Source organism: Carassius gibelio, chromosome A14 (genome assembly GCF_023724105.1).
Source record: "Carassius gibelio isolate Cgi1373 ecotype wild population from Czech Republic chromosome A14, carGib1.2-hapl.c, whole genome shotgun sequence".
NCBI lineage: Eukaryota > Metazoa > Chordata > Actinopteri > Cypriniformes > Cyprinidae > Carassius > Carassius gibelio.
Genome location: NC_068384.1, coordinates 4,572,929 through 4,645,017, shown reverse-complemented (window position 1 = coordinate 4,645,017; position 72,089 = coordinate 4,572,929). Strand labels below are relative to the sequence as shown.

The window sequence follows — 72,089 nt, the reverse complement described above, 5'->3', positions numbered from 1 at the left end:
TTCCGATATTTTAAACTTTGCCTTTGCCAGTGTTAATGGATAAAAATAATAATAAAATATAATTAAAAACTTTTCAAGGCATTTTTAAGATTTAATGCACCAAATCTGAGTCACCTGTATTTATTTTAGCATAGATTATGCATTGATTATGAGGTTGTGAGCTGTGAGCTTAATGAGAATCAGTTGCTGATCAAAACAACTGAATACCCACAATTCTTTGGTCTTAACTTCATCTCATTTGCCCTGCTTTTTAAGGGAGTTTCAACTCACTAAACATGGTTTCCACCTTCAGAGTTTTGTCAAATTAAGTACTGAATTCCTCCAGAGCCAGTCAGCCTAAAAACATGAAGTACTGTACACAAGGAGACAATATTGTTTCACCACACCGCTGGTTGCCAGGGTGTAAACTACACCGCTGTGTGTATAAAGCACAGGTCACTGTTGTCTTCGGTTGCCTGGTAACACATCGCCATCTCATTTTGCTAGTGTTGTGACTCAAAGTACATCACAATAGACACTATGCTTTGAGGAAATGATGCAAATCAACATGATGAAATCTGTTGAATGCACAAACAAGTTCATTCTCATGCTGATACAAGTTTGTATTTCTGTTTTATATTGTTCTAATTGTTTTAAAAATAGCACTTCTGTCTATATTTGCGTTAAGACTGACGAACTGTATGCAGTGACTGGTTTAAATTGACTGTTATAAGACCTTTAACACAACACTTGCACGGATGGCTGAACATGCCAAACTCCATTTGATCTAAACAACTCGCACATGTCTTCGAGTATCTGTGTGCGGCAGCATTTGCTACTGTGTGAATCGGAAACACAAACCTCCTTTGACACAGATTACAATTAGCATTAAATACAACTTCCAGCTTGAAGTGCAAGGCCAAATGCTACAGGATTTTCTGGGGTGGCTCTCTGGCCCTGTTACAATCAATCACATGACCCCAGTAAATAAATGTTATTTAATTAAAGGGGATGTTTTTTAGCAATAGCTAGCAAGGAAAAGTCAATATTTCCTGCAGATATCTTTAAAATAGGTGTTCAGAGATATTGGTTCAGTCTGTGAGCTCTTGGCCAACAATAACAGCAAATTTTGTTTAGTCAATCAGAATACTTTGAGGCTTTCACACTCTGGCTATTTATTTAGACTTTGCAGACCTTCCTTCTAAAAAGAGAGAGTTTAATACTATATACTTAATAATATGTATAATAAAATATAGGATATTCTTAAATGTCAGCTTAATGTAATGTTTTTGATTCAGCTAAACTTTAAAGTGCTTTTTTGACCCACTTAAGTAAAATATATCTTTATATGTAATTTCATAGTTGTATTGATTTGTTATTGTCTGAGATATTTTTCAGATGTACTGACAAGCATTTCTGGTAACTAAAATGACATAAACTATTATAATTTAATGTCTACAAAAAAAAAATGTATCAGTATATTTAATGAATTTATTTGTGATTATACATTTGTAATTTATTTGCTTGTATGTTAGTCAAGCACATCAAAATGAGTGCACTTCTATTAACCACAAAATAACAGAATATCAAAACATGATTTCAAATGTACTACAAGTAAAACTTTTAATTTGACGTTATTGCAAAGTGCACTTTTAAGTCTTATTTCATTACTATTATGCTATCTGCAGGTATAACATAAAATAAAATTACTACAAGTGCACATTCAATACACTTAAGCACACTTTCTTTTTCAAAAGAGATGGCTTTATTTCACTTATAAATTACAAATAATGGACATGTTTCAAACATTCCTATCTGCCTTCTTTAAAACCACACATGTTTGACCTACAGATATCATAGTATGTAGACAAAGACAGAATATGACTATGTTTGTCAAAAAAGTGCATAAGCATTCCAGTGTGGTCAAATCCCTCTTCAAGAGAATTGCTGTGTCGAGGAACTTTCTTTCATTCCAGCAGGAGATCTCCAATGTTTTTACTGAAGAAACAGCATCAAAATGATCAAATGAGTCACCCAAGACAATATAACCAAAACTCCCAGAATCAAGACATCAGCAGAGAAGATCTGAGGTTAATAAATGTGATTCTTGGAAGCATTGTATCATCTACCGTACAGTGACATCCAGGTGTACTGTACCTGTGTCTGTGAGTTTTATATAGTAAGTGTTCCACTCCCTGTCAGTTTGTATGTATTCTTTTGTTTGCATTGCACCAGATTGCAGATCACTGACATCACTCCTGTCTCGTCTGCCGCTTTGTTGTATAAAGCCTTGCAAAACAGTATTTTTTTCAAGTCATTACCCTTGACTTGCTGTTCTAAGCTGTCAAAATGAGGCAGAAACCTAAACCCTGAGACTAAAGACCTAAGGCGCATATGCAACAAGAAACCCCATACGTCTGTTCACGCTCTATAACCAGACAAAATAGACAGGCTTTTCAAGATAGCACTGTCTCACTATAAGCTCGTGGACTTGGTGGTCTCTAAGGCCTGTTTCACACCACATGTGATTGCTGTCTTTATATTGCTGCCCATTTTAACAGGTTACAGCGTTCACAATATGCATGAGCGGAGAAATGCTGATCAGCTGGAGTGACGACGTTCAATGCTGAGCCAGTTTTGCTGCATGAAGAGAGCTGCACTCGGCAGAAAAAGCATTATATTGTGCGATTTGGGCTTTAATGAAACAACTTAAAGTACTGGAGTGAATTACTCAGCCATTAAAGAAAGTTCCAAGCAGAGACAGGAAGAAAAATCACTTTCTATCAGATTCCTTTACGTGCTGCTTGGGCTCTCTCATACAACCGATGCAAGGCGCAACGCAAGTGTTTCTGCTAGTTTCAGCCCAACGCATGTCTTATTTTTCCATCCTGTGCTGTGTTGTTTAAATAGCAAATGGATTTGTGCCCAGATGTGGGCAGCAGCACACACATTTTTTTTTTTTAAATAAGAAACAATAAAATATTAAAATAAGATCATTATGGTGTAGGCTACATGAATATAAAAATTCCTACATGTAATAATGGATAGCCATTGCTGTATCAGAATCAGGCAACCTATTTGCTCGCGCACGAGCAGCTCTGTTTCATCTCTCGAGATGTGTTCTGTCTTTGTGCTTGTGTGTGTGTGTGTGTGTGTGTGTGTGCTTTATTCATTCATTCATTCATTCATTCATTCATAAATAAATTCATTTGTATTTTCTACAATGAATGTATTTATGATTTCTAATTAATTTGTTGTTTAACTCAGGTGCACAGCTCTAAACCAAATACAACAATATTTTCCTCGTTGAAATACAGTGATCCGTTCTGTTCTTAGCATTGACACAATAGCCCACAATTTTCTTTCAGTAAGGATGCACTGTTATTGTTTCCAGCAATAATAGGTGAACTTCTGAAGGAGAAAGATATCAAAATAACAGCTATATAGCAACTTGCTAAGCAAACGTGCCTGATTCTCTGGCGTCATAACGGTGGCTCTCTTCATGGCCTTGGATCACTCTGTTAGCACTGGCAGCAAATTAGTACTTTCAGTTCCTCTAGACTCCATAGGGAGTTATGTATTCATGCCCATGCTAAGAAGCTGGGAGGCTGTTCTTCCCAACAGGAATTAATATCATCTGTCACTAGATGTTCCTTACTCTTGAGTACAAGTAGCATGCCAAGTTCTGGCCTAGCTATTTAAAGGTCTTCTTTTAGTTTCTGACTCAGACTGGTAAAAACTACTAGGGAAAAAATCTCAAGGATATGAGTGGTCTCACAGCCTGTTGTAGTCTTTATTTAGACAAACCTAAAAAGCCTATATATAGATACATTTACTGTATGTTGAATTTTAATAGTTATGGTTATAGTACAAAAGATAATTATTATGCATTCTCCCTTTAACATAACATTTAATGTAAACTATATTTGTATAATAAATTGAATTAAAAAATCTGTATGTGTGCAGTGTGGTTTTGTTCACTAAGAAATGGCAATGCAAATAATGAATCAGAACTTTCTACTTTCTTTCAACAAATGTGTGTCAGTCTTTAGTATTATATAAACACTCAGTACACAAATGCAACCTTTTATAGTGAAGAGGTTTCTGGGACGGCCAGCGTGACTCACTGTACTGATGACTTTTAATTTCCCTCTCTCTGTCTCACCCTCAGTTATGGACTGTCACACTATTGTTGCCATGGTGATACTGCCTGCATTCAAATAAACAGACGGTCGATCTGTTGAAGTTGGAGAATGATGAAAATAGAGTTGATGAGTGGTGCTGGCGAAGCTATAAAGTGCTAGTTGAGGCTGCTTGTGTTTCGCCTCCAGCCAGGCTGAATGAGCTTTTCCCAGCTTCACTCCCAGAGCGAAGTGGGTCAGGTCCTGGCCACAAAGGGCATTCCTGCTAAGCACAGATGTGTGTCACAGGAGGTATACTGTCCCTGGGATTTAACACTGAATTATAGATTGCCCCAGCAAGTCATGAGAAAATGCATGGTCAGTCTTTGTGCATAAACTTTACCTTTTGTGCGTTACTTTATAGAATGTTTTTAAAGGGGTCAGATGATTCTGCTAAAAATAACATTATTTGGTGTAATGGAATGTGTTTATGTGGTTTAAGGTAAAAAAAACACATTATTTTCCACATGCTGTACATTATTGTTTCTCCTCTATGCCCAGCCTTCTGAAACGCATCGATTTTTACAAAACTCATCGGTCTGAAAAAGTGAGGTGTGCTCTGATTGGCCATCTATCCATTGCATTGTGATTGGCCGAATACATCAAGTTTGTGCTGGAAATGTTACGCCTCTTAACATATTGTGATGCCCTGTCCAGCCAGAGCGATGAGACATAAACATAAAACCCATTATAAACATGATATAAACATGATTTCTAGTCATGTCCTCTTTTGGAAGGCAAAACAAAGTAATTTCGCTTTCTCAACAAACTGCATCAAACACCACAGTCTTCAGTGAGCGGAGGCTGGCTTGAGAACGACACGGATGGTGGATTCTATGAAGGAGCGTCCCATGCGCTTGTGACAACCACATGTGACGACCCCAGACTGGACTCTGATTTGTCTACGGTGAAAGCCGATCAGGCGATCCACAGTGCGAAGTTGATATCTTTGCTCAGCGACCAGAATGGATCAGCTCCAGGCATGACAAAGCAGATATCATCCTCATTCGGAAGGTCAAAGTAGTTTCGCTTTCACAGTGAAACACACAGCGGCTGTACGACATGGCGGTGGCGGCAACAACAAAACTGCAACGAGAATAAAAGCTATACCTTCTTTCTTTGCATGAACATCTGGGTGGTGTTATGCAAATCCTCCCACATAGCGACGTGGGGGCGTGTTACAATGAGCCGTTGGACAAGCCTTAACTTTTCTAAGAATATCTCTTTAGATTTGAGACTTTAGTCTTTGCAACTTTACAGATCTTTTTCTTTTTTTATGCACCAAGAGCTTGTAACACTTAGAAAAGAAAGGAAAAATTGAAATTGCACCACATGACCCCTTTAAAAGACTGTAAATCCAAGTACAGATGGAACGCCTACAGATGTGGGTTATGCAATAAAATATATTATTCCTTAATCCAATAGTAACCTGTAGTAAAGCTTTGAGCGGAGTCCTAAGCAGCTGAAATAATACACAACGGGCACCAAGGCAGTAGGAGACACCTCCTTCTGTGACAGCTCCAGGCAACACGGTGCGAACACCAATATCCAGATGCAATGAGGCCATTTGAAATAAAGTAAAACCGGTTCAGTAACCTCTCCCATGAACCTTTAGGGAGAAACATGATTGCTGGTGAGTTCCCACTGCCCTATCAAACTGATAAGAAAAACAAATGAAAACATCCCCCGCTGTCATGTAGACATCTGTGCTTTCCAATAGTGTGAGATTGCTTATTTTCTGATGTCTATTTTGGAAAACAAGGCATATTTACGCAAAACTGTAATTACAGATAAACACAACTATGTGATTCTTATAGGAATGGACATGACAACAACTGTTATTCAGTTTTTCTTGCATATTCACTGATCAAAAGTTATAAATGATTAAATCGTACTTGTCATACTTTAGGATTGATCTTCAATATTAGCTAACTTTTAACTTTGACTTTCGACTAGAATATGGTCGTGCAGAACAATGCATTAACATGTGCTTTATAACTAATAATAAACATGCTAGTAATATGCGTGCTAACAATTAATAGTGAGAATTGGTATCTACATTAAAGTGTTACCAAAAATAAAGTAACAAAAATTGCAAATGTTTAAAATATAATAATAATAACAATATGTACTGGCCTATTATGTGTGTTTCCAGTAGTGTGGCTTAGCTGGCTGGTATTCCTCGTCTTATCGCTGTCTAGGTCAACGGTCAAGGTGTCACTCTGCAGCCTCTGTGAAGATCTGCAGCTAAATAATTATCCAGCTCAGTAATTAGGCTGCTAATTCATTATCTTGAACTATAACTCTGCTAATGTGAGATATAGCTGCTATATCTGTCTGTTATCTGCATGTGTTAGTGTAACCCAGGTGCACCAGTGGATTTTGATTGCAGTGTTTCCGTGCTTCAGGGCACGACGGCTGAGTCAGAATTAGGGCATTCTTGGTCTTTTGATAAACTCCATACGAGCAGGCCAAGCTTATGTAATAAAGCCATAACATGTGACTGTGCAAGTACGTCTAAAGTGTCTATCAGGCTTGCTACGACTGCCAACACAAATATGAATGTATGACAAACAGAACTAGTGCTGGGCTCAGAGGTCAGAATCCAATCCAATAGGTTTTGCCCTTTTGAAGTCATTCTGGTCACACACACATAACTGTGTTTCTCATTCTGCACGTACCGCAGACTTTCATACGGAAGCAGTGTTTGCCAATATAACAGGAAACTCTGTTGTAAGGAACTAGATAGGTGGATGGATGGACTGATGGATGGGTGAATGGATATATAGAGGAACAGACAGGTAGATGATGGAGGGAGGGACGGATTACTGGATGGATAGTTCACAATATTTAATATTATGATCATTTTAAACTATAATAATCTATTTATGATGGATAGATGATTTTTATTTTGTTTCACAGCATGTGAAATCATTTTCTGTTTATTTTCCAGTGGGAAAATGCTAGTATTGTCCCGCCGTTCCGCATGGAAGGCATCTGCATGAGGTATAATTTGCAAGAGAAATGCTCCAAACATTTAGAGCCATTGGAAAAGTCACACACAAAGCTTGACCTTGTTGAACGATAGACCACACAGACAAGCAGTGCGTGCCAGTTATTGTTCACCTCCCACTCACAGGCTCCGGCTTGATGACTTCCCCCAGTCTGAGATGTTGATGAACAGAGTGATAGTACATTTTATTCCCTTAATTCCACACCAATGCAATGAATCTTGCATTTACATATGGTGACTGTTTCAACGTTTTTTGATTTTGTATTTTGTCAAGTTGAATGTCAGTTTAATCATTTTCCATAATGGAATGTGTCTAGTTCTGATGCAGATAATGGAAATTGTTTGTACTCTTTTAGCTCTCATTAAATATATATTTTTTAAGAGAGTAAAGGACGGTCTAGGAATCACGAGGACAGGTGGTCTCAGGGACCACAGTGTGAAGTGTTTGTCGATTCGAGCTGGTCGAGTGTCTGCAGTCCCAGACAGCGCCCTCTTCTCATGTCTGCTTCAGCTGTTATGTAACTCACCACCTAACCCCGTTCTCTCTTCCTGTTGCTGATTGGCCCAGAAAAACCTTGAATTTACATATACTTTCCAAACTGGGTGTTTGAGAGTGAGCTCTTGAATGTTTTACTGATTTACTTCTACTGTTGTCTTTCACTTGCATTAAGCTTTAGAAAGCTTAACCACATTATTACAGTCTACTTGATTGCATTATAGGAGGATAAACTGGATCACAGGGGCCCAGAATGCAGCTTGTTTTTGCCTGAAATACAGGCGAATGATCCTGTGAGAAGGACCTTGTGTCAATAAATCGAAGACTGCTCAGGTTTCTGTTTGTGGGTATCATATTATGTATTCATGCTGGCTTATGCAAAAGGGTTTCCACAACAAAATTGTCCTGTTATGCAATGTACGGGGCTCAAGATGCATTTAATCAAATCGTGGGAAAGGTATTTTACCCGTATATAGACCACAGTAAGTCTAAACGTGGAGAGATTAGAGTTTGCAGCCTCTTGAATTTAGTTTGACTGTAAGTGCACTTGGTTTCAATAAATCCTATAGACCACCAAAGATGGATGGTAAACATTTTTAATCTCGCAAGGATATTGAGCTTTGAAATCAAATTAGAAACATTTAGATGCCCTTCTGGATAACCACATTATAGGTTTGTAGTTATAAAATCACATACTAAAAGAAATCAAATATCACACTAGCGCCGTTCTGCCAACTGTGCAGCTAGCCCATGTGCTGATGTTTTAAAGGTTCTGATATCATACACTGCTTTTTTTCCAAGAGGAAATAATAATAAAAAAGATTATAAAGAGACATGGCTGAAATGAATCCCTTTCAGTTCTGTAGCCTGTCCTGTATCTTTCTCTTATCTTAAGTCTGACGTAGTCGTTGGTCAGGACATGCTCTATATTCTCACAGAAGCCTTGGTTAATGTCATTTCAGGTCAAATCAGCTGACCAGACAGAATCGCAATTACTGTAATTGTAAATACACACACACACACACACACACACACAACATACCGACAATAATTAGGATGATGTCATAGTCAAATGCATGAAAAGCCTCAGAGCAGGAAGAATTGGGTCAGTTTTTGAAGTATTTGCGTCAAGACTGAACCATCAATGAAACTGAAATCAAAATTAGTTATGTGATATGCAATTAATTAACCAAATGAACTGCATCCCTAAGGTTGTGGGTTCGAATCTCGGGCATCTCAGAACCCCCAACTGATCCCCGGTCATATAATAAATATAATAATATTAAAATTATAATGTGAAAAATAATATTGTATTTTATATTATAATTCATTTTGAAATAAAATGCTGTATGTGATTAACAATAGATTATTTCAGAAAGATCCCATAGAGACATTTACATGAAAAAAAAAAACACTAAATAGCAATGAAATGGTTGTATTTCTGTGACCGTTACAGAATTCTGTTCAACTGTTGCCATTTTGTCTTGCCGAGCGCCATACACACTATAAGCAGCTTAATCTGTATTTTAATGTACTCCAGTCCAGATTTTAAGTAAAATTAACCTTAGTTTTTTTTTATGGTAATTTTAGCTAGGTGCAGTTTGATGCATTTCCACAACTACTCCAATCTTTTGAAACAAACCTCTCTGGAAGGTAGATGAAAGCTGCTTGTTACAGGGATGTGACCGGGTGCTCCAGCTCTGCCAGCAGCTCCACTGTAACAAATGTGTTTTACAGGGTAGGTTGATTTGTCTGGCCTGTTTTCTTTGTGGGCTCTTTTCCCTGCAGTCATTTTACTCAAAGGAAACCTTGCAATGTCCTTTCTGTTTCATTTCCGAGACTTAGAAGGCTGTCACACTTTTGTTCTGCTTTGATTATGGTTATTCTTTGTGTACATTACAAATGTCTCACTTAAGCTTTGAAAGGATCGTAAACCACTAAAGATACAGCATAACAATAATTTTCTGCATTCGACACTGAAATCGAAGCCCTGAGGTAAAAGTAGCAGGGAGACAAAGTCAGCTAAATGTTCTGGACTGCGCTTTAAAAAAGTCAATATACATTTCCTCTCTCTAAGGGACGAGGAACAAGATAAACAAAATCTGCCCCTTTTGACAAATACTCCACCGACTGCCAATGGAAACAGTCCTTGGGATGGTGTTTAAAGAGTGATGGATTGAGGGACTTTTGTCCATGAGTTTCTGGGAAATTATTGATGCTATAAAGCTGATTTGGTTTGCTTAGTTTAGAAGTTGCTTGAACTTGACCACTCATTTAAAACAGTGGGAGTTCTCCGCACATGACCTGTGTGATAGAGTTCCTTGGACACAAAGCGGATTTGGAAAGGGAGCGCGGGCGTCTCTCCAACTAGGACAGAATGTACCGCACCAGTCCGCTCGCATGCATTTATGTGCATGCAGCTGTCATTTCGCACTGCTCATGAATCAATGCAGCGTTTGAGTTTGTCATTGGCTTTGGTGTCAGCTGTGTGCAGTAACTGTTGATGGCCAGACTTAATGTTTTGCACCTTCTCTTGGACAAACTAGGCTTTCAGTGCTGGGGAGAGAGGGAGGGCTGATACTCTAATCCTGTGCTGCATGCGTGTGTTTACACCTCCTCTCTAATATCATGTGCTCTCATGTTCACTGAGTGGCTCTTATGCAAAGAACTTTGAATGCACAAAGGAATGCACAAAGCACCAGTTAAAAGAGATTAACTGAAACTTCAAAAATGTTTTGAAATGTTTTTAGTAGAACTTCAAAGGAACAAACAAACATCTAAATGTCTTACTCAGCATTTTTTCCTAAACAAAACTATATACAGTATGTCATGTGTATTTAAACACTAATTTATTTAGACTCACGTTAAAATAATCTAGAGTATCAATAGCATCATAAAATAGTTTTTTTGTGTACATGGAACAGGTCGTCTGATGTGGCTTTATTAGTCTCAGTTACCCACAACAAGTGGGAAAATTTTAGCATATGTGAATGTATAAAAAGTACACACACACACCAAAATAGTAATATAGGGTATATATAAATAAACGGACTATTAAGAAAATTATTAATAATTATTAAAATGACTAATTGGGTATTAGCTATTGGACATGATTAACATTTGTTACTTTCAATAATAATAATAATAATAATACATTTAAAACAATTATTCAATATGAAGTATAATATAAAATAATATTTAAATCAATTTATAAATATTTTATACATTCATACATAAACATATTATATAATAATAATAATAATAATATTGCTGACAATAACAATTTAAAATATTGCCTGTAAAATATATTTCTAAAGAAGAAAATAAAACAGGAGACCTTTAAAAAACAGACCCCCACCGTCTCCTTAAATCTTGTGGGGATCAGGGGGATCTCATGAGAGCGGAGGCCCATGGATTGAAAACTTTGAAAAGCATTTTAATGTGTTCCCCACGCAAGAGCACTTGTGCATCACTTGAACACTTGTGCACAGCTCTTTCTTTTTTTTTTTTTTTTTCACTTTTGAATGGGTATAGACCCTCTATCTAAATGTCCTGTCTTCTCAGCATTCCACCCCTTTCCTTCGACCTAGCTGGTGATTTTTGCTAGAACATTATGCTCACATTTACACTGTCTTCTATCTTTTTAATAAGAACCAATTGTAAAGCTTCCTCTGCACGTCTAGCATGGTGAAAGCTGAAATGTGTCTTCTTCTTAAAGGAGAGTGTGAATCCTCAGTGGGCCCGAGCCTTGTTTGTTTTCTAATTTTATCTGAATGCATTACTTCAGCATTGGCTGCCAAAATGCTGGTTTAAATTAGGAGTGTGCAGCATTTTCAATGCGCCAGCACTGGAACCCCTCCAACTAGAGTAAACGTGAATGATGAGCAAAAAAACTAAACAAATGTGGTTAATAATTAGACTGCTGCATCACTGCTGCATCCGGTCATTTTTTATTTGTGGACAGAGAGATAAATCTTTGATTGTATAAATAAAACTACCCCATTAAATCCAAGAGATCAGAATGTCTTAGCAGGCGAGAGTGCCAAACAGAGCATCCGCTTGGAAACATTAGAGTTGTTTGGGTTACACAGTGTCAGAAGTTCCTATTTAATGATTTAGACTGTGGATGGCATGGCAAAACACAGTGATAATGCATGTGGGGTGGAGGATTGTACTTGGATCAGAAGCCTGTGCACTAATTTGTTCAAACAAAATGTCTACTTAAATATAAAAACAAGTGTTCAATATATGATGAAATATGGGCTTTGTTAATTTTTTCTGCATTGGTGTGTCTGACCAATCATTTGTTTTGAAAATATTTATTTATTTATGTATTTATGTTTTTGGTTGATGAAATTCACTTATCCAACCCCTTTACCATCATGTCATGGTTTTTCATAGTTTTTAATTTGGTATTTTTAATATAATACACATTACCAATTTTTTATTTTATTTATTATTTTATTTTATTTGGTTAAAAAAACAAAAATCCTATTGCTAAATGTCATTTACGTCAGGCATGGTACTAATATTTATATAGTTTGTTTATTTTCGGCTTATATGTCATCACTCATGTTGTTGCTCAAGTGTGGAAAGTCTGGGAAGGAGTGAGGCTTTAATTTTATTATGTGCAGGTGTACTGCCAGCGGCTTCCTGAATTCAGTTAAGTCAGTGTTTCAGTAAAATAAAGTAGCCTGTTAAATCCATCAAACATTAAACAGCGAGCTAAAGTGTGACTTAAATGTTGGGACATTTCTACCTGTCAAACATGCAGGCAACAGATGAATACTTCAGAAATGGTGTTTATTTCCTTCAACCACTGAATTCATTTTAACGCTATTTTAGTTTGCATTTATTGCCGTTTTAGTCTTTTAATAAGAGTTTCATCCAGGTTAGCCAGAACGTTAAGTGAACCTGAAAGCTTCGTTCACTTGCTGTGTCAAAGCAGAGAAGAGTTGGCTATTATATAGTGCTTTCTTTAATACCACATATCTGCCCTGTGGCATTTCACATAAAACTGCCTCTCACACACATCTCTCATGCTTGGATTGTTTTTAAGTGTCTTCCTTGCAGTTTGAGTCTCACACAGTTTGCAGTTTAACTGTTTTCATCTGTGTTGATGAGATATGGATATATGTATCATGCATATGAGAAAGGCGTGTGTTGAACTGGTTGTAAACTAGGACCTATCTCCCCATCTACAGTCAGTAAACAAGGGAATGAATACATTATATGAAAAAGTAAATAAACCAATGTGCATGTCCTTTTCTGTACAAAGCCCAGGCCCAAGAGTGTTGCATCCTAAATATGAAGTGTGCATGTGTTTGTGTAGGATTGTAGTCTTGTGTGACCAAGGGTTGCAGCACACTAATAATGTCTAGCATGCTTCTGTGAAGCACTGCCTTTCCCAAACCACAGCAGTGTTGTAAAACTCTCTAGGGAACACTGCTCCGCCTCATTCGGTTGAAAAATGCTGTATGTTGAGCATATGGGACAGGGGGGTAATAATTACTGTGTCAAATTATATGAAGAAACAAATGTTCAGGGAGCCATAACGGCTCGACTTCATCCTGCATTGCACTGTAAGCACCATGCAGTTAGTCTTGCTCTTAGTTGTTCTTACACCATGACTTCAGTTTTATCACTTCCCATATTTCATCTTTAACAGTACTTGAGGCATCAAAACAAAAGCAAAACCTAGTTGGATATGTATGTGTTTGCATTGAAACACTTGAAAATCAGCTTATTTCATGGCTTTTAAAGACCCAGATGTAATAATCATAACCTTGTTTTCATGGTAATTAATCTGCATTGTCACGTTCATCTTAGATTACCCCACTTTGCTATAGTGATTTTAATGATTCGAATTGCAAAAGTTTGTCTTTGCTTGACATAAGGAATGCTGTAGATTTTCCACCGCTGGTCTGTTAGTGCCTTTTCGTCCCCTGAAGGTGTAAACAGGAAGAGAAACTGATAGGCTAGTATTTGGCAGAGCTCAGACTAGATAACAATCTCACACATCTTAACATCGTCTAAAGACGTTCATTAATAAAATTCACAAACACATTACTACACGTAAACTCACTCTCAATTGACCCTTCGTCAGGAGTTTGATTGACAAGTGATCTGACCAATCATAACACCAAATCTGCCATGTCGTCTGACAAACAAAACAGACACAAGAGAAGATGTATGTTGGTGGACTTGAACTTGAGAAACAGTGTCTATTGATGTATTTTTGCATTTGAAATAAGATACCTTCTGATGTACACTCATGTTTATTCTGTGCTATAACTAGTAAAGGTGATAAGTGAAGATGATCAGTTTTTGTGCCGCTTGAACTGTGATCTGTCACGACCTTTGTCATGACAGTGATCTAAATTTGAAAGCTGATGTCAAGGTAGGCTTAATTGTGTTCATTACACTAATCCCATCTTAACTACAGTAGACATTGGTGAAAAAGAAGCTGGGTTATATAACTGTCTGGAACATCAACATCTGATTAGCATGTCCATATGTCTCAGATCCCAAATGTCTTAGATGGATAAACAAGGTTGCATCTTTTTGTCTTTTATTGAATATTATAGAACTAGCTTCTAATCCTCTCTTACATAATTATTATATATTTTTTTCACTTTCCACACTAAGGCAAACAGATCCAAGAAGATTTATTTAGTCCTCTGGAAATGAGCGCAGGCCTTGCCCTCAGGACTAACACATTAAATGACTTATCCTCGTGTTGTTGGAAACCATATGACTTTCTTTTGTGTAACACACAAGAAGATTTTCCGAAGAATTTTGGTCTCTTTTTTCAATATAATTAAAAAAACAATTTAGGACTGGGGCTTAAGTGTCAAAGAGGCTAATCGTGTGTGTTTTTTACCAAAATTAGGCGAAGTATGAGGGATTACTATATACCCTTGTTATTGTATTGGTGGTTTAAGCCTTAATTTTCCCTTATGTCACACCATTGTTTAGAAGCATTTTTGTCAACTTCTTTCCACGTCACGGGGCAAAAGTTCCTTAAATAGTATCTAGCCTGGAAGCTTATGAATCCTACGTTTCCTGGGGCAGGAAAATAGGAATGTTTTTTGTGGTCAGAAATAACTTGTACTTTCTCAATGCCTGCTAAATTAACATTCCCTCACTCATGGTGGGAATATCATGAGAGATTGGTGAGTACAGCACTCATTAGCCTCCACACCTAGCAACCAGATCAAAATATTTAATATAGGACACAAATTATAACACGCAAGCATTGACCAGGTGAAGTCATGATCCTACTGTAAATGCAAGTGTTGATGGACTAAAGAGCAACAACAACGGCCAAGCTGTCTTTCTTTTCTACTTTAGAAGCAATTATACAGACAATGGCAAGGATAGTTCACCTGTGCAGAGATCAGGCTAACTGCGCTCCAAGGCCTCTGTTATTGGATTGAACCGGCGTCATAAGGAAGAGATGAACATCCGGGTTGTGTTTGAAAACACCCACTTTTAACAATACCCACCCTTGAGGTAATATGCAGTGTTGTTTACTGCATTTAGTTTCCTGTAGAACTAAGCATTGCCAAACCAAGCAGATCCACGCTTTGATTTTTCCATAGTCGTGACAGGCTCCAAACATAATTCAGAAAAATACACAATTTTACAATTATGCTGCACGCATCATTAATGCAGTGTAAATAAGTGAGGTAAGCCCAGTTTCCAGATTTTTTTCCAGCATCTTCAAAGCTGCTATTCTGTCGTTTTGGAATGTAATCAAGCAGCTGCGTGTCTCAGAAACTAATCTTCCAAACCCGAATGTCTTCCAAGAAAAATGAGCCTCAAGGAACTCAAGGAATTTTTTTTTCTTTCTTTCTTTCAGTTCTTCAACATCTGAGATCTGCAGAATTAGATTTTAGATGATGATTCCTGAAAAACTGCTGTTAACATGCAAGATTATGAAATGTTGAATCTTAAGGAGAGATATACTTCAGTGGCAGATGGCCATAAATTGTCTTAATTACCATTTATAAGATTGTTTTTGGGCCATCACATCAATGCAAACCAAACCAAACAATAGCTCATAGAAGAGACATGCTGGTTGCTGATTTCACTCCCAGGGAATCCCAGTGCTGATTGGCTGAGAGTCACACTCATCTCAAACAGGCACACTGGTGTTCAGTCATGCTGCTGCATGTGAGTGCAAGGAAAGCACCTTACAGTTCTCAGCATGCAAGTCAAGTAGGAGTTTCAAATTCCGTAATTGAAATGTTGACATTCGGCATGCAATAAAAGGTACCCCTTTGTTTTTTATTGACTAGGTTAAAGGTTAAATGCCGCCTTGTCAACCATGAGGTGTCCTGTAGACAAATGCGTTCAGTTCAAAAAACAAAAAAAATCTGACACGACTATGGTATCTGCTTGAGTTATTATTGTTTTGAAGTGTTTTGCAGCAAATTTCTTTAATCTTTTTTTATCTTTATTTTTAATTTTTTGGTAATGAAACACTAAATTCTATGCATTCCATTTAATGTAATACAAATGTTTCTCTTGAAGTAAGTTTTTATTTGATGGTCTCAACAGCACTTTGCTATATGAGTCTCTTAAAAGAGAGACATTTATAACAAGAATAATTTCACATCCAACAATAATTATCGAGTCTTACAATTGTCTGTTTTTCTGCCCTTTGCATATCTACTTAAACTGTTCCACTCACGTGAAATTAAAACCGTTTGAACTTTCGCTAGGGGACCAAACCAGGTCAAAGAGTTCAGTTCAACTGGTTTTACAACACATCCCAGGTGAGACATCTGACCCGGAGTCGACCTATCTCTGTACTCGCACGCATTCACCGCACATAAACTTATACAACAACAACAATACTCCAGCGGCTGTACTGTTCACAAAACCATGCTACTCAGAATACCATATCCTTTCAGTCATTAAATGCAGAAAACACATTGATCTGTCTGGGACACATCATTAACAGGTGTATTGTTTCAATGCAGTTTTACCAAAAAAAATCTGATGTTAATGTTTATAATATTTCAATATCTTCAGTCCTTATAGTTGTATTCAGCAGATCTGAATCTGTCCAATAATAATTAAATCTGTCCAATAATAATTAACATTTTTTGCAATGATATAAGCAATAAAACTGTTAAGATTTGCTATACAGTATACATCAGTATACTAGAGTACAATGTTTATATGCAGATAAAGTTGGATATAATACATGTTTAACTTAGATATAGAGCTGTTTAATAATAGTTTACATTTAGATGTGATATAAGCGATCACACAGATGGCATTTGTATAATTGTATACATTTCTTTATGCTGTAATTATGCAGGTAAGTTGAAATAAACAATATAAGCAATCAATATTGTTTACAGTTCCCTACACAAGTATATATTGAACTTCATATAAAGAACCAGATGATATATAGTTACATTTTGTGAAAAAAAAAGTAGAGGTTTGCGACTTTTTAGCAATCAAACAGTTAATATTTGCAATATAGTATATTCTTAGTAATATACTAAGTATTGCATTGTAAATGCATAGTAAAATACTTAAAGTGGTTGTATAATTCATTATCAATCTGTTTATTAGAGTCCATTATGTTGTAATATTTAAAATTGTGAAACCAGTGAGATTTTGTTAGCTTAGCTATTTAATGATGTGTATGACAGAAATGGTAAAGCGATGCATATGCATGACAGGGTCAAAACAAATTCTAAGCAGAGCAGTTATTTAAAAGTTTTCATGGCATAATACTTTTGCATATTACATAATATCTTCAATCACATTTAGAAAAGGAAGTCTCAGAAACCCAGTACTCATGGTCTCATCACAAAAAATCAGGTTATGTAATAAGGGCACCTCACTTTCCCCCGTGACACGTCAGTGCTAGAAAACAAGCTGTGCTTGTCCCGTGGGAGGACTCTGAATTCGAAGCTTTCTTCTCAAATCCGCAGCCTCATGCTGGTGGCCTTTGTTCTTCCCCACTTGGTTAGAATAAGATGTTCCAGGCACATTCCATGCGAGGCTGGTACCACAGAGGAGCAAACCTCTCACACAGGCAGCGATTCACAGTGTTTTCCAAACCCCTAGGGAAAGATGGACACCATTGTTTTCCGGTCTCATGCATGTAGGAAGAATTCCAGCACTGTTAAATAAGAGCACCTTCACTTTGGCCTCCTACAAAGAGTCTCTTTTTGAGGAGAGCTAAATAAAAGCAACTTAGATAAAGTTGCACGGCGGCATCTTTCTTTACAACTTATCGAGCTGAGGAACTAAAAAACATAAGTTGTGTGTGTGCAAGCAAATCACCCATGAAGGGTAAGAGTCATTGGGCAACTTCACCTTTGTATATCTGACCGATTGCAGTTCAGGGTGGAACCACTACCCAGATATGTTTGTGAGGCAACATCCTTTTATGGTTGCTTTCCGAATCCTCTTTCTATAGGTGGAGTGCAGTAAATGTATCACATTCACCCACCCGTCTAAAAACAAGATTGTAGTGGGTTACCTAAAATAAACTGACTACTGGCCTTGTGAATATAAATGCTCTGTCATAGATAGCTGTGTGTGTTTATGGGAATAAACAGAAGTTTGTTGTAGAATATTCTTGGACACAAATTAAATTAATTAGTCTCCAACTATTCACTGTTTACTGCTGTAAAACAGTTAGACCAATATTCAGTATGTCATATGTCAATATTAAATCACGAGACACTTAATTATTTGGGTCAGGCTGGATAGAGTAGATACTGAGATAAAACACCACAAATAATTTGAGAGAGATTCAATAGGTGAGATTGACACATGCATACTGACTGCAGCCAGTACATACAGTAACTTGAGTTTGGCAAAACATGCTCTTACATAACAAAGAATCTGAAAATGTGGTTTGTAGAATGCAAATTTGTCTGTGGTTATGTCTTACATGCAACTCTAATTGAACAATGGATAATGTATTGTTTGGCTCTATGACTATATGCCGATACTTCGCTAGAAACCTTATACAATTATTCTTATGTTCCAGGGGAGGATAAATGATTTTCAAATGTATTTTTATAGCCTTACATATATTATATAATTTATATATTCTTATAAAGACTTGTGTATTTATACGTTAAGTAACTCATATGTATTCACCAGTCGATGCATTCCATTAAAAGTAAAAAACACTTTCAGCTCATTATGACTTTGTCTATTTATACTATCAACTTTCTTCTAAAGAAGTGAAAAATCCCGAAGTAAACATCTGTCTCATTGGATTCTGTCTCTACAGGATGCACCTGGCAGCGAGAGGGAGGCTGTTTGTGTAACGTGAGAATGAGGTAACAACGTTTACACGGCGGATCACACTCAATAAGTTTCCACAACAGGGTATTAGATCTGAGGTTTAGGAAATAATGTCACTCTGCTGAAAAATAGCACAAACAGCCTACTATGAGCCTATATTTACATGAGAGGACAAACTAGTACAGTTCTCGCTCACATGCAAAGCCGGCCACACTTCACCAGGCCTTGACATATAGAAAGCCGCCCACTACACCGAACTGAAACAGATGTTTGGGAGTTGCATAACAGCAGAGGTCTTGCAGCTTTTTTTGGAAGCAGAGCAAATGCCAAATCACCAGCAAATTCAGTCTGAAGATTGAACCACTGAACAGTTTACACCAGGCAACAATACAATGAAAAACACTTTAGCTTTAAACTTCATTATTGTTTTTTTTTTTTATATTACAGCTATAATAGATAGATAGCAAAAAAAACTATTTATATTTATAAAAACTATTTATAAAAAAAATATATATATATAAATTTGGTGACTTAGTTATTTACCAAAAGACAGTTTTCTTGTCTGTAACTGAATGAAATGACATCAGATGAATGTTTATATTAACATAAGTGTCACAAATATCTATTAGTTTATTTATGCCAAATAACCAGCAAGTTCACCATGAACATTGTCTATGGTTGTTTTGCCCAGTCAAAAAAAGAATTATATATATATATACACACAGTATATAGAATTTTTTTTTTTTTTTTGCCATTATAGTTGTAGTGTAGTCAATGTGTTGCTTAGTTATTTGCCAAAATGAAGATGTAGTGTCTATTACCTGATGAAGTAACAGTATTTAAGTATGAATCTTCATATTCACAAATATTTTTCATTAATTTTCAATGTATGGCTAGTCTGATCTGTTTGTAATCATATTACTGCTTGTTGAAATGCAGTTTTAAATTGTCTGCCTTTTTGGGTTATGGATGTCCAGCTCAGTTTAGTGGATTTTAGTTTAATTGCATATATAGCTGGCTGTTAATAGCGGTAATAAAACGTTAATGAAACCTTACTGTAGATCAGAGTGCGTTTGGATTCTGATATTTCTAGAAGTCATTTCCTTTAAGCCTCCACCCATTCGCTATAGGACCCAGTGGACGCAACTCACTGGATCTGCATGACCTTTGAATCTACTTCATTTCAGTTTACCTTATCGGAACTACTGCAGAAATACTGAAATCTGGGTCTTACGTAGATGTCTTACCCCAGGGACCTCTCAAGAGGCTCGAGTTACACTGAGCATGCCCTTCCTAAGAAGAGAAAGATGAGGATTTCACACGACAGCACGGTTCAGTGTTTTTTTTCTCTATGCTTTGCCTCGTAAGCCATTATAAATTTACTTTTACCTCTTTTCCACATCTATAGTTTTTAAATAGCCATTTTTACAGTGGAAAGCTGAAACGATGTATAGTTTTTAATCACGTGATGATGCAGACACTGCGGTCAGTGACATTTACTGTATCTTTATACATATGTAATTACTGGAAAGAATTTGATTATTCCTATAAAGAGATTTCATTGCATGTAATAAAATGTGAGCAGTGAGAGATGCCTCTGTGCATTTGAATAGTAAATGTCAATCATAAACTACCATGTATGCAAAGGGGACAATATTGGCCTCAATAATTGCATTATGAAGCGCTTAGCTTCATGGACTTTACTCCTGGTATCAAACCAATTATCTCAATTCTATATTAAAGCCAGTGAAGATTGTGCCAATGTTATGTCGACATATAAAGTTGGAATTTTTATGGATAATAATCTGAAGGCAACTTATCTAAAAATGTTATATGCATGGGGTTGCATTAACCATTTTTTCTATACTAAAATGTCTTTTTCCTACATTAAGAGAAAAAAAAGGCCCAAGCGTAGTATTTAGTGTAAACAAGGTTTATTGCAGTGTGCATTTTGCATCCATAAATTGTTCAAAAATACCATGGACACAATAAAGCAACAATACCCATGTTTCAATAAGACTGCGGTCAAAAAAAACTTCTCCCTGTGAAAAGTTCCACATGGTCCTGTTGGCTTGTAAGTATCAGGCCAGTCTTTGGTAGTTAGAAAACACAGTTAATCTGAAAACATGTGGCCCTTTTCAGACACCGTCGTGCCTGTTAGTTGGTTGGCATAGAAGGTCAACAGAACAAATGTTCGACATGTCAGCAGAACATCCACAGTAACAATATCCACCCCTCATCTCCGTCCATTTCAGGACATTGCTTTACATCAGTTGTTAATTTACAGAACTTTGCAAATGTATACAGATTTCCATTCCCACAATAATAAAATAAAAAAAAACACTTTTACACGTAGCCCATTTAAACAAGTTGATTTCGGTTCCATTTCAAAAACACAAACAAGCAATAATTCCCATAAGCAGCAGGCCCCATCTGCAGAGATACAAGCGATGCTATACAAATCAAATGGCTGGAGTCACCGCTGTGGACCAGTGCTCCGTACGGGTCCGTCTAGAACATCCTTAACTACAGAAGCCACGAAATGCCCACAGTACTAGGCATCCGTGAACACGAGTCCCGTATAGCTTGCATCAGGTGGGGCTGTGGGGGCATCTTATAGGGACGTACATTTCCTTGGCTTGACTTGGATAGGCCGAAGATGCACTCTCGGCCAGCTCCATGAGGCAAATCTCTCTCCGTCTCTTTGTGAGAGGGACCAAGGGAAAGCAAGGCTGGTCCCCCTTCCTAGCAAGGGGAACGTCAGTCCCGTTGTACAGTAACCTCGGTCGGATGTCTACATCACTCTCTCTTTCACACGTTAGTCCGAAGAGATTGTCAGATATTACTGAACTAGGCCACTCGTAAGTCGCTTTCATTTCAGGTCAGGTTTTCAACTGTACAGCCAGCTTCATCTTGAAGTTGCATATCTGGAGGTCAATTTCTGGTGAGAGCTGTGGCTCTGCCCGCCCCATGGCAGAGCCACTTATACAGCAGACCCCGTGCTGTTATACAGGTGCTCGCCGTCCTCAGGTGACCCCATCTCCTGAGGGTCCAGGGGGAGGCTGGAGTCTGAGGGCAGGCGTGACTGAAACTTCACCAGCTGCTCTGGGCTCGCCAGGTTCTTCAGCAGGCTGTTCTCACGCTCCAACTGGTTGTTCTTTTCTGCAAGTTCCTTGATCTGCTCTTTCAAGATCTCAACTTCCTCCCTGACTGCATACATTAAGTGATTCTTCACAAGATCCTATGAGAAAAGAACAAGGAATTGAGTTTTAATGACGGCACCAAAACACCTGACTATTAAGTACAATGCAACTGACCTATTTGCAATGTAATTCATGAATGGAGTAGAATGAGGCTCAGAACATAAATTCAAAATTTTCCCAGCTAATAAAGCATGTATTTTACTCCTTGGATAGCCCAATGATATAAACTACATGTTATTTATTAGGTGTCCTGATCTCACCATCAGGGTCGGTTTTGAAATATTGACCAGCTAACTGTACATTATATTGTACTTTTGGTTTTGTATGCTTTTTAAATGGGAATCAAGTTAATTATTCTAATGGGCTCTGGATAAACATTTACATCTATTGCAATAAAGAAATCTTAATACATTCATAAAAAAAAAAAAAAAAAAGTAAGATTATTTCTACAAGATATGGTAGTTATGGATCTGCACTTGAAAAAAATGTTCTCAAAATTCTCAAAAATGAAATGCATGCTTTTCTTTATTTTAGTTAAATTTAGCAATACACTTATCTATAACCGCTTTCTTTAAACGTGTTTTAAGATTAACAAATCTTTACATCTAAAGACAGAACTCTTAAATACATTAATAAATTCCCATTTAAAGATTATTTGTACCAAATATGGTAGTTATGGATCTGGTTGTGTCACCTACAAAGTGATACTTAATACATATTTTAGTAAATACAACATTAAGAACTTTAAACAAAAAGGTGCATGTGTTGTTGTATGGTGACCTTTGATTTTACTGCAATGAAGGTAGATGCAGCAGCTCTATAGCGTGCCACAGCTCTGCTTATACAACCTACACAGAAACTCGATACTTTCCGCTGGACTTCTACAGTCTGTACTTCTACAGTCGTGAGCTCATTCTAGTAACGTTAGGCAAAGACTCTAGAAATATACCCTTGAAAGGGACTTAAAAGAACTTAAAAGTGGTGTTAAAAGAACTTACCATTGCCTGTTCGATCTTGTTGTCAATTGCCACAACGCTTGCGCCAGAGGCACTGCAAAAGACAAAGAAACAAAGTATTAGAAGGCAGTCCATGCGCCGCAGTAGTAAACAAGCTCTTTTAGTCGAAGCGCAGTGAACGAAGCGAAGGGAGATTCATGTCCGAGATGCAACCCCTAGACTGTCAAAATATATATATATATATATATATATTTTATATCCCATAATTTCAGCATACCTGTTGTCTAGTTTGACCGATACTACATCATCCCCTCCTAGGAAGGATGAGAAGAAGGAGATAGAGAAATTGTGCAGCTGATAGACAGCGAGCTCCATTGGCGTTTTGAACATCTCCGTGCTCATGTTGAGGACAAGACCCGTCTGAATAATACTTCTCGCCACGTTTGCGACTTGTTTGAACACGACGGTATGATCCTGGTTGATTTTGCTTTCGTTGCTCTTGCGATAGGCACAGAGAAGCCGGGCGCTACGAGTGAACTAGGAGCGGTTTCAGAGAAACACTGTCGGCTAGTGATGCTATTTCTGCCGCAGCGGGGATTTTATAGTCGAGGCGCGTGACGGCGTGTGACGCATGCATATATTATTCAAATGAGGCTTGTGGCATAGACTTTCTATCTGCCCTCTCACTGAACTTGCTCAAAGAACACACAGCATGCATCAGCAGCAAGCCGCAGGATAACCCTCAAAACACATCAACACGAGCAACACACGCTATTACCAAGTGGCCGATACCTGTTGCAGCATTATGTTTTGATAACTTATTCGCTTTGTTGAGTTATGACAAGCCTCGCGATATAGTTACTCCACGAGAATGCATTTGTCTTGACTGGGTGAGGAACAACATGTTCCTGTAAACCTCAGTAATTAGTTACATGGTGGAAATCAGTATCTGAAAAGTTTATTAGAGTACATTTTGGTATTTCGGTCTATGCCTGCAGGTCTTCGGAAGTGTACAGTTTTGCAGTTGACAGCTCTGACACAAGACGGGTTGGGAATAGGATGAAGTTTATCACAGTACTTTCCAAAGTGTTTAACTTCAGCCTTTAGTGCCTCTAGTGGGCAAACTGTGTATAACAGACACAAACAACCACTGATCAACCACTGTCTGAAGGTTGAGGTCACTAAGATTAGTTCAGCCTAAAAACTGAACTAACGGACAATGGTACATAGTTTATTGACATACTGAGTGAGCAATATTTCAATTAACATAACATATTTCAATTAACATGAAAGCTCATACCAAAAGCATTGCAACAGCAATTATGTCCTCAACATAATTTAACACACCTTTAACAATGTTCCATATATATATATATATAATCTACTAGCATATGACATTGATTAAATTCATAATTATTATGAAGAATTATAAAATGAAATCTGGAGTCTCAACTTTGTTTTCTATCCCTTTTTCTTTCTCTTGTTAATATTATTGCACATTATTGGTAAATATAAGGATGGGATGTGCAAGCAACATTGCAATGTTGAAAATGAAAATGCATTTATTAATTTACAAAATTACATCTTAAGCACATTATCAACTCTTTACTACAGTTTTCGCTCTATCGTCTATCTTTTCTGAGTGAAGCAAAAATGTGTCTAGATCCCAGTGAAGACCTTTGAAGGTTGACGGCTCAAAGCTGATCCTCCTAATGAGTTTTAAAGCACAAATTAGAGACCGTGCTGTCACTTTCCATTTCATGCAGAGTTAGCAATGCTGCCTTCTCTTTTGACAGATTCTGAACTCCTGGTGAGCAGAAGTCAGGATAATTGGCAAGCACTTGTACAGTTTGTACTGTATGAAATGATAATCATGCCTCATATGAAGGGGGAAAGACCATGAAGTGCCCTCTCAATTTAAAGAGTTATGCATCATACTGAAGGTCTGAGGTGTCAACAGAACATTCCTGTTCTGCATAAGAACAGGGGATAATTCAAATTCATTTAGAGAATATGTTGTAAATTCTCCCCAACAGGTCTTCCAAGCAAATAGAAGAAACCAGCGGAGTTGTGTGCAAGAACGATCATTATTGGACACTTCCTTAACTTTTTGGACACTTTAAAAATAAATATGTACAAAAGACATACACAACACTTCTAAAAAAACACAAATCACCAATATCCATGGCCAATATCACATCATACCTTAGACCATCAATATCAATAACAAAACAAAACAGAGAGAAATATAACAAAGAAAAAGGAAAATACAAAAGAAAGAAAACCCAAAACACTTAAGTTCAAACAAAAATCGCAAAATACACTCATTCTGACCAAATCTGTGAATTATACCAAATAACCCACGCACAAAATAAACAACTCACTATGTTCAGTGAACGAACAAAACGAATGCCATTTAATAAACAAACAAAATAATTAATACAATCCCAACACATACACAACGACACAACTTTTGAATCACAGTGATGGTAGTGTACAACTTAAACACACACTCTTGTGCGCTTGAGGGAAGCCCGTGGATCTCTCTGTAGCCCGGCACCAGGATACCCACTGACGAATCGCCACACAACAGCTAAACAGAAATGGACAGATTTCTGCAGCACAACTGACTGGTGTTAATAGGGAACAATCCACAAATACTGCCTGGATCACAACCAAGATCTGTTGATATAACCCCCTGAGGCACATGCACAAAATTAGGAAATTTCAGCCTTGTCCCGATCCACGCCGATTAATATGAGCTCGATGCTTAACACATGTAAGAGGAAAACTGCAACCTGTCATCCATGACAGAGAGGAAAACGGGAGTAAAGAGATGTCCTCACGTTTTTAAAGGGGCATAAGTTCAACTTCCACCAAGCTCCATCCACCCACACAAAATCAACAACCCACCCAAAAGGGATCACCCCATGCAGATTTAGTGTAAGGTAATAGTATTCATTTTAGTGGCTTGATGTGTCAAAACCAGGACAATTAGCCTCTCGAGCAAAGAGCAAACTGCTTACAATGGAACAAGGATGTAATGTACTCAAAACTTGTCTGGGATTGGATAAATAAAGCATTAATAATGGAATAATGCATTGTTGTGATGCAGCGAGATGAGCAAACAGACGCTTCATTCAGCTGCCACTCCAAAAAAAAAAAAAAAACCTTGCACATCACAGTAAACACAGATGTGCCATGGTACAGTATGTCTCCATCTGTCACTATGGCCAGGGTGGTGATGTCCCAGCCTCGCTCCGGTAAACAAATCCTTTACACTGCTACTTAGCAGTTTAAAACAAGGTTTGAAACTTTAAGGCTGGACTTGTAGTGTATATATTATGTTCAATACAGAAAAACTAATCATTTACACTTATCCCTTATGCAACAAAACTTAATTTACTAACCAGACAACAAAAGTTTTCAAAACACATCTAACCATACTTGGTTAGCCTTTGCATACGTAGGGACACACCAATAATTACGACAAAGGAATGTGTGGAATGACATATTTTCAGTCTGTCAAGTTTGAATTCTTTGAATAGCTGCTGCTTATGAAGTCAAAAAATGTCATCTAGTTTTCTTGGGAGGACAGCTAGTGAGAGAGAGCCTCACTAAACTCATGAATCAATTGTATAAATAACACCATCTACAGTGTAAACTTTTGACTTTTTCTCATGAGAAATGAAAAAACAAGATGTGCATAACCCATCTGTAATTGCTTTCTAACATGATCCACTGCTGTCACGCACTTCACTGAAACTTAATAATTTTTGCATCTTGTAGAAAAAGACGTGCAGTATTAGCCGTTTAAATGGTTAGACGAGATGAACTTTCCTTGCTAACGTTCACACCTTTTACAACTAATCTGTCAGCTCTCAGTAGTAATGATACACTCGCACTATCCAAAATTCTTACACTTACCGCCTGTCCATCTTCTTAAATAGACTAGGTGAGTAGAGAGGTGGCAAACTCATGGTTGTTGCTCTATGAGAAAGTCACTTAACTGCAGATACAACCCGAGATGCAACTTTGCGACTCCAGCAGTGTGGATAAAGTAAAAATGTCCCATTCTCTCCGCTGGATGGGAGGGAGGTGGAAATACAATGATATTGTGTCTTTCCCCCCCTCTGTTCTCTGTCTGACTGATCTCAAGAGAAAAATAACCCGAATTTCTATTTTGCAATTGGCAAGATTGATTAGTGAATCTCATTGCAACATGATTGAGAGCAGAATAATCAGAGGATGCTAAATTATTAAAGTCAACAAAATAATAACACTATACAAATGAAGTCTCACTGTTCCGATCTAAGAATTTCCAGGAATATCTCAGATGACGTTACATTTCCATCTAGAATTTTCCATATCTATTTAAGGTGTGTGTTTTTATAGTTTAAGTTCCCTTTTGTTGGAAGAGAAAAGACATGTCTCAGCTTTTATGTATGTAGCGTGCTCGTTTCTCAGCAGACAGTTTTGTTTTGTGTGTCTGAAAGGACTCATGCATGACTGCAGAAAAGCAGTTATGCTGTACGTTCAGTGTATGGCTGGGTGTTTGTTTGCCTGCATAAGACATGTTGGTACAGGAGATGTGGATTATATATGTTATGTAAAATGAGATTAGGCATCCATTACTTTAATTCCTTTTATTCATTAAATTGCCTGATTCAAGAGCACATGAATAATTCTTACAGACATAATTCAGGTCAGCCTGTGGCTAAATAAGACGTTTGATTGTTGGCATCTATAAGCTAAATAATGTTCATGTTTCAGAAGTAAGCCCTTCCATTTTTTTAATGCTTGTTTTTTCTCTCCTTAGGATGGCTTCCCATGTATTGCACTTTCACAGGAACCCTTGACTTGATTTACTTGAGTGTTAATACTGCCAGGTCCTGCCCTAAACAGCCAATAGGTTGGGAATTTAGGTCAGATAAATGAAGAACTTTTGTAGGACTTTTAGCGCTCAGAAGTTTGGGATTGTAAGATTTATTCTAATTCATAATTTTTTTTAAATTATTATCTTTTTTTTTAAGAATGCTACTTTTGTTCACCAATGCTGCATTTAATAATAAAAATAAAATAATAAAATAAAATAAAAATAATGTACAAAAAAAAAAAAACTAACTAAAATAACTGTTTTCCTAATATTTGTATATTCTAAGTATTAATAAACAGTCTTCAGTGTCACATGATTCTTCAGAAATCATTAAGGTTTGCTGCTCAAGAAACATTTCTTATTATTATCAGTTTTACTGCTTAAAATATTTGTGGAAATCATGATACTTTTCCCCCAAGATTCTTGGATGAATAAAAGTTAAAAAGACTTCTACTTTTTTAATAGAAACCATTTGTAGCATTATACATGTTTTAACTGACACTTTTAATTAATTGAATGCATCATTGCTGAATAAAAGCACATAGTTATTTTAAAATAATGATAATCTGCTCATCAATGCACGTTCACATTGACATTGTATGAAATTAGGTGCAAAACAAGTTATTATATCACTCAGGCACTCAGTTTCGTGTATTGGCTGACTGAGAAATTATGAATGGTCAGAATGTCAATGGCACTATTATCATAGTGCATTGAGGAGCTGCTTATGTAAGACTTCATTTGAACAGTTATAAAACCCCCTCTACTCATATAGCAAGTATTATCATGTTTGTACCTTTACGGCCCAGGTGGGTCACATATCCAACCTTCTTTGTTGCTTTGTTATCTGTCTAGACAAGACTCAGTCTGGACACAGTGCCTATGGGTTATATTAACATCTCTGTGGTTACTCTGTTGGCTTCATGGAAATTCTGCACAGTCTCCACTAGAGACCCAGTTTGTTCATGACAGAAAGCCAGAGTCTGTTATACATTGAGTCAGCCACTTGAGGCTGTTGCGGACATTCACAGCCACTATTCCAGCTAGATATTTACACCAGCTTCAGTTCTGTGTCGTCTCAGCAAATGCACTCATCTGTCTTTACCCAATAACATCTCCTGTTATCTGGTCTTATACAAGTTTTTTTTTATGTATTTATTTTCCAATTCACGAACAACAATTATGGGATCATCCAGGATTGCTAAAATAAAACAAAATAGAGTTAAAAATGTGGGCTTTGTGATTTAGTATTTATTTATTTATTTCCTGTGGCGCAAAGCTGAATTTTCAGCATCATTACTCCAGTTTTCAGTGTCACATGATGCTCCAGAAATCATTCTAATATGCTGATTTATATATTTATTTGTTAATAGGATCAATTAAATATTATGTAACGTATCTTTTTTAGATACAAATATGTTTTGACTCTCTTCAATGCACATTGCAGTCTTATTAATGCGCATGCAAAATGTTCTGAAAATGATTTCTGTTCACTGTCTCTATTTTCAGTTACATAACCAGTTGCATCAGTCTGACTAATGCATATTAAAGTCTGAAATGCCAGAGTAACACATGAAGTAGGGTAGAGAAAGTTTCAGTTATGTCAGGCGTTCTCCAAATGGGAGTGTCAATGAGTTTAACACTTTAAGTGGTGTTAAAGGTAAAGTCACTAAATGGAATTCCTAAAATCCTGAACACTCCCTCATCTTTCGATGATCAGTCAAACAGATAGTCCTGCCCTAAAGTCATGCAATTGAATGAGCCAGTGATTTTGTGTCAGCCTGGGGTTTGTTTCCCCTACAACAAGGTAACTTGCTGTTTAGCTAGCATAGTATGATGCATCACTGGAGGAACAAACTGTTTCCAAAAAATGCTTCTTGGCGTAAATCTACGAATATTATTGTCTTGGCAATAAACTAGGTAGAAGAGAAAATTTAACACTGACTGACATAACATTAAAGAAGATTGTGTCCTTTTCAGAAAATGTGCACCAAGATGTGAACTTAAATCAAAATAATGGGTTCCAGTGGGACAACCCACGCTCCAACAAAAAATGACCGTTCTGCACAGTTATTAGTAGTAATTAGTCTGCCATAGATATCCATAGAGATACAGCACTGATGATGTAACTGTCATCATTATAATTATTAATATAAGCATAACCTCAGAAGATTGGTCATAAGGTTATGATGAATAAAACTTTTATTTATGCATTAACAAATTGGTATAGTGAGATGTATAAATATGACCAGTCTCCTGCTATAAAAGTGATTATCCTAATTTCTCACATAATATGAGGGGTGAAAGTGAATGGTTCGGTCCTCGGCTCTGTGTGGTGTGTACAGTACCAATGATCTGTGTGTTCAAGCAGCCACTGCTGTGCAGACATGAAAAGAGATCAATCCAGATGTGGCTGTACGGCTGCACACACCCTTAAATAATAATTTATTGTTTTTTGCAGAGAGGCATCAGAGCTCTTACTCGTGCATGTCTGCTCACGGGTCATATTATTCGATACCTCTCACTGGCCCGGCTTGGCTAGGAAGAGCACCAGTAAGTTTGTGATCGGAAGGACTCTAAAATCTACTAGTGTGTGAGGCAAGCAATTACTTGTATTTGCAGCAATACAAGCAAAGCCTGAGTGTTCTGGCCTCAGAAGATAAGTGGACATGCCAGGAGGAAGGTGGAGCATAAGGTGCGTGTGTGTGTTTGTGTGTGTGTGTGTGTGTGTGTGTGTGTGTGTGTGTGTGTGTGCATAACAGTAAATAAGTGCACAATCACCTGTGCTCAGGAGCAGGCGGCGGTTATGGCTCAGGGTGAACAGGGTTGCCATATTTCTGGGAAATTCCTTTCTAAGCTAGGATCCATTCATGATGAAGACAGAGGAATGAGTTTGGGGCTGTGAGTTTGAGGCAGCCCAGGTGTAGTAAATCTTCCCTGCCAGGCTTTATTCAGACAGCCCCTACATGTCTGTTTGTATTCTTTGTGACCAATAAGGATTGAAAACAAAAGTATATCCATTTAAAACATAATTGCATTAATCTGTGCAATAAAAGGGCATCACCCAAAGCATCTGTATTCATCCTGAGAACAATCATTCTTTATTTACTTTTTTGCACTGTATAATCTGCACTGAAATAATTTGTCCTCTAAATCATATGACGTTGTCATCGGACAGTTTCCGAAGACAACCCAGACAAAATGCCTTTGACACAATTAAACCGTAAACCTTAAGGCAAACAAAGATGTCTAAATAACTAAGGAGCAGGAGCAAAGGTCAAGAAATAGTGCTATCTCGCATGCATATTGTCATCACAGCACACAATAATGTCCTCTCCCTCTCAGTCTATATCAGTCCGGGTGAGATTCATGTGTTGGCTGCAGTCTGAATAAAGCTGACAGCCTGGCAGGGAAGATTTACTACACCTGGGCTGCCTCAAACTCACATCCCCAAACTCATTCCTCTGTCTTCATCATGAATGGATCCTAGCTAAGAAAGGAATTTCCCAGAAATATGGCAACCCTGTTCACCCTGAGCCATAACCGCCGCCTGCTCCTGAGCACAGGTGATTGTGCACATATTTACTGTTATGCATGTGCATTCAAGAAATTACCTCTGCAGAATGAAAATGCGTTATCTTGAGGCATCGTGCATTCTTAATCTCGTTAAAATCGTTAAAAGGGATGAACTGAAAGATGATACATGTGAAGGTAGCAGAGGCAGTGACGCAAACGCTTTGATCAAAGTCAACCAACCGGACAGAAATGCGTAGGTCAACTGAACGGTGCAGAGATGTTTTTTATCTGATGTGCAGGCTTTTTTACACGTAGGCAGCATTTGAGCCAATTAGCTGTCAGCATATCTCCAGAACAATCTAGAAGCATAGTCAGACCTGAGAAAGTTGTCCAAAAATGGTGATTTGCTGGCATGCAGCTACTTTTTCAGAAGTACGCAATGCTCAGAGCAGTCAGGGGAGGTGGACACCATACACAACATGATACCAGGCTTTTCTGAACTCATGTGAGGTCACCTATTGGCCTCAGATGATCTTAGTTTATCTAACGTGCATCGTTGGGAATGAATCATGCAAATCAAGTCATGTTTCATGCCCACCCACCAATTTGTGCTGAATGTATTTTGCATGGTGGAATTTCTGATCTTACATGTAGCAGACCAACACAACCTGCTGAATGTACAGAACTAATGAAGGCAACCGAATTGGATCTTTAAAATGCAGATAGTGTGCTTGACTAAACTGAATTGTGGAGTTATTGACTAACACTCTGATTTTTGTACTGAAATACTGTGGGCAAACGTGGCGCAACTGTTAATTTCCTCCGTAATGTGCCAATAGTGTGTGTTGAAAGACCATTTCTGCGTGCAACAGTTTGACTCTACCCAGCGAACTCCAAATACTGAGATTGAAACCGATCAATGCCGTCAAGAATGTCTTTCGAGACATTGTTTGCAGTTCTTAGTCACTGTAAAAACAAGGCATTTATTAGAAAGCCTGTTTCAGTTGAATGCAAATACAAAAGGCACAAGCAAGTTCAGTGTATTTGCACGCAAAGAGTTTTACTTTCTCTCTCTCTTAGCCACTATACTGATTATTTGATTTGCTATAATATTATTAGATATTATTAAAAAGGCGACTGGATAGGAGTGATCAGATCTAATATATTGCAGAACGCTAAAGATCAGAATCAGTGAAGGACATCCTGTTCATACAGTATGTCACTACACTATCGAAGCTTTCCAAGTTTACAGAAGCTGATATCTCTGTATGGCCCTTACTCATATTTAAAATACTACTTTCTTTTGTTATTTTCAGATATGCCGGCACACAGACATGGTTTTACATAACAGTGAACTGAGTCAACTGCCACACCCAGAGTAATGCAGAAGTGCAGAAGGCCGTTTTAAAACAGCAGCTGCGTCTAAATTTGTTCTGTTCTGAGTTCTTTTTAAAGGAATTACCACATAATGTATTTTAACATTCGACTTATTTCCTCAGTGCATACTCAACAAATAATAAGATGTGTGCCATGTTTCTAGTGTTATTGTGAATGATTCACCCAAGCAAAGTATCCTTAATAAAAAGAGTCCTTGTAATCATTAACTACAATGGAATAACTACAGTTCTTTTGACAATACTACAGAGCCTCTCGAGGGACATGGTGATGGGGAAAAAAAAAAAATTAATGTTTTACGTTCACTCACAAAGCTTGCGCCCCCCTGAGAAACTTTGCATTTGCTTACAAAACTTTTAAGTTCGCTTCGCTTCTTTATTATTTTGTGTTCCCCAAAGAAGACTGCTCACAAAAGCATTTAAATAAAGTTGTTTCTCCTAACATCATATTATATCCATCACCATTTTCTCAAGGGACTTAATGCAAAGTTTCTGAGGGAGTGCATACAGTATGTTTTGCAAGTGAAAGCAAATGCATTGAAATATAATTCTTCCTTCTGTTTCATTTTCCCAATATTAGGGGCTCCATACTTACTCCATGTGGGCTATTAGATAATTTAGCCATTTCCAAAGGAGAAAAAAAAAGTCCCATCCCTTTTTTCTCACTGAATATTCTGTTTCACTTGGAAATCTGAGAAATGTATGTCGCTCCAGTGAAAGTCTACGCAACTACAACTTTGAGGCTTCAAAAAGTTCACAAAAAGATTGTAAAACGAATCCATATGAATAGTCCACATTTTCTGAAGACACTCGATCACTTTATATGAAGATCAGATTCAATTTAGGCTTTTATTTACATATTTACATTGATCAGAGAAACATAAACAGAAGCTCAACTGTACTTGCATGACAGATGAGAATGAACATCATAGGTTCTTACAGAAGCACAAGCGTGCTGCGAAACACACCAGAATGAACCGCATTGGTTCTCACACATCAAGCTAGCATGCTTGAGCTTCGGTTTGCCATAACTGATGTGTGCATTGATTAATGTTTATATGGACTTTGTTAATTATATAAAGCATTTGAGTCTCTTCAGAAAATGTGGACTAAACCACTCAATTCATATGGGTTAGTTTTTCGACATTGGTGGTTGCATAGACTGTCAATGGAGGGACAGAGATCTCTCAGATTGTATTAAAAATATCTTCATTTGTGTTCCAAAGATGAACAAAAGTCTTACAGGTTTGTAACATCATGAGGGTGAGTAAATGATGTCAGAATTTAAATTTTTGGGTGTACTATACATTTAAAATTTCCATGGAATGATTTGGTAATCGTCTTGCAAAAGTGCACAATGACAGCCCCAACCATGGGACACATCTGGAGAGTTCAAGGACTGGAATTACAGCTGTAACATGACAAAAGCAGAACCTCAGCTCAAACAACAGACTGCAATATAGCGGTCATTTCAGAATTGTGCTCCAACACCTTCAGTTGCCCTAAAAGCATTTCTTTATGTTCGGAGTTGAACACCTTTTCCAGATCGTGAAGGTCAAGCACTTCAGCAATTGTCTACATACTAAGCTCATCCCGTCTGCACTTTTGCTTATGCCCCTCCCTGTTCCGTGCTTTGCATGTCTGTAAATGTTTGCCTGTGTCTGGCTCAGATGTTATTTCTGGCATGAGCGAATGTTTGGTGTGACACTGCAGGGTTATAACAAGGTGAATCACTTCTACCTGGATACCTTCACCCTGTTTGTTGTTTATGAACCACTTTGCCGTTCTCCATTGCTAAACAGAATTCTCTTCACTGTCCTCACGGCACTCTAGACAGCATGCATCTGGCTGTGGGGGAGCCTCTAAGGCCAGGCTCTCTTCAAACGGCCCTGTGACCTAAACATGTTCACCAGCAGGTTCTCAGAAACTCTGCCTAAATAAACAGAGCACAGGAAGAGACTTTTCATGGACCTCAAATGAGGACAACAAGGAAGTTGGTGTACATGGGCCCTATTATTAGGCACTTCGTGATAGACTCTGGCATGGAAGTTGTGGTTTTTGCAGTGAAAGACCCTAGCTACTCTTTCTGCTCTCATGAAAACAAAGTGGATAGTGTCCAACAAAATCAAGCAACTAAATTTGTTATCCTGCAAGTTTTCACGTTCAGAGGCAACTTGAAATCGAAACTGAACCTGTTCACTTTTTATAATAGACACTCTGTTGTGAAAGATTCACTGGTGCATGTCCTTCTGTCAATCAAACAGTGCATATATTTTATCAAAATCTTCTAAAAGTTAGTAGCACTTTCATTCACCAAAATTTTGTTTTGTTTTATTCCTGTATTCTGAAGGATTCAGAATTATCTTATTTCTAAAAATGTTTTTTTGAAATATGAAGTACTGGGAACACAAGCATTTAATTGGATGTTAAATAAGATAATACTTAATTTCAATATTTAAACGTAATATACTGTGATAAATTAACCAGCGAAGCATTTTTTTTTTTTTTTTTGTGTTTGTATTAGTGATGGCACTATATCTGATGTGTAATAGTAATTTTGAAAGAACTTATCAAATAAAAGTTGTTATTCTACAGTTGCCCAACACTCAATATCTTGTTTTGGTGGAGAATATCACATTCAGGAAGTAAAATTAGATAAAAATGGGAAAAGTGTTCTTTATTTTGCTTTAGTTGTTGTTACTACTATTCTTTGAGAGCTGATAAAAGTGTATGAAATGAGAGTTTGAAGTATGGGTGACACAAATATAGTTCTCTTATCTGATTTGTGCAGTTATATCATTTGTCAAGATCTAAATGGACATGTGATGTAATCTTACATGTAGTCCTGTGTCTCTTTAAGATCTGGATGACTGTGAGTGTGTGAGAGAAAGGAAGAAGCAGAGAGCGAGGGAGACGGTGAGTGCACATAGAAATAGGGAAATAAATAAAAATGAGGAAGAGAAAGAGGGCGGGCTTTCACAGCTGTTGTTCTGCTGTGTTTCCTCTGATAGTGGACTTGGCTGTACTCCCAGTTCTTTAGGTAAAAGATTCAAAACACAATTACTTTCAATGCTTTTTTTATGAAAGACAAGGTGGAAGTATGCAAAGCAACCCATTATGTATTTCCACCAATAAATATTATCATTTTTCTTTCAAATTTATATGCATAATTGAATTATTTTACTTTTATTTATATATATATATATATATTTTAGAGGATAAAGCATGCTGACTATTATTGTGGTTATACTTTAGATATACAAGAATTAATTCCACATTCATCCTTATAAAGCTGTCTCCCATCACATGAGTGAAAATGCTGACAGTGCTGACATGAGCTTCTTATATCTATATCAGCTTATGGCACACACTTTAATTCTTTAATCTGTTCTTCACCACTGACCCCCTTTGCGAGCTGCACTTGGCCAGGATGTGGAAGGGAAGGAACTTATTCTAGAATACTAATTGAGGGGAACAAAAGCCCCGATGGGCCTTCACCCATGATTCTCCAGGTGACCATGGCAACACTTAAAACCTGAAAGATAACGTTGTCTAGAATGTCAATGTGCTAAGAATGTCTCTTGTAGACATTTGCCCATGGACTCTTAATATATATATATATATATATATATATATATATATATATATATATATATATATATATATATATCCTTTTGTGCCTATTGCCCACATGCTTACATAATGGATTCCTCTTCAGAGCAGATGTGCAAAGCACTGTTGAAGTTACTATCCATTTTTTTAACATGACAAGGCATTTTTCTCATACAAGTCCAGTCTTTTACCCTCAGGTACAGTCTGCTCTAGTAATGCAACTGTTAGTTAGCACGTAATAGAAAGGTGTGTCTCATCCACAGTACAAATTTCCATGAAAGCATATGCACGATAAAGCTTATATAATACTTGTTTAGGCAACAAAGAGAAAAATGAACAGCTATGAATATGTCTGCCTTGAAAATCTTCTCTCTCTTTTTTTTTTTAATCTTTGCAAGCATTACAATCAATTCCATGTGTCCGGGCTGTAGTGGACTGGCATATCACTTTGAAATAAAAAATTTGTTTTAGAGGAAAATATAAATGTCCTATGAGTCCAAACATCATCCAGAACTTTGGACTGATGATAAGTACATTAACCTCTGATAATCCAATATAAAACATCTATCTCTAACTACTAAATAACAACTAATTATTATTTTGAATGTAACCTAAAGCAATGCAACTCTTTTGCTATATCACCAATGATAACGATAAGAAATTTTAAGAAATCAGAATATTAGAATGATTTCTAATATGTAATGACAGATTCAGCCTTACCAGGAATAAAATTCAATTTAAATTGTATTCAAATAGAGCATTAGTGTACAATTAAGTGAAAATCTAACCCATTGTTGCGGAGACTGTTAGAAATTATATACAATACTATAACAGTATATATATATAAAGGACACCACAAATCAGTTTCTGGATGCAATTCAGTTACAAGATGCCCAAATTAGCCCATAAGAGCATAATCCTTCAAATGACCTTGGTGTTGAGAAGACTATACTTGCTGAGATCCAGGAAATCAGAAACAGGAACCTCTCAAAGCATGCATATATTTATATATGGTACACCTATATGGAGTAACATACATTAGCTCAGTGTGGAGCTTACATAACCCCATGCTCTCTGGTTTTCTAAAAATATGAGCATCGAATATGGTTATGTCACGTAAGTCATAAGGCACTCAAGTTCACTGCACCTTTCACAAGAGTATTCTTCTATGTATCCAGAATTTCCTCACATCTCCTCACCCTGTTGTGTCTCTGGATAAGTATGTTCTAGTCTATGATCACTAAAACATTCTTTGCGGTTATTGGACATAAGAGCTGCCCTTTTTCTTCACCAAATGACACATCATGAATTGCTGGCCCTGGGAGATTTCAGATTTGAACCACAGCTCTTTAGTTTAAATCCAACAAGAACCCAATTTCCCCTCTGGACAAGGCTAAGAGCAGCATGTTTCACATTCCAGATCCCAGTCTCTTTGATTTCTTGGCAGAGCTTCGTAAGTTACATTAGCCTGTCCCAGAGTTCAATGTTCTGTTTACTCATTTGTCTATTTGCATTTGCTTGCATGACCAACCCATCGTGATGATCCATTTCATGACATATCAGCAGAAAGAATGCTACCGCAAATGTAATAAATGACACCGTAATTAGCAAACACAAGACGCAAAAGTGCAAAAATAAGCTACATGCTAACACTAGCCATGCATGTTTAACATTGCAGATGCTGTAAACAATGGGTTACAAAGTATGTCTTGTGCACAGCTTTGATTCAGTGCCATATTTTGTCTTCTCTGACTTCAAGAGAACATTCACCTAAAAATGAAATAAATGATTTTCTTTGAAGAATGACTTTGCAATACTTGTACATTTAATAAAGGTAAATAAGGAACCCAGCTTTAAAATGACTAAAAATTTATATTAACTTAAATTAAATTAAATTTAAAATGGCCGATAAATTTGCAACAAATTATTCAGACCAGTTTTGTGAAATGACCAATTCAGAAAACATTTGTTACTTTTGTAATAAACACTCATTAATAGAGGATAAACAATGTTTTCAATGAATAAAGTTTTACATTTCGGTCTATTCCTCTCACAAAACTATCAAAAGTCTTATATAGAGCAAAACTCATATTAAGCAATTTTCCTATTCTTTTATGCAAACTTTCTACAGACCAGACTGTAAAAAAATTACAAATAAAAAAGCTAAAGAGTAATTAATATCACCTATCCTTGTTGTTGCTGGATTGCGCAACCACTTCCAGTTTACAAGATACCCAAGACTGAACTTGAACTATAATTTATCACAGTGTCTGTTGGAGTCAATAAGAATTAAAGTGCGGTCTACTGGCATGGGCATGTTACGGAGGATACTTAGCAAAAGAGGTTTACAAAGGCTTTCCAGGAGGCTCCAAACTTTTCCGATAAAAGGAGAGTAGGGTTTCTTAAGAACTACTTTGGGTTATTAAAGCAAACAAGTCGATTCAACTGAACAAATCCAGAGTGATGAATCTGTGTTGTTGTCGGCAACAAACCTTAAACCCACATAAATAAACCTTGTAAGTAATATCTGTTTAGCATAAGCAATGTCTAACAATTAGTCAACATCCCTTCGGATAAGCATTCTGCGTTTATGGTAAGACACAGTGCCTTTCCTTCATCAGGCTTGACATTTGTATTTGTATTGAATTGCGTGCTTATGGAAAGAAATGCTTTGGGGTTGTTGAAACAACCACTCAATGTATGTTTTAAGTTAATGTGGGTGGCATCCGTACCATATTCACAATCCTGATTGAATACAACAAGGTAAATTCAGTTCTATTCATTTTTGAACACTGTATATGATATGCATTTCACAAGCTTTGTATATTGACTCAAAGTTCCCAACATTAAACTTTGGCAACTTTATGCACCACAAAACAATCTCAGCTTTCACTGCTTAAAATATAGTCTAAGTTCCGGTGCATTTGACTAGGGTTTTGAAAAACCAAGTTCCTTCAAACTTAAGTCATCCAAACCTAAGAAACCAAATCACAGAGAGTTGTTTACTGTGAAAGGGCTGTTTTGGACTGGAAATTGTTCATTACGTAGCAATGTGCACACATATTTTACTGCAACCTGCTGTACACATGCTCTACACACCAGTGCAGAGACCACTTGGCTGGTTTGTAACATGTGACTGGTGACTACTGGACAAAGTCCATAAGTAGAGCTATGATCTCCTGGATGCTACACAACAACCCTGTGCAGAAGCTTTACGCAGAACTGCAGCCAAGCAGGATGAGCTGTAATTGCAGGCTGATTCATTCACTCTATAGGTGTTTCGGAGGACACCATGTTCCAGACCAGTCAAGACAAAACCATGATGACCCATGGCTTGTCACGGTTAATCTTACAGACTAACATAATGGAAAAACATAGAAGTTTCCATAGAGGCCTGCTCTGCCACAGCAGAACAGTACAGTGTTCTTGATTCAGTCATTGAATGATTGAAACAATCAGGATACATTAAATTACGCTGACAAAAAGTGCCAGTTAAGATATAGATCCTTAAGGTTGTATATTACTAATTCTTATCATTTATGTACATTCATTTGTAGTTCTATACAGAAACTTATAGCTAGAAAGATGTCTTTTGACTCAACAATGGGTGAGTAATTCACGCTATTATTTTAGGTTCCTTCATAAAACCCCATATTGCAAAAGATCATTTTGATTAATAGATATATAGTGCATTTTAACAAGTTTTCTGCTGAGTACGGCTCACTATGTGTACAAAAAAATAGACTTAGCACTGAAACCCAACTTGCACCTTTTGCTACATTCCTGATATGCAGAACTGCTCTGCTAGGGCGGACTTTGTGAATGCTATAATCTGTTAATATGGGTGCTAAAATAATTACATGGAGCTTTGCATGCGGTGTGAGAAAGGCCTAAGTCATGCACAGATTCAGCTCGGCCCATATGGGCTGACGGGCACTGATATAACAAGGGCAAACGCTGCAGAGGGCAGACTACTGTTGACAGGTTCTGTCATTATCTCAATGGACGTCATTGGCAGGGTGTGAGAAGATAAGACAATAAAGGCCAAGCACATTTCACAGGGCTCACCTCTGTATCATCATATAAACAACTCCTGCTGATGCTTTCCATGTCATTCCATTCTCATAAACAATGAAGGCAAAACAAAATTTACTGGGAAATATCAATAAATTTCTCTTTAATAAATGTCTCTAATTTTCATAAACGCACAGTTTAATATAATATAATATAATATATGACAACTGTCAGTTTGTGTATATAATTTTATTCAACAGTTCAGTAAATAAGAAGTTAATATTGTGTTATATTTTAAACACAAAATTGTCTGTTTTCGCTATTTGGCTGGCATAAATATTACCTATTAAAGTCAAAGCAGAACTGTTATGCTTCTCCGAGCAACACACAGAATGCATCTCGCACAAGCCTAATTTCTGAATTAATCCGCGGTTTGAACAAATCCTTTTGTATCAATGATTCAATGGCCCAATCATTAAAAGAGACAGTTACATAATTCCTGAATGAATCAGCTGCTTGAACAAATCAAATGAATGAATGCCTCAATTACAAGACATTTACCGACACCTACTGGTTTCTTATTTAGTCTAAATAAAAATTATTGAGTCTAATTTCATAAAAATTATTATTCATATTCACATTTTAATAAAAATCTATATTAATAAAAAATAATAATTTAGAAAATATTTGGTGTATCTTTAAAATAAAGGCAAAAGGACTAGGGATTGTTTGTTCTTTCTACTACATTACACAAGGTTTGAAAGCACTGGAAGTGGTGAAAGTTATTTCACTTCAAGACAGTTACCAGCAGAGACTTTTGAGGTCATGAAAACAAATGCCTTGGATGAAATCAAACTCCAGCCGCAGATCTTTTGAGAGTTTGTGCGATCATCTATGTTCAGCCTATGCATGTCATTTTTTCATATTCAGTACAAACCTGTACAATAGAATAACTGTCATTTCACTTTTAACTGCAGCGAAGGTGTTGTGTAGAGTATATTCAATTAAAATGGCCTTGGGGGAAATAAGGATACAGTCCCTAATGTCTGCAATTAAAATGCTATTATGTCTGCCTTGGCAGCCACTTCAACATGATCAGACCTCACATTTGCCCTGAGGTAAACACAGCTGAAGCCATCCAAAGAGTGTTTTGTCAAATCAACAAACCATGACCCCGTGAGGCTGTTTCACAAGCTACCATGGCAGTTTTATTTCACAAGCAAATGATCTGACCTCTCTTCTAATACTTTGGACATACATTTTTGTTGAAGGCCTGTCAGAGTCAACAACATTTACCCCACAGCAGACACCCTGAACACTGTTTAAAGGGATAGTTAACCCAAAAAATGACAGTTATGTCATCATTTACTTACTCTTGTGTCATCCAAAACCTGGTACACAAAAGATGGTGCACTGCCATTCAAGGTTTGTGTTGGTAAAAGTCTCACATATGCTCATTATATATACATTTAAAAAAAAAAAAAAATTTTTGAGACATAGTAGAAATAAAAAAAATTAAGCTGTGATCATGAAAAAACAAATATTATTATGCTAAAAGCTTTTTGAAATCTTGATTAAAAAAAAAGTTTTGTGGAAACTGCAGTACAATTTTCTTTAATTCTTTGATAATTTTTTGGAACAATCTAATGTTTTGACTTTCACTTATGAGAAACTCACCGTGTCCTTGCTGAATAAAGGTAGGCATATTCATGTAAAAAAAAAAAAAAAAAAAAAAAAACATTTTAATCGATAGCATATTTCTGGTCTTCTGAAGTTGTACAATAGGATTGTGTTACGAACAGACAATTAAAGTCATTATTAACTGACAAATCCATCTTAGCTCTTCTTCGTGCTTATGAGAGAAATAAAAGTGTATGATTCGTGCATGAGTTGATTATTTTGAGTGAGTTCCTAATTAGTTCACAGGAGACGAAGACCAAAAAATAATAAAGTAGCAAATTTTCTTATGAGACTTGCAATACAGCATATGAGTCAAATGAGCTACTTTTATGATACTTTTGCATCCTTTTTGAAGCTTGAAAGCCTTCATTGTTATTGCATTAAAAAGAGCAACAGGTATATTCTTCAAACTGTTTCCTTTTGTGTTTGACAGAAGAAATAAAGTCATTTTAACCGTGTATATAAAATATTCATTGCTTATTTTCACCTGTTCTTTACAAATACCACCAATTACTGATAAAGTAGCATTTTAGACAATATTTTAAGACTCCCTTTTCATTGGTGAATGAACCCCACCTGTTTCCATTTTAAAAAATGACAGCACATGATTGTCAGTGACATTAATTGGTCCCTTTTAGATTATATGACAGCACAATGTCTCTTTATTAGCCTATCTTAGCATTTAGTCCATCGTCCCAGATCATGAACTCTGAGGCACTCCAGTGCCCTCAATAAGTATGTTTGTGTTATGGCTATAGCACGGCCGCTCTGGATCAGTGAATGCCAGTGCTGGGTGGGCTTGTAGACAGTGCCTGTCACTACCCTGAACCCAGATTCTGGGAACAGGAGCACCTTATACCAGACAACAAAGCCCGGACTGGCCCCTAGCCTCTGGCTCACTGTCAACTCTCCACCGGCCCAGTCTCAACAATGCTGCTATTCAGTTAGCCAATTAAATGGATATTATACACCTCTGTGCATGTTTATCTGACTATGACAAGTAAATTACTGAACAAGCCTCTGCCATGAAGACAGTTGACCTGTTAAGCCACTGAGAAATTTGATCCACCTGTTGCATTTTATTACAACACCTCATCTACTGTCTGCAAGTCATTTATTACAAACAGCTTGTGTTAAGGGTAGTGCTCGCTACATTGAGAAGCACATGTGGACTCATAATCCGAATAATCATGCAAATGTTCAGTGAAGGTTTCATTTTCAGACCAGCTGCATGACTGAATGCATTGAGTGTGTTACATCAAAAGGCCACACTCACTCAAGTAATTAGCGGGGATATTATCAATTCATTAGGCTTTATGTCTATGATTGACAAAATTGATAGCACATGATCTAAGGCAGACAGAATGTCTGTACTGCTATTCACTGACTAAAGCAGCTTTAATGATTCTTTTGAAATATAGCAAAGGCCGTAAGCAATATCACACAAGATGCAGTGCTGTTTGGGGGTTATAAATCACAACCATGTGGATATTCAGACAAAAGGCACAATAAAAAAAAAAAAAAAATATATATATATATATATATATATATATATATATATATATATATATATATATATATATATATGCACATTGAAAAATCCAGAAAGTTTATTAATAAAACAGTTCAGTTATTTTCGACTAGTCAGGTGTTTACCAGGCATAGGTTAAAAAGTTGGTCCTTTTTTTTCTTTTTCTTTTTTTGAGTGAGCCCAATTAGTGATTTGGATATGTACACCGACTCTTTTTCTTTTTCCCCTTTTGCTTTCATACAGTTAATCACACAGCATTAATATTGAGTAATAACCATTACATTAGAACAATTTAATTAGAAAGGAAATTACAATAATTTATAGCTCACAAGGGTAACAATTAATTTTTGCATTTTTTTTTTAAATGAGACATGCTCACTGATGTATGCAGCTTGACAATATAATTTCCAAAATCAATTACAGCCAGTATATGTAGTGATGTTCATATATGAATCAGTGTTTTTGAACAAATTCGTTAAGTAAATTATTCAGTCATAAAGAGAATACATTTTGTTTCTGAATGAATGAATAAGTTAAGTGAATGGTGAATCATTCCTCAATAAATAAAAAATGGCTGAATTTGGAATACTATGTACTTTGGTTTTCTATTTACTTGCAAATAATTTTCTTTCTATGCCAAGAATTCAGCAAATGTATTTGAATGGATCAGTTTATTGAATGGGTCAGTGACTCTTGTCACTTGTACTGTTTGGACATTGTTGTCATAAAATCATAAAAACTGGGTCTGTTCCCCTGAGTAGCAAGGTCAAAATATTAAAAAATAAATAAAATAAAAAAATATCGGACCCACTTTATATTAAGTGGCCTTAACTACTATGTACTTACATTTTAATTAATAATTTAGTACAATGTACTTATTATGTACATACATGTTTTTACATTGTACTTATATTTTAAAAAAACCTACATGTAATTACATCTGTATTTAATTTCTGTAATTACATTTATAATTACACTGTTGACCCATACTTTACACCTTAACCCACCCTTAAACTTACCCATACCTCCAACCCTCTCCCTAACCTTACCCCTATCCCACCTCAATAGCAGCAAAAGTGTTTTACAATACAATATGAACACAATAACTACATTGTACTTATTTTTTTATGTAAGTACATAGTAGTTAAGGCCACCTAATATAAAGTGGGACCAAAATATCTGATTGTGTTTAAACCAGAAAATGCTAAATAAATGAACAAAAACTAAAAGTTATGTCACAGCATTGCAGTCTGTGATTAATTTGTCACATTGTCGCTGATTGTTCCAAATCTGATCCAATCAGCATTTACAGTTTTGCTGTTCTTTTGAAACAGAAGTCTGACTGAAGTGCTCTGGCTTCTGTTGACACAGCTGGGAGTGCTAATCGTGTCTTCAGATTGTGGTTTAATGCATGTATAACTGATCTTCTTTGTAGTGATGATCGTGTCAAATAAATACGCCTGTGAGGCCACCGAGAGCCAGGGATGGATGGGAATAAGGCTCAGAGGTTCCAGGCCTGGGGTTTCTCAAAGCCTTGATTTCTTCACGCAAATAGTGAAGAAATCGCCTGACATTCTCAAAACAACATTGAAAGGAAGACCATTCAGCCAAAACCACCAGACCCTCATGACCCCTGGACTTTTATGTAACAGTCTGCTTCGTGTTCCTTTCCGGAAAATGTCCTGCAGGGTTTAGGAGGATCCCTTGGAAAATAGTTTCATCTTCTGATACGTTTTTGTCCTCTTCTGTAGACTTGGCGGGGTACAGAGGTTCATTGTTAGCATTTTTTGGCATATCAGTACTACTTAGGTATATTGATAGGGACTGCTCTAGTCTCTGCTTCAACAAGTCTTCAACGTTTTGAGAAAGAATAAAAAGCTATAGCTCTCATGTGGCGAACATTAGCTCTCTTTCCTCATGTGATATGCTGGATGCCTTTTATTAGTTGTGGCTCCCTATTTCATTCTGGCTGGACACAAAGTGTGCAGACAAACATGTGACTTTGTATGCGATAGATGAGTGAGCAGCTATCCATCCTTCCATCCTTCCATCCATCTATCTATCTCTGTAGCACATATTCAGCATTCGTGTTAAAAAAAATTTCAAGAAGAAGCCAAAAGTTCTGGCTTGGAGGGAGGTTTGAGAACGAGCAGTTCTGACTTGTGTTTGTTCATCTGTTTGGTCAGAGATACTGGGGTCAGTCTGGGCAAGGCTGAGGGTTCAGATGTTATCTCACATTAGCATAGACCTTGAAGAATCACACAGTGTTGTCTTTTCATGATGTTTTGCAAGATTTTGCACACCCTGCATTTGGACTTGGTTTTGGATTGTGATGTAGAATGTTGCACTCAAGAGTCTTGACCAATAATGTGTCAGTTTCTTTGTGCAGGTGAACAATCTTATTATCAGTTATCTTTAAAAGTTTTGTTTACATTCCTGACTTATATGGTGAAACAAAACTCGTTCGTTTTCTTCTTTGTTCATATGTTTTTCTCGGTCTTATATTTCTTGCATCAATATGAGCATTACATAACATTTTTTTTTTTTTTTAATTGCACTATATTTAGAACTTAAATATGAGTTTGTTGGTGTTAAATGTTGATTTGAGCAGTTAGAACATATATATATTTTAAACTAATGCAATATATATATATATATATATATATATATATATATATATATATATATATATATATATATATATATATATATATATATATATATATATATATAGTGCACTTTAATGTGTTATGCAATCACCAATTTCCATTCTGCGGGCACCAGAAACACACCTTTTTATTTAAATCCCCACGGATAATTTCCAGAAATGCTGGCTCTGACACTATAGTGTATCATGAGCTGTTCAGCTTGGCATGTCTGGATCCATGTCTCTGCGTGTCTGGAGACGTGGATTACATTTTTGCATATTAAGTATATAGACAGGCATTTTAGCAATATATCTGAGGGTTTAGTGGACAGGACGTATTGTTAGCAGGACCTCTGTTAGTCTGTGTTCTACGTAATATTAAACAGCCACACCTTTCTTATCGTTGTTCCATCAATAACACCATGTTCCTTTCTTAAGACATCAGGAACTTTTGTGTGAAACACAAACAAGTCAGTATTAAGTCTGCAAGGAGTGTGAAGTATGAAATATTATACAGTGTAAGAACGAGAGAAAGGAATCCTCAGACACTACAGTGCCTATTTTAGAAAAAATGCTGGGATCACTGGGAAAGTAGCCCTTGGCATAGAACGTCCGTCCAACATGAAAAAGAAGAGCATTTCCTGTCATGTAATACAAGAATGAGTTGGTGTACAGACTAACAATGGCTATTTGATGATATTAGAACAGAGGGCTGTTGAACTCTGTGTGTTTAGTAACTGAGACTGTGAAGAGTCTTTTGGCCAGAGGTCCCATGCAGACTGCTCCTGTTTATATCCCCATACCAGGCTCATAAAGAAAAGCTAATTATGTAGACTGTAACCTTTCACTGCCACGTAAAAAACTGAGGACACCCCGATAAAGAAAACGAAACATTAACTGGCACACTGGACTCAAAAGCATCCTAGTAAGGTTAAGAGGTATATTGTCCTGTCGTAAAACAGATGTGAGATTAGATCCTAAGCAACAACTTTATTGCATTTTAAAAATCAGAACAACCATAAATAAGGTTCTATTTAAATTGCATATCATATTAAAGAGCCACACAGATGGGAAATCAAAAATTACCTCTATTACAGTGTATGATGTAGCTGTCCATCAGTGTAAACAATGTGCAAAGTAATTAAACCAAAAAGTACACGATTTATAAAGTTATTGGCTTCTAAAGTAAGGAGTCGACTCTGAATTGCTGAAACGAGCCGTTATAGATTTCAAATCTTTTGCCCATCTCTATGTATGTCACTAGGAGCACTTTGCATAATAATCTCCGCCTACCGTCTTGGGAGAAACAAAACTATGACCTGCCCCACCCCCCCACACAGACGCTCTGTTTGGTGTGATAGCATCATGTCGAGGAGACAATGTGTTTTTAATTGTAAAGGCAAGTTTGTTTTATTTTCACTGCCAAAGAATGAAAATCAGAAGAACCAATGGCTAAAATTCATTTTTACCACAATACCAGAGCAGTACAACAAATCCCTTTTGTTGTGTTCACAAAATTTCACTGATGACTGCTTTTCTAATCTCGGTGAGTACAAGGCTGGATTTTCAAAGTGTTTGGCCATTAAAAAAGGGGTTCATTACAAACTTTATTTAGACCAACAAGCATCTCCGAATTACAACGCGAAGTATGATTATGAAGTTATGTGTCTGTTTTCTCCCGAGCGTCTTATCAGTAGCGTCTTATCAGTATGTGTGCTGTCTGCAGCCTTTATCTGTTCTGATTTTCATTTACAAACACGTCATTAAAATGAAGTGTAACAAGTGCTGCTAACAGATATTCTGTGATAAAGTAATCCATATGAAAACAACGCGTCTGTTTTTCACGTCTCCCTTCACTATATCTAATGTGACCAGGCCCCCACGCTGAACGCTCTATTCATATTCAAACTGAAGCGCGCGGCTTGAATACACCCACACAGAAGAAAAAGCAGCGAGACTGTTCAAGTTTTTTATTTTACTGTTTGCTTCGCGGTGAGAGGAATAAGACAAAATTCAACCCAAAAAGATGCTAACGCATTGTTTACCATGAAGTTGTGTCCGGAACAACCAATCAAACCTGACTATGTTAGTTGACCAATCAGAACACAGTATGCAACCGAAAGGTGGGGTTTAAGGAAACGGAATCTTTTGAACAGCTTCGCGCGAACCGTTTGGGGATCTCTGAGAACTGAGGTAATTTTAAAATGATATTTTGACAAAATGACAATGTTTTTTAACCTTGGATGGATTTAAACCTAATGTACAGGACTTATAAACAGTCATAGGAAGCTTAGAATTGTCATCTTACTGGCTCTTTAATATTTATTGCATCATATTTAGGACTCCACAAGGACATTTAAATATGCTTGTTTTAGATATTTATCTGGGCTGTGGGATTATTTATTTATTTCATGCATTTTTCTATCTATTCTTTTTAATTAATTTCATAATTATGCATTAACAAATAATTTCATGATCTGCATATCATGTCATTAAAGTGTTATTTCACATTAAAGTATGAAAAAAATTCAATTTACAGCTCTACTTTTCATATGTGTATTTTTTCTCTTAAATGCAATATCATGAGACAATATCATTTACAACAAGTGTTGCTATGGGAACTCCCTTTTTCATATGAAACGTCTTATTACTTTATCATGCCATGCTTCTTTTATTAGTCATTCAGATCTTTTCATTTACAATAGTTTCAAATATGAATTGTATATACCCAAGTAAAAAATGATTTGCTGACTCTTTTTACTCCATTTAACTACTGCTGTCAAAACTTAAGATAGCAATTTGAGCAGATATGCGGTGTCTTGCTGTCAAAGAAAAAAAATTATCAGCTACTAAGACAGTATGACAGGCTACCTATAAACATTTAACCCTTATCTCTGCTACGCTGACAGGGAATATTTCTAAAGTGAAATCCAAAGGTGTTGTTTTACAGTAACAACACATGGAATACGTTCTCATCATCTGGCTGCAAATGTCCATTAAATATAGTTCTGACTTTTTGTTTTAATACCTGGCTTTAGCTGTCTATTTCTCCACTAGGCCTTATCTCTAACTCTTCTGCAGACTAAACGTTTCAAACACTATCAGATTAGCAAACTATCCTGGTGTACTGTATGTTTCTTTAGTTTGGAGAGCATGGTTTTGTGGAAAATAATACACTTTGAGCTTGATCTCTATTAGCTAGTTTTGCCAAATACCTGCTGTGGATGGTTTGCATTTCATTTTTGACACTTTACATTTGCTATAAGATGGCAAAAAGCACGAGAAATATGCTTTTGGTTTTGGTGATTGTTTAAAACAATAAATGCTAGAACAACAGGAAGGGATAAAGGAAAATAAGAATTTTTTTTAATTTTTTTTTTTTGTGAAGAGTCAGTTGGAAAAGAAGAAAAGATGATTGCTCGTGGAAGAGATGAGTTTTCGGTTGTTTCTTGAGGATTGTTAGGGATTTGGCTGTCCGGAGTTTAATATGTCGTACATCACATCGGCTTGTTCCAAAATTCAATATTATGCACACACACTGTCAAACATGACACTGCAGCAAGTGTTAAAGGTTTATGGGATTTAAATGCATCCAGGGCTGTTTTGGAAACTCCTGTGACTATACAATTTTATAAACATGCATATTATCCGGAGTGGAATTTGTTTTGCTGCATACTTCAGCTATGAGGTGAAAGACTATGCCAGGATGGTATGTAAATTCCCCATAGTTTGTAAATGAATGGGTGTTTTGCAAATCGTACTGGCTGGGGCAAAACAAATCTGCATGCATTTTATGTGAAAAAAAAAAAAGAAATAAAAAAAAGAGCTTGAATATTTGCACACAATCATTGCATGAACCTGGTGAGCAATGAATGGGGCGTATTTAAGAAGTGAGAACTTTAAATGGGACTGACTCAAGATCCTCTTAAAGGCATGTTCTTCATACCAATCTACACATTCCTGGAACCCTACTGAGACTGCAAGCCACCCTGTTCTTAAATAACACAGTTGAGCGTGGTCCTTAATCATGTTTTTATCAAGAATTGGTAATAACTAGTATTGTCTGATGTTTATATTGAAATTGTGTAACATTAATTGGTGTTGGCTTAGTGGTCGGCAATTAATAAATGATGAATTACAACCCAAACCCATTAAAAGAGCTTGCTTCAAATGAAATGGTATTGTTAACACTTAAAAAAAAGATACTTAAAGTCATTCATGAGCCGTCATCCAGGAGATGGTCAGAATTACATAAGTGAAACCACAGCATGTTGTTGTCATCAAACTCGAACATCCCAACGTTGACAATCACAGCTCTGGCAGAGATGTCTGTGGTTTTAGATGATTGTGCAGAAGCAGGTGTGTGACATACAAGAGAAGTTTCACATACCTGTGGAAGAACAGCAGTATGGACAACATGGTTTGGTCAATGTTGCTGTTGCAGATGCCCTCGTTGAGCAGGTAACAGGGGTCCCGGACCACCGACTCTAGCGAGTCCTGTCTCATGATGTTGTTGATCTTATCTGTGTTTAGGTTCTGAAAGTGAAGCTGGTCTCGGAGCTGTCTGAAGTGGTTGACGGACGTAGGGCTCCCCAGGCTGGTGTGACCCTCTCGACCCGGCTCAGGCTCGCAGCCATTGGCCAGATCCAGACAGCAGCTGCAGCAGTCCAGGCCGATGGGCGAACGGCACTCCTCGTTTGACATCAGGTCAAGTTCCCCCTCATGGGAGTCAGACGGTAGCCGTGACAGGTTCTCCTCCACCTGCTCCCAGGTGATCTTCAAGCACGCCTCCTTCCTACTCTCGTCCACCTTCTGCGAGCAAGTGTGCCAGGTGCCACGGGAAAAGAAGCAGTTGTGTTCTTCCTCAGTGTGAGAGTGTGTGTGAGGTTTTTATATGCCTGATGCAGCGGGAATGCGTTTGAAAGAAGAACCAGAAGCTGCTTGTTTTTTTTTTTCTTCTCGCTGTCTCCTGCCCCGGACTTTTTCCTGCCCCTGTGCGTGCATACAGTGCAGACAGCGAGAGAGGAGGTGGAGGGATGGAGAAGAGGGCTGGAGAGGAGGGAGGAGGAATCTCTCTGATTGGTGAAGAATGCTGAGCAGTTCACAAAAAGATCCCGCCTACTTTCCCCTCAACATCACGATCAGGGCGGAGCCAAGTTAGGAAGGGAGTAAAAGCATGCTCTTTAACGTGCACTTCAGAGCTGCCAGGGGCGGAACCCTGAGAGAAACATTTAGTACTTCCCCTGTTTATATCACTAAATCAAACACAAATGTCGTTTTTCCTTACTGGTTTGGTCTCACTTTCCACTTTCCTAGTGTGCAGTGTTCTGTGTCCAATGATTCATTGCTAAAATGTTTTGTCGTGTTTGCCTTTTACCAATTACTATCATTATGGTAACACTTTAGAATAGGTAACACATTTTAGTTGCTTATTAGCATGCATAGTACTAGATTATTAGCCATGTATTAGCGCTTAATAAGAACATATTAATGCCTTATTCTGCTTGACCTTATTCTACATCCCTAATCTTATCCAATACCTAAACCTAACTACTACCTTACTAACTATTAATAAGCAGCAAATGAAGAATTTATTGAGAAAAATGTCATAGTTAATAGTTAGCAAGTGTTACCTATTCTAAAGTGTTACCTATTATTTGATCGAGGTTAAAGGTCAGTGATCCCATTTATTTTGTCTATTAAATTCCTGTTGCAGGGAGATGTTTTGACAGTCTGTTTACTGTAAGTGAATCAGATTTAGAACTTTGCGTAAATAGGATGCCTATCATATTGCTTAACATGATAAAGTAAAAATGTTGACATAACATTAACTGAACAAAGCATGCTCTAAAAATCATTCAGTGGTCAATAAATTCTCTGAACACCTTCCAATGTTCCACTGAGCAGGTCTGAAATGCGTTAAATGTGATTTCGTCACATCTTTAGCTGAACTTTCTATTGAAATTCATTCAAAGGCCATTTACAAAGCAAATATTATTACTGTTAGGGCCAGTGAAAGGCCTGAGCCAGCTCTGAAATTTGATAATACAACATAGTATGATGTTTAAGTGTTACATTCTATGTGTAGTGCAGAGTTCCTCAATTCAGTGCATTGTGCTCATTTAACAACGTGTTCAATTAATTTCTGGATCAGCTCTTCAAATGTAATTTACGGTGTAATAAGACTTATCAAAAGCCCGTTAATAGGAGTTCAAGAAATTACATTTAGCAGAGAATAGGCAAATTATGAGACACTTTGGGGCATTTAAGGATTTTGCCAGCATGGGGTCATTTAGGTTTATTATTTGGCCCTCTGTTGGCAGAAACTGTGAAGTGCACAAATATTTGACTGTGGGAAATGAAATGATTGCATTATATGCTGAATAAGCTCTCTGAGTTCAAGTGTTTTTAACACAGTCTGAGAATATAAAACATGAAGTGTGTCATACGAGAAATTGCTTTAATACAAACATGAAGAGTTTCTTATAAGCTTGATGAATTCAATCTGTGATGGATAGTTATAGATAACTAAATGTATATTAGATAATTTAGCAAGAAATGGTTTTCACATAGAATACATATGGTGTTAAATTTTAATATGCATGTAAATATGGTGGAAAATGTGTGTTTGTGTACACACACACACACACACACTTTATTTATACAAATGTTCTACCATATATGATTATTTTATTTTTAAATGTTCCTGCAATTTATTTTGTGCTAATTTATATTGTTCTATGTTGTGCTTCCAATATATGCTGTAATATAATACAGCAAGCAAAGGTTTGCCTTATATGCACACAGAATACTATGGTGGAACATTTTCACAGTGGGTGGTGTGTTGGGCCCAGGCAAAGCTCCCGGGCTTCGTTCCCATTTCCAAGAGTCCCCCTCCTTCCCTGCTGTACTGTTACAGTGAACCCGGGGTGATTAATGTGACACTGACAGGTTGCATATGCAGCAGGTGTGTGACTGAGGCTGGAGAAAGTGTAATATAAATGCTCACTTTGAATGTTACCTATTGTGCACACTAAAGCTTTGCACTGATTCTTTGATCTATACATGCTAAGGCAACAGAGACTGTTTTCCAGGCTAACATGCTGGGTTCTGATCGAAAAACATGCCTTTGCTTGTTATTATGGATTTATTGTCAATATCACTGCCTAGATAAAAATGTAATCAAATTAAACTGTGGTACTGTCTTGTCACAGCTTGTAGAGATGTAAACATGTTTGGGTAAAACGGTTTGCTTCATAGCAATCTAGCACTGATCAATCCAAACACAAGATTCAGGTCAGCAGTCAGCCACGCGTTATCACTTACATTTCTTCCATTATCACATTCACTCTTCTCACCCTATTCAAAATGAACAAATTATGTGTTTTTCATCAGGGGAATGGCACATGATAGCTGATAAATACTAAAGTGACTGATATCTTTTTGATCATTATCTGATCAAGGTGTTTTTGTTTTTTTAACAAAGTCAGTATCAAAACATATGGTGCATGTTCTGAATGCCAACTGGTCAATGCTGTGTTCATGTGTGTGTGTGTGCGTGCGTGCGTGCGTGCGTGCGTGCGTGTGTGTGTGTAAATATACTTAAAACAAGATACATTTCCTTGAAAAGCAGTTGCTTGACATTTATTAGATAATATATGTTTACTTTATGATAAAGCATATTGGAAAAAAGGATTTTTGCTGTTTGTTTGTTTTGTTTTTATTTTCAGGTAGGTTCATGATTAATAACTGAATATATAATGAATACTATTCAAACTATAGCACTACCACTCACATAATATTGTTTAAATCTCCATAGCAGTCCTTTAATACATTAATAATTAATGAATTAACAATAAAAACTACTTCACTCTTTATCTGCAGGCTTAAAGCCAGAAGCTTTGCTGTACAAACTGAAGTTTTGCTGCCACCTTTTGGGGTGATAGTTTATTTAGGGATAATTTGCCGTTTTAAATAATAGTTTTGTGTGTTTATGAGTTGAGACATGGACAGAAAGAGATGGGACAGAGATGGCAAGGCTGCCAGGTACAAAATGTACTCATCACAAGCAGCCAAAGTCCCTAAAATGTTTGATTTCAGATCTCCCTGTTCATAGTTCAGAGCTCTTACAACAGAGCCAAATGCTTAGCACAGCATTCCTTGGCCAAATAATAAATCACTGTAATTATATAATTTTATAATAATATAATATAATATAATATAATATAATATAATATAATATAATATAATATAATATAATATAAACTGATATAGAATATATCAGTTTGTATTATTATACATTAAGTAAAACTTGTTTGTAGAGGTGTTAAAAAATAATAAAATAAAGCGTATAAATATATATATAATTTACGCAGCATAATTTCATAGGTATACAAAAATAAGGCTGTATTTTGACCATAAAGCTAGGTAACTGTTTTGCTTAATAGCAGCTTTGAATCTTCTGATTTCTGAGAAAAAGTCAAACATATTTGCTTTGTTTTATTCTGATGACAGATGTGCTTGGTGGAAGCACAACAGGAGTTTAACTCTGGTAATGGCTCCTCTAATTAGTGTTACAATCTGTGAGGCTGAGTGTAACACTATCTACTCAGATAAATGAGTCCATGCTGGTAGAGCCGCGTGTGATGGATAGCTCTGCTGCAGTATCTTGATTCTGGGTCAAAGTTTTTTTGTTTTGTTTTTTTTCAGTCGAGATTTGCCACAAGTGGTTCACAATGCATTTTAGATTAAAAAAAAATAAAAATAAAAAATAAAAATAGGTCTTGCTGTAAGCCAGCGATGAGATGCAATCAATCACAAGGTGCATTTCATCTATGTGTGTTGCCAAATAAAGCCTTTGTTTAATGAATAAATAAATTAATAAATGTAATGTAATTCCTGCTACAGAAAAAAATAATGCAGTACATTTAAGATGCAATTTACATCACAATTCTGACTTTTCCTCATCTTTTTCTTTTGCAGTTCTAAGCTATTGAAATCAAAATTTACCAGATAATAATAATAATATTAATAATAAAGTAATTGCGACTTTTTCTCTCACAAAAAAAAAATATTTTGATAAAACTAAAAATTTAAATTCTGAGAAGAAAAATCTTATCTCTAATTGTAAGATAAACTCACAATTGTGCAGAAAATTATCCAAATTGTTAGATAAAAAGTAAACTTAAAGTTATAACGTACTTTAGGGGGAAGTCGTGGCCTAATGGTTAGAGAGTCGGACTTCCAATCGAAAGGTTGTGGGTTCGAGTCTCGGGCCGGCAGGTATTGTGGGTAGAGTGCATGTACAGTTCTCTCTCCACCTTCAATACACGACTTAGGTGCCCTTGAGCAAGGCATTGAACCCCTAACTGCTCCCCGGGCGCCGCAGCATAAATGGCTGCCCACTGCTCCGGGTGTGTGCTCACAGTGTGTGTGTGTGTGTGTTCACTGCTCTGTGTGTGTGCACTTCGGATGGGTTAAATGCAGAGCACAAATTCTGAGTATGGGTCACCATACTTGGCTGAATGTCACGTCACTTTCACTTTCACTTACTTTAAGTAACTTGCAATACACATTTTCTTCTTAGAACTGCAAGTTTATATCTCAATTACGAGTTTACATCTTGGAATTCAGACTTTTTTTTCACTTTCTGTCTTTCTCAGAGTTGCACATTTATATCTTGCAGGAATTACACGCTTTTTTTTTAATAGTACATATAAAAATAGAGAAAGAAGACTTCACTGCGAGGAATGAAACAGAAGTGGTATCAAGCCTGATTTTTTATTTCTCTTTTGCGGTATACTTATTTAAAGTGCCAAAAGTAATAATTTCCACGATTATAACTGAACACTAAGATTTCCGTTTATGAACAAATGACAGAAAATCGAACAATTGACTGATGTTTTCATGCAGTTGTGTTCAGTTTGAAGAGGGTTTGCAGTGATTCATCTATCACATTGCTCCTGTTTGGTTGTGCTTCTGTCAAACGCTAGATGTCGCTCTCTCCCTTGGTATTAATTCAAGAGGACGTGAGCCTGGCCAAATTCAGCATGTCATCCACAAATGTTTCCCAGCTGACAGAAGAATTGAAATTCAAGGTTAGTTTTCGGTGTCCTATATTTCAATGCATATTTTTTAAAGGCTAAATAGATATGAGCCTGCTCAGGAAAATCAAAAATACCTTCTAACAAAGAAACACCACAGTATTCCCATGCACTGATGGATCTGCCTCAGGCTGGAAGCAAGTGATTAATTCTCCATCAAATCTTGGTAGCAAATGTGGATTGAGTCCTTAGAGACACAAAGCATCTGTTAAATTTGCAGAATTATATAGTCCATCCATACAGACATATCACCAGTCATTTCTATTATGCCATTGTAAAAATGTTTGAATCTTCGTTATGATACCTCATCACCTAGACATCTAATCTGTTTCATCTTTAAATATGTCATTTTAAATCACTATTAGATGCTAGATGAACACATAGCTGTTTTTATGACATTGTAATTCAGAATGTATGTTAATACATACACTTTTTTTTTTTTTATAAATCTTACCTTAGAATATGTTTTATTAAAATAGAATACAGTGATTTTCAAATGATTTGCTTTTTCATTGACACTCTGCCAACATATCTGTGCTTACTGGAACATTTGTGCTTAAAACTGTTCGATATTAAAAGGCTTTATAATATCTCAGTCATTACTCTTTCAATCCTGATAATACATCATATTCATGGGGCTTTATCCCATCTTTCATTATCAAGTTCTTTGAAATTGCTTAATTATGTGATATCACTTTTATATTGCTCAGGTTATTTTACTCTGAATTTCACTTGTACGTGTCATTAACGATTTGTTATATGAAGTGTCAGTCATAAGCAACATAACTCAAGCTAACATTATTCTCAAGCTAGTGTGCAGATCTTCCTCTTTTCCAGTCAACAACTGATGGACAGAACCAAGTGCCCTCCTTACATTTTTTAATTTTTCAAAATCTGTTTCACTTGGAAAATTGGGTGTACATCACAGTATGGAAGAAAAGATCTGTCGCTACTTTCATTACATTGTGACTTAAAAAGATAGATAAGAAATAACAGATTTTTTTTTATTTTTTTTATGGAACCTCAGAGCCCAAACTGTACAAAAAATATTAAATTTGCTGAAGTTTTCTTGAGATATGGTCAGAACATAAGATGAAATTCTGACTTCTGTTAATGTAAATCAGTGAGACCTTTAACAGCATAGCAGACTATTTAAATAAAATGCGTATAAATATTAATCATCACACTATAGCTGCCAATAATATGTATTTTGTAAGATGATTTACCTAACTTAGTTTTTTATTCTGAGGTGCAAAGTATATAATGCAATGAAATACATAATGTTTTGTTAAAAGCCTGATGTAACATATTTGATATTTAACTTTTTTAATTTTTAATTCAGTATGGGTAATCAAGTAAACCTGGGTTGCATCGATCCTGTAACTGTACATCATGAAAAATTACTTGCAATATAAAATGTATTCTTATGTTTACTTTATAAAAGTCAGTAAAGATTTCACAGCAGAAGGTCATGTGAACCAAAACCTGAAGGGGGAATATTTTTATTTTTACAATTATACTAAAAGGCCTTTTATTGCTAAAAATGTGAATTATCAATCAGACGACAGAAAGCACAGTAGAGTGTTTACAACTGGTTAGTCAGGAAAGTTTTATCCAATTGATAATTTAGAGACCTTAGAAATGTGTGTAGCAGTGCTTTAAGTGGCCCAAAAGAGGTGTTGGTACTCTATTATTGCCATTAAAAAAAATATATTATTTGCTGTTTTTTTATTTTATTTATTTATTTATTTTTATTCCCCTCATCCCCTGAGGTTACAACAACTATATAGAAGGGCTTTTATATACAGCAGTCAACAGGCAACCTTAATAATAAATCCTTTTATTAGTTTGTGGATTTGCTTGAGCTAGAAAGAACTATTGAACATAAATAAAATGTGCAAAAGGATTTTGAAAAAAAGAGCTACTGTACTGCATTCAAACTTCCAAACTGACTCAAATGATTCGCGAACCAGCTCCGAACTCCCGAACTGACTCAAATGAATCACGCTCCAAGCTCCCGAACTAATTCAAATAATTCGCGATCCCCAAACTGACTCAAATGATTCGCGAACCCGCTTTGATCTCCCGAACTGACTCAAATGATTCACGAACCCGCTACGAATTCCCGAACCGATTCAAATGATTCGCGTTCCCCAAACTGACTCAAATGATTCGCGAATCCGCTTTGAACTCCCGAACTGACTCAAATGATTCGCAATCCCACTCTGAACTCCCGAACTGATTCAAATGATTCGCGACCCCACTCTGAACTCCCGAACTGATTCAAATGATTCGCGATCCACAAACTGACTCAAATGATTCGCAAACCCGCTTTGAACTCCCGAACTGACTCAAATGATTCGCGATCCCACTCTGAACTCCCGAACTGATTCAAATGATTCGCGAACCCACTCTGAACTCCCGAACCGATTCAAATGATTCGCGATCCATAAACTGACTCAAGTGATTCGCGAACCCGCTTTGAACTCCCGAACTGACTCAAATGATTCGCGATCCCACTCTGAACTCCCGAACTGATTCAAATGATTCGCGATCCCACTCTGAACTCCCGAACTGATTCAAATGATTCGCGATCCACAAACTGACTCAAATTATTCGCGAACCCGCTTTGAACTCCCGAACTGACTCAAATGATTCGCAAACCCGCTACGAACTCCCGAACTGATTCAAATGATTCACGAACCCTATACGAACTCTCGAATTGATTAAAAAAATCCGCAAAGCCGTTCCGAACTCCCGAATTTATTCAAATGATTTGCGAACCCTATACGAACTCTCGAATTGATTCAAATGATCCGCGAAGCCGTTCCAAACTCCCAAATTGGTTCAAATGATTCACGCTCCATACTCCAAACTAGGAAGAATTAGGAAGCGTGCATTGTGAAGGGCTCTCTGAAAAGCGGCAGTGAAGGCAAAGGATTAAAACCTCTATTAAAACAGATGAAAGTCCAAATGAACGTACCGGTACGCTAAAAGAGGTGGAGGTGGAGAGGTGGTGGTACGCCCAAGAGCTATATTTGGAAGTGGCGGTACTGAGTACCAGTGCGTCCCGGCCCACTTAAAGCACTGGTGTGTAGGCTATCAAATATGATGCACAGTTAACATTCATGCAAACTCAGTATCAGATTCCATCATCCAGATTTCTAATGGCTTTCATAGACCATATGCTCTAATTAGAGCATAGTATATGAATTCGCTCATGCCCGCAGCTTGTTTTCAGGCCCGGTGAACACAGCTTGAGGATTGTCCAGGCTTTAGCACCTGAAGCTCAGAGTTCGAGTCAGACCTTAAAAGCAAGACAAAGGAGCGATTTTAGCTCAGTCAGCGGATATCCTCCAGGGAAAACCTGTTGTGTCCTCTCAAAGTCAAGCTGCTGTCAAGTGTCTGACCGAGGTCAAAGTTCCTGTCAGATCTAGGCATCACTGTGATCTGAGCCGTCTGACTCTATTTATTCTTGGACAGGTTTAAGGCCCTTTATTGATGGTTCTCAATGATACCCTGGAAAATAAAGCCCAAGCCACATAAGTCTGTCATCACACAACACGCACAGTTAAAATGACAGTTCACTAAAATGGGAATATATACAAAAACAAGATACAAAAAAAAAATGTGTGTGTGTGTGTGTGTGTGGCCATAGGCACTCAACAATTTCTCTCCTCTGCTACTTGTAAACCAGATCTAAGCTGGTGTGTTGAGGTCCCTTTGTTTTGTGCTCAGCTCAAGGTTCATGATGAATTCTTCTGGCAGCAGCACACTTTGAAGTGTTCACTTTTTCTTCTGCTCAGAATAGAAGTCATCTTCAATCATCTCCCCATGGGCCTCATTATAAATCCAGATATCATTACTCTGGTGGTGGGAGGCAGCGTAACATGCTGCTCTTGTTACTGTACGGTACACGTGGTCAAATTAGAGCTGCGGTTTGATTTGTCCAAACCTCTACGTCTCCATCTGTTCCAAGACTCCCTGCATCACAGAAAGGTTTTTGTGTTTCCGTTTCACTGCAAGAAATAGGCTTAGCATTCCTGTGTAAGAAATCACTAAAGCGCTGTTACCGACTTTAAAATCCAATATTTTCTTAAGGGAAATTCAGAGATAGTGAAGAATGTGTCTAAACACATGATGGTTGGGAACTGGATATTTACATTTATGCTCTTCATTATGTTCTCATTGTTTAAATGATGTCTTATATTATGTGGCAAAACATGGTTATGCAAACAGAGAGGACTGCTTGAGGAATTCTCAAGGCTTCTTTGTTTATACTGGAAGACCTTATTATATGATTGAATTTTAATTGCATTTTGAGGTTGCATTATTTGAAACAGGATGAATGGAAGAATGCAACCTCTTTTATTGTTGAGCCTTTGTCTGTGGATGTCAAGGGGAAGAATGACTGCTGTCCAAAGACTCTTTCTCAAAGTAGAAGCACAGTGCAGGGTTGCACAGTTTGAAAATAAAACCTACATTAAATTGCAATATGTGGAAATCATTCACTTTATATATGCATTGCAAATCATTTTTCTAATATAATATTCCCTATTCAGGGAGATTATAGCTCGATCCAAATTTGAATAAAGTCTGTGGACAAAATGGCATCTCTAGTGCAGCTAATAAATAGATAAATAAAACGGGGAGAGAAATTATAATTTAAAATCAAAAATGTAAATTAAAAAAAAAACTATTTTGCAATCTGATTATATTATGTAGCACAAAATGTTTTTTTTTTTCATGTGTACAAATGATCAAAATGTTGCAATCAGATCATAAACGGTGACATAAAAGAGTGAAACAAAGTTCTCATTATTGCATTTGATGTTTTAATATCTGAACAGTGTTTTATATTTTAAAATCTGCTTGTTAATAAAATAAATTGTACTGTTTTTTTTTTGTTTTTTTTAACCTATGAAGAACTGTTGTCCTATTTTTGTTCCTCATTTCCCCCTCATTTGGTTCCAGGCCATCTTCTCCGGCCCAGAGCACTATATGTTTACTTTCTTTTTCCTAAATTACTGGTTTCATTTTCCACAAAAACTGATGCTATTTTCAACCAAAGTATAGTATTCAAACAAAAAATAGTACAGAGACATAAACATGTGCTACTATAGAGCAATAGTATTATATATTTTTGCTGTCAGTTTGTCACTGTAATGTGTAGTCAGTACATTGGTACATTTATTAATTTATCAATAATGTTTAGAGGTTTTTCTACAGAAATCATTTGAGTTTCCTTTTTGAGCTGCATATTATTTAGAGAGCATCCAGGGGTCTGGACTGTTAGGGAGTATCCTGCAATTCTCTTGTCTCGATGAAAAGGATAAAGTCTTAGCTGTTTTTGGGCTGAGCTACTGATTTCTGATTTTTGCATTTAGTGCCGGTTGCTAATAATAGCAAAACTAACACTTCCAGCACAATGAATGTGCTGTTTATTTACCACTTTTCTTTATAGCTTTTACTTTACTATGTGTGAGAGTTTGTTTGGAAATGTGGGTATTCATAATTTTCATGGCTCTCCTGAGTGTTGATAGATTGGAAAAGAAAAAAAAAGAGCAGAGCTGTAGGGGTCAGTATAAGTTGTTTAGTATTGGCAAAAAAAAAAATGTATATGATATGATGATGTGATGTGATATATGATATGATGTGTTGCGGGAAACAAACAAAAAGAAAATAGCAAAGCAATAGAGGTCAGAAGTATAATTTTATTTTAGTATTAACAGTTTATACATACAGTATATCTGCTGTGGCCCACGCGAACAGTGCAGACTTTCCAATAGGGACAAATCCATGTAACATGCAAAGAGTAGCCTAAGGTGAAGCCAAGTAAACATGCATCAAACTTCATTTGCTTTTATCAATGCTTTTAATCATAATTTTATTTAACCTACATACTTCTTTGTTTTGTCTCTGTTTCTTTTTTGCACTATAAAGTTATGCAAAGGAATGTGTGCTAGAGAAACACAGAGCCCTTCACTGAGGCCAGAGGGATGTGTGTCTCCTCCGAGAGCTCACTGGAGCTGAGTCTGTGTGGTGTGTTGGCACCGATCTGACCAGAGGTCAGTTCAAGACAATCTTCTTAGCTCCCTGCTGAGGATCTGCTCCTTTATTAGCATTGGTGACATTCTAGACACGAGACGAGAGTTTGAAGAGGGTCACAGCTACTGCTGCATGTGCTCTTCTGTCACATTATGAGAGGACGCTCGAATTAGGTCAGTGGTGAAACTGCTAATGGTGCTGCTAACTCAAGACAAATATAGTTATGACTACAATCCTCTGGAATGTGTGAATGAGCATATACAGGGCAAAGGTGTCCCAAAAACCATGTCAAAGGCTGTGTGAACTTACTGTGACCTAATGTTGTTACACTCCCAGTGTTGTAAATAAAGTTCATTAGCATCACTCTCTTTTGCTTTGGCTTAGCATCTTATTTTTTAGTGACTGACATTCTGCATACCATGTCTGAGTAGATGCTTGTCGTTTGGAAGAAGATTGTTTGCATAGAAATTTGCGGATTGTTAAAAGCATGACAAATATGAAAGTTTTGTGAAGTATTGCTCGCATTTAGTGCTTCTTAAAATATTAAAATGGACAAGTGTACTACACAAGATGTGTGAATGCAAGCTATTATACAAAAAAGTCCAAAAAGCTGTTTTTATATAAATCCATATCGCCAAATATTGCAAAAACACTGAAAACAATAGCCTTGTTTGAAAATATATTTGTTGGAAGGTTTCTTTCTTTCTTTATTTCTTTATTTCTTTATTTCTTTATTTATTTATTTATTTATTTATTTATTTTATAGCCTACATACACACTGCCATAGTACAGATATTTTGTGCATTCCTAATAATCTGTTTAATGCTAAAAACAAATTGTCTTCATAGTGCCCCTCAAACTCTCCCAGTGTCTGCACTGTTAAGCTTCTCATGAGGCAAAAAACAACCAAACTTAAGCCCATAAATGGATGGACGAAAGAAGCAAGGCCAAATATACATAATTGTGCACTGTTTCCTGTGTAAATGCAAGCATATATAGTCTGTGCAATATAATTTCGCGGTATAAATGTGGCTTTTGTTCAGTGTTATGACTCGGGAAAGCCAATTTTCAGCTTTCCTTTCATCTCTAGACTGCAAACGATTTGTAGAGGCTTTCATATCAAGCTCAAATAATATCTAAGACCTCCAAAAGTTAATCAAGACTCCACTACAAAGAGACTGTCAATTTCATACATCAGAAAGATAGCATCATATAATTGCTCCCTGTTTTAAACCAAAAAAGTCGTCTGACATTCCGTTGCTTCCTATTCGCAGATGTGTCATAATCTATGAGAAATACTGTTCATGTATTGCCCTACCATCATCCTCTGTGTGCCACATTGTTCGTCTGTCACTGCCACACTCAAGCTACAGCTCAGAATCAGTTCTAGACTTGATAGATTTAACAGCACTGGTTTGTCAAAACACCACAGTTACTGCCAGTGATTATTCATGAGCTAATGAAGTATGGTTTCCACTTATACTGTAAACATCTGCTCTGCTCATAACTGCTGGCAGGCCAATTCTTCCCTTCATTTATTCAGTGACTGAGCTTCAATTTATTTATGAAAGATGAGATTGGTTTTAAAGTTTCTAGACCGTTTGTGCCTGTAAGGCATTTTGGATGTAATGCCAGTTTGAGTTCTACAGGTAACTGCTGGACACGATGAGCTTCATACCAGAACATATGGTGCTGGGACACTAAAATATGTTACGATGACCACCAGAGATTAAATAAATGACCATCATTGATCATTAAACGCAACCAGCAAATCGAGGAAACAAATTAGTAAATCATGTGCACAATTTATAAATCGACAGAATGAAATAGTAAATCATGCACATGATTTAGTATACTTTTTTTTTTCATGCATGCCGTGTTCGATATGGTCCATAGTTTTATTTACCGATTAAAAAAAAAAAAATGTATAGTGTCTTAATCCAACTAAACTATATTACGAAATTCTCTTATGTGCTACGTATTATCAGTGGCTAATTCATTTTCTTTTTTTTTAACTTCCAAAATCCATAATTTAGGTAACATTTTTGACAGCATTTTACAGTCAACTTACATATAATGTTAAATCAGTTTTTCACCATATAGTAAGTTACAGTAACTTAGAGTTTATTGTTATATAAGTTTTGCATTATTTTACTGCACAAATTCCATGAACTTGTACTCCGTTTTACTGGCCCCCATCAAAAGAGCCCAACTCTAGACAATAGAAATAGTGCTCAATTCTCTAAACCATTTTTCTGTCAGGTCAGATGCAGTTAGAGCAATTTCCAGCCACTCAAAAGGTGACCTTGAAAGCCAGCAGCCAATCAGTGAAATGACCAGTCACCATCTGTCTGCCTTAACTATGCCCAAATCTGCTACCTTCCTGACAGTAGACCCCTTTTCTGATTCTGTCACTGTATTTGCAGGACTGCATGCCATTAGAACACAACCCAGTTGGATTTCTAAAGTATGACACTAGACCTGGCCAGATAATCAGTGACCTTTCCAGCGATTTTTATTCTGCCTCCTGGCCAAGACCGACAGCAGCTGCTTAGTTATGCTATCAAGTCAGTCTGAATGTTGTCCATGTACACTATCCTCTTACGTATATGAACTAAACCAATGCCTTTGGTGTCAAATTGTCTAGTACTGTACAATTAATCCAAATAGTTTAGACCTTAATTGGTTATGAAAATACAATCATTGAGAAAATACAATTATTACACCCATTCCGCCCCCTTTCCAATGGTGCACCTTTGTTCCTCCATAAAAACCCAATTTCATGTGCAAATCAATAAAATCATGTAAAAAGACTTTTGAGAAATGGAACATGTTTGATTTATTAAAGTTGTTTAGATTTATTCATATTTTTAAAAGTGTGAATATACTGTGGACTGCCTAATATTAATCAAACAAGGACCATTTTAGCTTTAATAAGAAACAAAGAAAGTTCAGTTCTTACTGTGACGACTATGCTGTTTTATCATTAAATTGGATTAATCAGTTTCTGTAGTATTATATATTTTTTCTATTGGTTTTGTCCTTTGTTTTTTTTTATTGTTTTTTTATTGATTGACCAAAATAACTGTGATTGTGATTTTTGCCACAATCAATATCCCTAATATTGTCATCATACAGGAATAAAAATGCATATATCCCATCCAGCACTTTACATGGTTCATATTTCAAAAGACAGATTTCCCAGCATGAGAAGCAATTCAGCAGCAGGCTCATAACTGCATGAATCTCACAAACTTGGCAACCAATAAATGCACCCATCTGAATCGCAGAGGCTGACAGTGTCATGGATATGGCTAATGATAGCTGGAGGGGGGCCGTTCCCAATACTAGCAAATGCATGGCTGAGAGAAGAACCCAAATGTGGTTCAAAACAACCAACTTTTGTAGCTGTATGTGAGAAAGGTTAGGGATAGGGAGCTAAGCATTTGTACTTTGAACCTCGGACTCTGAAGGTCAAGTTAAGAAGGATGCATTTCCTTGGAAGTTGCAATACAGCAGATCTTGAACTTCTGTTTCCTGCTTTCTAAGTTCAAAGAGAATGAAGCTACCACCCTCCAACGAGGATCTATTTTTCATGCATTTAAATGGCTGATTTAGACCTTAATTATGTAGGGTTAGGTATTAGTATTTAGAAAGACTGATAATGTTTTATTTGCCTAAATTAATCTTTCTATTAAATTGCCTCATCTGGGATTTTTCTGCAAAAAATGACCCATATGCTTCTATCCTGCTCTATAGAAGCTATACAGATCTGCTATCTTTAGCCATACAAAATGTGCTGTTCTCACTATTTAATTAGGAAAATTCAAAAAGCAGTAATCAACTTGTGCTCTCTGGTGGTTGTACTGAAACTGACTCTTTGATGATGAGTTGAGAGAAGCGTGACAGAAAGCGCTTCAATATCATTCATTGCTTTACAATCAAAAAAACAAAAGCCCAGGTGGAAACAGTTTGTCTGCCTTTTTCCAAAGGCCAGCCAAAAGTAGAAATTGGACTCTGCAAAGGTGAACTGTAGAGAAACAATGCGACAATTAAAATCCCTTTTTGAGTACCCAGAGTTACATTTGCATGCATCATGTCCTCTAATGTGACCACAGTTTCTAATTGTTTAAGTGGTCTTAAGTTTGCATAGTGCTCTAAAAAAGTTGTTGGGCCATTAATAAGGCACAGGGTTATCCGTTACAGAACTTAATTAGGCAGCATGGCCCAACTGTACCGTCTCTCATCAATTATTTCTCAGAACCTGCCTGAGTCCCCCATTATCCCATGAACTATTTATAAACCTTTAATGATTCACGCTGTAAGAGGTGTGATTCATCAGATATTATGTGATCTTATCTTACTCCACTCTGAAAATATGTCAAAGAGATCATTTCCTTTTCAATATCAAAGCTGTATTCCGTAATTTCCAATTTCAAACAGAAGGACTAGGGCATTAAAAACACAAACTTGCATAGCACAATTATGAATAAAGAGCTGATTTAATGTCAGGTTAGCCGTAATAATCTTTTCCCAACCCTCCAGCTAAGAGGCGCTTAAGAAGCTTGTTCAAATTACAATCTAGGATTGCGATATGGTCGGAAAAACCCTGAAAAAAAGCCTTGACTATTTGAAATCCAAGCTTTTGTTCAGCTTGGATCAGACTGTGGTATATTTGCTTAGGAGCATTGAGGAAGAAAGCTTTATAGGATTGCTTTAGTAAACCAGCAAGGCGTACGGCCTGGAGTGCCAACTCACCAGAGTATTTCATCAACCCCAGTCTTATCTGAGATTACTATTATCCGCTTTTGGGGGATTTTTTTCTTTCTTTCAATGAAACATTATATTTGACGTTCACATGTCCTAAATTCACTTTGCTGGTCAATTTGTGATGATGAGGAGCAAAGAAATGGGAAGTTAGATCAATACCATCATCCACTTGCAGACTGAGGTTTGCAATCAATCTCTAAAGGTGTTTACAATGCGTGACACATGATAAATGTGTTATTTACTTTGGCATCAGCTCAAGGGAGCATAGTCCGATAACTGGATCATTAGTTTTTCTCCACAGCTCCCTAAGACTCCTGAAAGTCTCCTAAAAAGTTTCTGTCCTTGTCTACAAGGGAAATGATTGTGAAGCTTGATATTAGTTATGATTTTACTGTCAATAGATCAACGATAATGAGTTCCCTGAGAAAACTCCACTCTATTGGCTCATCTGGAAAAAAAGCTTTTATTGTAAAAGTCCAACTGGCAGTTATATGTGTTTACACAACATTATAACGCTAGGTACAGTAGTAAGCAATTCACCCACATCAGTCATTTGCAGATGCAGTTGCCATGAAACAACGGGAATTTCTTGTGTTTCGAGGGCCTGTGGCTCACCTGTTCAAAATTCAACATAAGCAATCAGAACAGGATGCTACATCCAATATTCAAGCTTTGTCTTGCAAAGCTCTTGTTTACAGGTACTGCATAGAACAACTCTTGAAACTCATTGCAGGCTGAATCCCACGATGTGCAAGCACAAATAAAGGTTTAAGATTTAATCGTGTGTCTTAAAGGAGTTCACCACCAAAGCTTAGACACAAAATGAAATGAAAGGGAAAAGTACTGTAAATGGACTCTCATTTAAAGGAGATTTAAAAGTCATGACAGCACCACAAAGATCCATCCGCTCCCCACAGCTGCTCTCCGTGAGGGCCCGAGCAAGTGAATGAACTGAGATTTTTCTACTCAGAGGTAGGCTCCCTTAAGGGATCTCATTTTGATTGTTGTCCAATCCCTTCTTAGTCACAATGTCATTTTATTGCAGGGTGTTTTTACAAAACGTGGGCAAATTCTAAGAACAGTTTGATAAAAAATTATGATGTGAGCACTAAGACATCTGAAGGAATGCACTCATGCCTAGCAGAAATTGGTAACATTTTGTGAAGAGCTTTACAAAGCAATAACCTCTATGGGATAGTCAAATGGTGGTAATTCATGGCAGTTCCATGTCTTGCTCTTGCTCTGTCATCATTAAAATGTATCAGGAGCAAATCTCAGGCTCCACAAATACTTCATCCACTTTTGAGTAGAAGTTTGGTCACTCCTGTATAGTTTATTTCACTTTAGTTGTTTGTTTGACTTCAGACAAGAATGGTTCACATTACAAACTAACATGTGCATATTTTTCTTCTCTGCTTTGTTATGTAACGGTGAATAGTCACTGAACTCTGGCAGAAACCTGTGTTCCAGTTAAAGATTTTCCACACGGAAACCCATGTGTGGAGGAGGTCCAATGTGATGAAGTGCCAGAAAAGGACTTGAGTTGTCTTCCTCAGCCCTCAAAGCTCAAAATCTGATCTTGTGCTGATATTATTATTATTATTATTATAAATAACAATAAAAACAGTAAAATCAGCACAAGGGTGCATATTATTATTATAAGTAGTATTAGTAGTAGAAATAATAATAATAATAATACATTACATTTATAAAGCTGTTTTTTTTAGTCACTCAAAGTGCCTCTTCTACCTCACCTCCTCTTTTTAAAAGACATCCTGGGATTTTTAATGACCACAGAGAGACAGGACCTCGGTTTAACTTCTCATCCGAAGGAAGGTTCTTGTTATCAGTATAGTGTCCCCATATAGTTCTAGTAGTAGTAGTAGTACATAATAGATCAAAGTTGTAAATAAAGATAATTGGAGTATGTTTGACAAGAAAAAAAAAAAAAACTATCACAGTCATTCAAAAATTTCACATTTAATTCAGTGTTGTTGTTATTGTTTTTTTGTTTGTTTATGTAAAAAATAAAAAAATAAAAAAAAATGTTGTGCATATTCAATAAAACCAGCAACACACACACACACACACACACACACGAACACACACACACACACACACACACACACACACAAACTCTTTAAAATGTACCACGAAAACCACAGCTTCCAACAAACTAAGGTTATTGGTTATTGGTACTGTGATAAATTATAGTTACCCGGTTTTTAACTGCAGTAGGCTATATTTAATGACAGTTTTGTGCCATCCTAAAATGAACAAAAATGATAAAGCAGCCTACTGTTGCCATGGTTACTACCCCAGGCGAACGATTTTATTTATCAGGTGGAAATACAAGCTTTGACTTAACTTGTAATTTAACTTATGGTTACTGAACTATTTGAAAGCAATGTGTGCACTGTTGTTTAAGAGTTCACCTGATCTATTTTAAGACAACCAGCCCGTAAGCCTGAAGTATTGGGTCATAATTCTCCCGCCGAATGTATTTTTAGTCGATATAGCTCTGTTTGCATGACCAGGTCGATATCCATATGAGGTCGGCTCAGACTGATTTGTCTGTCAATGCTTGTTAACTTGTTTCCATTGTCCAATACGTTCTGCGCACAGGACATTAAGAAGGACGCAACGGTATCGACAGCTCCGGGCTCAAGGACGCGTCCTGCCGGTGTAACCGATACCAGCCTCCGGTGAGGGAGGGATGAGAGCTAATTCCCGTGGGATGGTCACGTGTCCGTGGGGAGTAGTTGTGTGTGGAGCCTGTGGAATAGGAGGCGTAGCGTCAAGCGCGTCTTTCAGACTTGATTGTTACAGTAAGAAAGCTATCAACACAGAGCCGACTGTATTCGCGCTGTTTACTGCTTTGCTCGGAGCGAATGAAAATGCACGCGAGGACTGAAGATCTGGAGATCGATTTCCATAAACTTCTGCGCGCATCTCAATCGCAACAAACACACACAGCGGACTGCGCGTGACATCAACGCTACTGTTTACTATTGAAACGAGATCCGCGAAATACACAGACTGTCACTGCAAATCAAGGCAAGTACACGGATTGATATATTTTTATAAGTTATAGAAACAACGTATACAGATCGTTAGTAGTAGTTATGATTCCACCAAAACATGAAGATAAACAATTATTTATTCAAACGTTTTCTCTTAATATAACATTATATGTACATAATAGAAATTTGTTTTGGTTTTTGTTGCTATAGCTAGTCTATATATATATATTAGTCTTTACATCCTTATCGTGTGTTTTCTATTGCAAATTGTAAAAGTACGGCAGGTACATGTGACCTCTCCAGTGATGAAAGCTTCTGGAAAACGAGCAAGAACATTATTTTATTTCTTCTATGCAGCTGAGGATAGTGATGGGTGGCTGAAGCTTTAATGCTCTGAATGCCAAAAAGAACTAAATAATAATAAAGTGGCCCATATGTCTTCCAAGTCTTCAAACGAGGAACTTTAAATTCCTTATTCATCTATAATTTTCCATCAGTGAGTCTTTAAGCACTTCCACCAGATTAGTGTGCTGAACCCAGGAACAGTTGTAATGAAAAAAAAATATATATATATATATATATATATATATATATATATATATAAACAAAAAATTGTAATTCACTTTACCCTGCATTACTAATCTAGTCCACTGAATGAGTGAATACAAACTATTTATCAAATTTTGACACTGCATGCACCGGATGCTACACTAATACACTGAATGGTTAGCTTGCATAAGAGTGGCCAGTCCTGTTATCATTTTTCTTTTGCATTTGACAGTAAATGTAAATGATGACAGGATTTCAATTTTGGGGTCAACTGTTGCTTTATATCATGTACAGCTCCAGTGCATTGCATGTTTGTCAGTATATTAAACAAAATTGATACCTCTGTTCCCATGAAAAAAAAAATGAAAAAAGCTGTATGGAGGTGTGACTGCCCTTAGCGATGAGGAAGCTTATCTCCTCCATGTTGAAAACGTCTGTTTTTCATTCAGCGCGGTTCATGTGGGGTATTTTGTTGGTAGCCAGTTGATTTTCCTATTGCATCTGAATACACAGACTAATTTAGGGTTACAATGGTTTGTTGTGCGCTGTGAGTTATTTTGGTGGCATTTCTTCTTGAAAGTACTGTTATCCCCATAGTAACACTGAGCTTATTGTATATCCGCAGGGGACCGACACCTGTGTCACCGGCTGCGCTGTCAGCACTGATATGACATTCGTGTGGTTAGATGCATTTCAGGAATAATGGTTTACAGTGCAGCTTTTCAGTTGCACCACTTGGAACCAGTCCTTAAATCTTGTTTAGAAAGAACAGGACTAGTTTGTGATGATTATAATTAGAACTGTTCATAGGATCATTTGTTTTTAAGGAAGTGGGAGGTACAGTATCTTGTTGGCACTCTCTCTAGCCTTAAGATGCGGTTAAAAAGTGCCCAGATCTGCAGTGAAAAGGACTCCTTCAGTGTTGTTTCAGCCTTTCTTCTGTTTATGCCGAGTAGCCCCAACTTCCTGCCAATATTGTAGGGCATTCTTAAACTAGCAATGAACATCCAATTTAGACCACCCTAGTGTTACGTGACACATGAGAAAATCCGTTACCATGAATAACAGCTTCACTATCCAAAAGCCTGCTTGTATTTATGGAAAATCAACTCTGATGCCATCTTCTAATAGCCTTTTTTCCTTCTCTACCACTGTAGCTCCAAAGGGAAGAAAAGTTTCTCGATATTAAAAAGCACAGAAGGTAAT

General features: G+C 36.8%; 1 protein-coding gene across 2 annotated transcripts; it reads right to left on the bottom strand.

Annotated features, from left to right (window-relative positions):
- Nucleotides 1-20,878: 20,878 nt before the first annotated feature.
- LOC128027307 (TSC22 domain family protein 3-like) lies at nucleotides 20,879-51,396 on the bottom strand. 2 transcript variants are annotated; one of them, XM_052614775.1, is made up of 3 exons: nucleotides 50,781-51,396; nucleotides 23,163-23,214; nucleotides 20,879-22,202 (listed from the first exon to the last, which is right to left on the bottom strand). In XM_052614775.1, the coding sequence occupies exons 1-3, from the start codon at nucleotides 51,092-51,094 to the stop codon at nucleotides 21,945-21,947; spliced, it is 624 nt and encodes a 207-aa protein (XP_052470735.1). In that variant the 5' UTR covers nucleotides 51,095-51,396; the 3' UTR covers nucleotides 20,879-21,944. The 2 variants fall into 2 exon arrangements, with proteins under 2 accessions (XP_052470735.1, XP_052470736.1); XM_052614776.1 differs by lacking the exon at nucleotides 50,781-51,396 and adding an exon at nucleotides 23,398-24,160.
- Between the last annotated feature and the right edge of the window lie 20,693 nt (nucleotides 51,397-72,089).

Bases quoted from the DNA above. Each gene is read 5' to 3' on its own strand.
- LOC128027307 (XM_052614775.1), bottom strand. From the start codon at position 51,094: ATGTCAAACGAGGAGTGCCGTTCGCCCATCGGCCTGGACTGCTGCAGC. The intron at 23,215-50,780 runs GTATGTGAAACT...TGTCTTTTGCAG, and splicing joins ATACTGCTGTTCTTCCACAG to TGCCTCTGGCGCAAGCGTTG. The intron at 22,203-23,162 runs GTAAGTTCTTTT...CTTTTCTCATAG, and splicing joins ACAAGATCGAACAGGCAATG to GATCTTGTGAAGAATCACTT.